At 34.3% G+C, this 72,089-nt stretch overlaps 2 long non-coding RNA genes across 2 annotated transcripts; one reads left to right on the top strand and one right to left on the bottom strand.

The window, feature by feature from the left end:
• Positions 1–24,635: 24,635 nt before the first annotated feature.
• On the bottom strand, positions 24,636–61,320 carry LOC140613512 (uncharacterized). Its single transcript, XR_012014510.1, has 2 exons — positions 60,811–61,320; positions 24,636–25,142 (listed from the first exon to the last, which is right to left on the bottom strand). It is a non-coding gene; the product is annotated as an uncharacterized lncRNA (long non-coding RNA).
• Positions 39,575–47,579, top strand: LOC140613511 (uncharacterized). Its single transcript, XR_012014509.1, has 3 exons — positions 39,575–39,705; positions 40,774–41,040; positions 47,457–47,579. It is a non-coding gene; the product is annotated as an uncharacterized lncRNA (long non-coding RNA).
• Positions 61,321–72,089: the final 10,769 nt, after the last annotated feature.

Raw genomic sequence — 72,089 nt, 5'->3', positions numbered from 1 at the left:
TAATGTATGAGATAAACAAAAGAAATCAAGAAATATTGCTCTGTAGATGGATTTTTTTTCACTAGAGACTAAAATTTGATTATGCAGGGCAGAATTGATAACAAAAAAGCTAAAGGCAAGTTTCAAGATTTAAAAAATTCTAGTACCAGATGAGCAGCTTAAGTATCCAATAGACTATAAATAATAATGAAATCAATTTTTTAAAATTTCAAATTAAAAGATCTATGATATCATATTTCTGTAATACTACAAACAGAATAATAACCTTTCCAGGAAAATTTTAGGAGCCAAGACTAATTGAGAGAATATAAACACATGCATTCATTTTCTGTTATAAGAATGTCCAGAGATGATTTATAATGCAAAGAAAATATAAGAAATGATCTCTGTCACTTTGTTTATTTAAACTTTGATATTGATGGAAACACTTTTAAATCAATATTGTTTTGCTAGTCCTCTTAACTCTAAAGGCATTTTATTGACACATTTATTTTAGAGCCTATTATAGTTAGTGATTTTATATTTTTTCATATATCTCTGTTAGAGATCTAAAATCCTTTGAAAACAAGAACTCCATTTTGTATTTCTATACACCAGACTAGCACAATATTGTTAATGAAACAAAACAGCATTCTAATTTAACCTGCTACAACTTCACAATTACCATTTTACTTAGAAGAGTTAGATTCAAGAACAAAATACTTTTGCTGAAACGTGGTTGGTTCTTGAATCAGATAATTAAAAATTTATGGCACAATTTCATCGGTGGAAAAAATATTGGGACGGATTGATAAAATGATTTTTCCTTTTGAGTTTCACGATTAAGAGATTTTCAACAGCATACCAACAATAACATTCTAGATTCTTATGTTCTGTATTTTCGGTCCTCTGGAGACATTTAATAGATTCTTTAGGTGAAGTAAAGTTTAAGTAAGTAAAAGCTTGTTTACCCAAACAATCTTTGCTTAGTAACACAAGTGTTCATATCCAATGTACTCTTGCCAGACTGTAGACAATAAAAGACAATAAATGGGATGAAGACATTTCTCCTTTAAAAAGTCTGTTTCCACTTTAAAACATTGCTAAGGAAGTCTCAACAGTAAGATATATTTGCAGTTGGCCTTTTTCATTCTTCTTTAATTTGAGAAAGGAGAACAGGGATGGGAATATTTTATTTGACTTTGGAGAAAGTTGGAAAGAAGAGTATGATTGAATCCCTATATTCAATAATTTTATAGTCCAATGAGAGATGGTGAAAAAATAAACACTTCAAATATTAAAAATTACAGAACAAAGAAACAAACAATATGAATGAAATTTTCCCAAATGAAAATTATATCTCTTCCTGAAAAAAAATATACATATAATCATATACTCTTATATAGGTTATTTATTTGTAGTTCTTTCATTTATTTTTAAATATTTTATTTATTTATTTATGAGAGACACAGAGAGAGCGTCAGAGGCACAGGGAGAGGAAGAAGCAGGCTCCCTGTAGGGAGCCTGATGCAGGTCTTGATCCTAGGACCCCAGGCAGACACTCAACCACTGGTGCACCCAGCTGCTCCTATCTGTACTTCTTTCAATCTCATGCATTTCTTTTTAATCAAACTAAGATTGTCTTTGCTTTCTTCAAGTTTCAGATATCAACTGCTAAAGTTCTTATTTGTAGGTTCTTGGTATAGTTTTACATTCTTTTGTCATGAAACAGATACACTGCTCAATGTTACCTTTTACCTGAGTTACTTTGGTTTCTGTAATATTATCCCACACCTATTCCCACCCCAGGTTTAAAATATCCTGATATCTGAAAGCTTTTGCTTCCATTTGCAGAATAATTCTTATCTTTAACTTATTTTATATATGTGTCCATGTAACTACTAGTCCTGTGTTTTAAATCACATTGGGAGGGGTAGCTTGAGAGTGGAGGGGGTCTCTAACAATCTGTTGAGATGACCAGGTCTTACCTAGACAACTATTTATTGGCCTATTTACAAAGTCTGTATGCACAGCAATATGAAATTTTCATCTAGATAAATTAACATGAACTGCAAGAATTATCTTTGCCATGACATTTAAAAAAATAGGTAGATGGATTCTTATTCACAATATATAGATGAAAAAGCAATGACAGCCACTAAATATTACAGATACTTATTTAAAAATCTAGAATACTTAGGAGAGCCCTGAAGCTTTTTTTTTCTAATTGCTTTTCCAATATTCTTTATTATGTATCAGAATTTTTATAAACAGTAAAGCTCACTGGCACACTATCTATCTTTATTTTCTTCTATAACCTGGCTTTTGCTAAATTGTAAGCACCTTGAGAGCAAACATTTTATTTTCTCATCATTTCCTAAAAACTTACTTGTTTAATGGACCTCATGGGAGTACCATAAATATTAAAAACTATAGAAGAGTAGCTAAAATTTGGGCTCCCATCTAATATTAAGAAAATCTTCGTATTAAATCAGGCTTTTATAACTATACAGTTATATTCTCATGCCATTGAGATTTTTAATAACCTGATTTGTTACTTGTACTACAAATTCCAAGTAATGTATTTTCTGTTTTCAAGAAAAATGATGTATACTGTTGAGAACATAGAAGAATTTTGTCCTTAAAAAATGTATATACCCATGAAGGCAATTTTCCAGTCTATTAAATTAATAGTATTGAGTTATCATGGTAGAGCTACAATTCAAATCAATCACAGAACCGTTGTGTTGCTAAAATTCCAATTCAAACTTTAAGTTTGCAAAATATGAGAAGTCAAGCTTCAGTCTTTCTAAAGGATATTAAGCAATTTAGGTAGATGGTATTATGTATTATTATTATATTATTTTTATATATTATTATGACTAATACATATGTAAGGAAAATTTATTCACTCATTAATTTATAAAAATTTTCATTGTAAAATAATATATTTTTAATTAAAGAATAAAATTTTTCAAGCTCATTTGTGAAACAGTATAGATTAATGCCCTTCACCCCCACAAAGAAAGGTTTTGGTATTGCCGACAAATTGAAATAGAATTCAGTAAAAGTGTAGTCTATTAATCTTAAATGGTGCCATAGGACATGAAAACATTTTCCTCTTTTAATTAGGATAAGATATTTCTAAATGATAGTGTATTACAAAAGTCTCCTTTTAAATGATAGGTCTGAGAAATGAAAGAATGTCTGAAAAAGTGAAGCTCCTTATTAATTTCCATGTCTCTGTGGCCACAAACTCTAGGGTAAGGGATGCTGTAGTTGTTGAGTAACTTATTTATGTGAGATAAATTCTATAATGTGAAATACAATATTTAAAATTTTTAATATGTAGAAATATCCATTTTAGAATGTATTGGTGTTTAAAAAATAATTTCCAATTTTATATTGTAAGAAATGCAAAGTCATCTATATTTAGTTTATTTACAGACAGAAAAAAATGGAACACAAGTATACTTTCTTTCCTAAAATTTTTGAAACATAATTCCTTATAAATATACCTGCTTTTCTATTTTATGCTGTTAAAATAGCATTTGCCTCATTTTTATACATAGGGGTGCTGACACTCAGATCATAACTGAGTATAAAAATGACTGATATAAAGAAAGCCATCGTCATTCAACCACAGGACTGAAAAGGACCTTCACAGAGCACCCAGCCTGGCACTTTTTTCCCCAAGTGTTGAATGAATCCCATGGACAGGATGGGAGTGACTTCAGGTTGTTCTTTGGTATATTAGTTTGCTAAGACTGCAGAAATTACCACCAAGTTGATGGCTTAAAACAACATAAAATATTTTTGCATAGTTCTGGAGGCTAGAAGTCTGAAATTAAAATGTCAGCGGAGTACTACTCTCTCTTTACAGGCACTAGGGGAGGAGGCTTCCTTGCCTCTGTGTAGCTTCTGGCGGTAGCCCACAAACCTTGGTGTACCTTCACGGTAGGCACAGTACTCCAATATCTGCCTCTTTTGTCACATGGTATTTTTCCTGTATATCTATGTCTGTGTCCAAATTTCTCTTTTCTTATAAGGATAGTAGTCATTGGATTAGAACCCATAATCTAGTATGACCTTATTTTAACTTGATTACATCTGCAAAAACTCTATTTCCAAAGCTGGTCCCATTCACAGGTACTGAAGATTATAATGAACATTTATCATTTTTGGTGGACACAGAAAGATGAACGTCATTTTTCTATAATGACTTATTTTAGTGTACACCAGTAAAATATAATTAGCTCATCAAACTATAATTTCATTGATATGATATCATTGCTTGAGATGACCAAAGGCTAGAGTTAAAGGAAATGAATGAATTTAAAGGAATATCTTGAGTAAATAGATCTGGAGGTGTTACTCAGACAATTGATGCATTCACATTTGAAACTGATTGAGCTACCTTCAACCCCTCTCTTCAGGTAAAGTGTTACCTAGCAAGGAAAATAAGTAACTGAGCTCTTAAAAAAAGCTTCCCAGAAGACATTTTATCATTTACCTCCCAATTAGGTCATTGTGCTAAAATCTCATTGCCTGAAAGTCCTTCCTTGCATCTAACCCCAATGACTCTTGCTTAAGTTAAAAAAGACTGCTGTAGACAAACTTTTTATACAATTAAAAACCATTATTCGTCCAACAGACAGGCAGATGAATTATGGGAATGCAGAACTTCTAGTAGCTTAAGAATTTAATGGAACTATGGCACGTGAATTATGTGTTATCTTTTTTAAAATGTTAAGATTTAAGAAAAAATAGTTATAATTTTTAAATTAAAAATTCATTCCAAACAGGTTGTGTTATAGATTTTTAATTTTCTGACAATAAAAATATATAACATTAAAATTGAATTTTAGGGCACCTGGATGGCTCGGTGGTTGAGCCTTTGGGGTAATCCCGGGGTCCTAGAATTGAGTTCCACATAAGGCTCCCCACAGAGAGTCTGCTTTTCTCCCTCTGTCCATGTCTCTGCCTCTCTCTGTGTCTCTCATGAATAAATAAGTAGGATCTTAAAAAAAAAAAAGGGACTGAGTTTTAATCACATTCATGCTAAAACTATTTATATAAATCTTGTCAAATCAAGAAAGATTAAACAAAAAAGAAAGATTAAACATATTAGTGTGATAGTACAATCTCATTCTAGAAGTTCTAGAATGGAATTTTATGGTTCAAATGGATTTATATATTTAGTTTTAATTGAATTTTCAGTTTCGCAGGTACAGAAATATTCTTTGTTATGCAATATCCATTCAAAATTTCTCACTATAAATATAATTTGAGTTTAATAATTCTCACTTCTCATTGTCTTTCATTCTCATATTCTTTTTTTTACTCTCTGCAAAAGAACAATGGTTTTAATTTTGATTATTGGTTATTATGGCCTTGTGTCTAAAATCTTATGATACTGTTTCTTAATATAACAATTGTGTCTTAATATTGAAAAATTTGATATTTTGCAGAGCTTTGTAGCATAGAATGGAATTATTTTAAGAGTTTCACAATAATTTTAGAAATCTTGAAGTTTTAGAAGTTTTTACTAATATTTATATTAAAATTATTTTAAAAACCTTCTTGGATCAAAGAAATTATTTGGTAATACGATTTAAAACAACATAACTGAGCTTTAAATCAAATTTTTCCTTAACATCCCATTTCATTTTGGAGGCTTTTGGTATTTAGGACAATAAAGAAAGTCATACATTTCTAGTGAAAAATATTGTTGGCACAAATTCATGAGATTTGAGTAATATAAACTGATTGAATACGAGAAATGGCAGAAGAATGTCATTTATGTAATGAGTAAGTATGTTAGAACACACTTTTTAATGATTGTCAACTTTCCAGGATTTATGAATTATTATTTAGGCATTTAACTTAGATCTTTACATGGCTAAATTGATACAATGATCAGTTTACAACATTCCATCTTCTAAGATGAAAAGAGTAAATAGGAAGCAAAATATCTTAATAATACTTAAAATTAATTTTTAAGACATGTAGATAATCATTCATATCTAAAAACTATCATTTTGTTCAGCAACACCTTCATAAAGCCAGCTTTATGCTGGCTTGGACAATTTTGAGAAACTCTATCAAAGGTGGGTACCTTTGGTACTATCTAGCTGAAAAGTAGAATCAGGCACTCAGAGTGTCCAGGAAGTTCCATTACTAAAAAGGAGTGGTGTTTATTCATACTATCTACTTGAATCTACTTGACACCCTAGTTTCTTATAGTATGTGAGAATCAGAGAAGAAAGGTATACTTTCCTTATGTGCATAATATTTTACTATTGAAAACTGAGTATTTGCTGAAGTATATTAAAAAGCATCATACATTTCAGCTCAGTTCATGATCTCAGAGTTGTGAGACTGAGCTCCACATTGAGCTCTGAGTTAAGTGTAGAGTCAGCTTGAGACTCTCTCTCTCCCTCTCCCTCCGCCCTATCCCCCACCCACACTCATGCTCACTCTCTCTAAAATTAATAAATAAATCTTAAAAAAAAATAAAAAGCATAATATAGTATGCTTTACCAATACTGTATGACCCAAAAGTTTTTACAGGTTAGATGGAGAATCACCTTATAGACTAGAGACTCAGTGGACACTGGTTTCTAAATTTCTTGCAGTAGTTCTGATAAATCCCCTCCTGATTCATTAATGCCAAAATAATGGTTTTAACATATCCTTGTTTATTAAATGAGTGTCTAGTTTAAGATGTCAAACAGTTTTGGCTTTGGAATATTATAATCTGGATTTTTCAATATGGGATACATACTGGTTGTAAACTATAAATATATATATATTCATATAGTGCTTCAAAATCTTCATCTCTCAAGGGGTATAATTATGCTAAACTTGCAAGTATTCATATTGGTAAACTGAGAACACAAATGTAAAATGCTTAATGAGTGGCTGGCATATTAATACAAATTCCACATGAAATTTAGTACTTAATACTATATACCTAATACTATATACTGTTTTTTCCCTCAAATCAGAAGTTCTAGAATATTTTACTCTCAAGACCTGTTTGTAGTGCTAAAAATTTCTAAACACTAAAGAATTTTATTTATATGGATGATAATTGCTGACATATTTAAAGTTGATGAACCTTTATATGTATTAATTCATTTGAAACAATAAACTGCTTAAATACGAACAGAAATAATGTGCTAAAAACTATATTTCCAAAACAATTTTAAGAATGCAATCTTCTGTGATATGTTTTATTTTTGAAGGCAATGAAGAAAATCTGGCCTCACACATATGCATAGTTGGAAAAGGAAGACACCTTAATAACCTTTTAGGTAACGGTGGATATTTTCTTGATATCACAAAATACATCCATAGTTATAACATATTTTCTAAAATTTTAGTTGAAATTCAGCTAAAGTTTAGTTTCCTGGTAGTAAAAAACAAAACAAAACAAAGCACTGAAACAATAGTAAAGTTTTACCTTAAAATCTCCTGGCCTATCCTTGGATTTCATCAGAAAACAAACCTGCAATTGATATATTTCACTACTGTATTGGTTTGTTGGGGCTGCCACAACAAAGTATCACAGCCCAGGTGGCTTAAACAGCAGAAATATATTTTCTCACAATTTTGGAAGTCAGAAGTTCAAGATCAAGATAAGGGCAGGAAAGGTTTCTTCTAGGGGCTCTATCTTTGGCTTTTAGATGGCTGTCTTCTCCCTGTGGCTGCACATGGTCTTTCCTCTTTCAAGTTAGATATTATCAAGAAAAAAATATTTAAAATTATTTTTAAAACCACAGGAAATTCTTGAATTCCTGAAATATATGAACCAGTGGTTCATGGTAATGATTATTTTAGGAAAAGTAAAAGAGAATAAACATTTTTAGTTAGCACAATACATCAAAGTTGAATTCAGTCAAATAAAACACCCTCTAGGTATTTCCATCACAAAAAAAAAATATTAAAGGCTTTGATCTCAAACATTCATGTTCAACTTTGGATCAGACTTCATCAGTTTTTGCTAATCAACAACTTTGTGAAGTGTGTGCAAGCAGTGGGAGGGGTAGAGGGAGAGGGAGAAAGAGAAGTCCACGCAGGCTCTCTGCTCAGCATGGAGACTGATGTGGGGTTCAGTCTCCAAACCCTGAGCTGAAATCAAGGGTTGAACACTTAAGTGATTGAGCCAATTCAGGTGACCCAAAGTATATGCATAGATAGGTTTTGCTCAGTTTTAGTCTGAAGGCATTAGTTTTGACTAATGAACACCTAGAAATCAGCTTTATAAATATAAAATAAGCTATAATAGGCTATTTGTTCCCTATAGCTACTGAATAAAAAAAGGAAAACAAGTGTTTTACCTAGATCCTCCCCCTCTGTTTTTACTCTTTATTCCTTATTTACTTCAGACTGTGCGTGTAGTAAGGGTAGGTGGATGGAGGCAGAGACTAAATTTTTTGGCAACCAGAGCATCTCTCATCATAAAACCCCTAGTTTGAAATTTGTACCACAATGGGCCTTGTGTCCTGAGAGAACTTCTGGACATTAGCAACATTTAGCTGTCAATAATTAGTCAGGTACTGTTTATTTTCTATTTTATTGTGTCATAAAAAGGCATCTTTTATCACGTCAGCATTAAAAGTGTCTTTTTTCTTATTAACTAATTTGGTGGGGCTGAATAACTGGCAATTTAATTTACTGAAATGATTTTTCAGCTGCTTTCTCCCTTTTGCAGAATTGCATGTGCAGTGCACCCCCTCCCCCAACTGCTACCCTCTCCTCTTCAGCTGGCACTAAAAAGAAAAGGGGCACGACTGTAACAACAACTTGAGAATGGTCAATATTCCCTTCCATGTAATGATTTGAAAAGGGAAGAAATAATTTGTATAGGAAAAAAAATAAATTCTTATCAGTTTGAGATAGGAAACTCATGCATATGTCTGTGTATTTAAATATGCAATATATAAAAGGAGGAGCAGAGTAACCAACCAATCAGTATACCGAAAATTTATAATTGTATTAGAGACAAAAACAGTGGTTCAATAAAGACCTACTAAACTTATTTTAAAATTGAACTATTAGTGTGTTTTTCATACTTGGCATTGCCTTTTTTCTCTCAATGATATAATTACCTTTAGCTCTTCCACATTAAAGTATGCTTCCAGAAATGGGAATGAAACAGTTGCAAAATTTTGGTGTTGTCAATACAGACCATGCCAAAAAATCATATGAGGAAAAACAAGACTATAAAATAAACTAAAAAAATAATAGTTTTTATCCAATGTAAAAGTGAAGGATGTGAAAAAATAATAATAATCAAGAAGCATCTTAATTTTCTTTGTAGAAAGTAAAGTGGTAAATTTTTAATTAAAATATTTCTACATACTCCTAAATTCATAAAGTGACATTATGATGTCATGGGATATGCTAAAAGATTTTGCAGTAAAATGTATATATAATAATAAACTATATTCCATGAAGGACATTTTAAAAAAACTAAGGTAAATACATGGTGCTATACATGTATAGAAAGTTAACACTTTTATAAAGAATAATACCATGTTTTTTTTTTACCTTACCAGTTAATCTTAATGCATATTTTTGCACCATGAAAAATATAACCACTCAAAATAACCCCCGTTTTTATTCAGAGATATTTGTTATTATAAAGTAATATCATTATGAATGTCAAGCTAAATGGTAGACCTAGTTACTGGAGGTAGTGGATTTTTTTTTCCTATTTCCACAAAGATTGTCATTTAATGGAAAATTAAAGAATTCTGAAGGATCAAGGTGTTTGGAGTATCAAATATATATGAAGATTCTTTAGAATGCATTCAATGCCACTTTCTCTTTTAGTATCAGGCAATTTTCCTTCTTTTCCCAATTGCTAAAATGAATCAAAGAATGTATCTAATTACTAACTCTACACACTAAACTATATAAGGTTTCAGTTGGCTTTTTTGTGTTGTACAGTCTTAGGATCCTGATCAAATTATTTCTTTCTTACAGCCATTTAAGCCATCATTTGACATATATATATATATATATAATATATATATATACATATATATATATATATATATACATTTTCCATTTCCTAATATCCATTTTCCATACTTTCTGAAAATTCTACTCACAAAATGAAGAGCTTTTCAGAAGTGTTATATTTTGTGAAGTGGCAAGAAACCAACAAGAATGCATATAAATTCTAAGATTTATAAGTGATAAAGTTAATCATGTGAGACTGTTTGGACCTTTTAATATTTAGAAATATCCATATTATTGATTTAAATCTACTCTCTTTACAGCCATTTTCTTAATATAAGTGTAGCCTCTTTTAATTCTTATATAATAAAAGTTATAAGAAAAACATGTTTTAATTTAAATTACAGTAACTTTTTTGGCAAACTTAATGCTGAAAAAACCTTTAAACATGTCTCATAAAAGTAAGTTGAACCTACTCCATATCTGCTGAGTAAATGTAGCAAGTGTTATATAATGATTTTTTATAGAAATGACATTTTAACTGATCAAAACAATTTTATTAAAAATTAGACAATTTATTCTCACGAAAAATGTGTAACAGACTTGGACTTGTTTTTCTATTTTTATTTTTTAATGTCATTTCATTTGTACGTGTGTAGACAAACCTGCTAATGATCTCCATCTATTGATGTGATAAAAGAAAGTATATACCCGGAAAGGCTGGTAAGAACAAACACAGAAAGTGCAATGTACATATCATCAACCAAATAAAAATTCTGCATTTCTAAACACTCTTTAAACTATTTTTATTTTTATTTTTTTAATATTTATTCATTTGAGAAAGAGCACAAGTGGGAGGGGAGAGAGAGGGAGAGACGATCTCCAGCATATGCTGTGTGAGCCCAGTCCAAGGCGGGGCTGGATCTCACATGCTGAGATCATGACCTGGGCTCAAATCAAGAGTTCAGTGCTTAACTGAGCTATCCAAGTGCCCCTAAAGTATTTTTAAAAACCAGAGCACAGCATAATGAAATGTTTAAAAGTTCAAAGCTCTACTGAATTTCAAGTGATATTCATTGTAAAAATTAGTAATATCAATGCTTTTTGACATATTGGCTACTCAAAAGCCCATACTTCTCCAGAGAAAATTTTACATGAGAGGGTGTAAATATGGCATTTTCAAAGTGCAGACCAATGTTTTCCACTTACTTTTATATACAGTTCATATCTATGATTTGAGGTGACTAAGTTTTAAGAATTTACTCTGCATATTTTCAATTCCTGACTAACTCATCATGCTTAATTGTGACTTAGTTTTTAATTATTAAAGAGAATGTAGGGAAAAAAACAAAAATACAGTTTATATAGATGTGGTTGGTCTATGTAAGTTTCTCTAAGATAAGCAAAGAATTCTCAGATATTTTTGTTTGACCTGCTTCATTTTTTCATTCTTTAATTCATTCATCAAACCTACAGAAAATATTTATTGAACAAACTATGTAGCAGTCAAGTTCTGAAAAGAATTTCAATTAGAACTTGCTTTGTTTTCTTAAATTGATTTTTTACTTTAATCTGTTAAATCACTAATTTTTGACTATGCAAACTCTCAAGTTAATTTATGTAGTTAAACATGACAAATCATGTAGCTTTTAGAGAAGTGACTATCACATTTATATTTAGGGATATGACTTTTTTCTTTTCTAAAACCTTTTGCTATTTTAGTGACTTTGACAACTGAGAAGAGTGTTAATCCAGTCTTTATTTAAACTTTGGTTGTTTATTTGATCTCTTTCCTTTCTTAGACATTATACTGAATTCCATACTAGATTTTTTTTCATGAGGCAGGATGTAATCATCATAACAAAAATATATTAGAATTTCATTTTACAATCCCCGCCCTAAATAGAACTTTTATTTGAAGCTCTGTTTAGAAGTCTAAGAGCACATAAAATGAAAATCAAGCCTATGTGGAGATTACATTTCATTATTAATATGTGTGAACTTTATTATCTTGAAACAATCTAAATGTCTAAGAAATCACTTATAATATTTGTACTTTTAATTTGTAGTGTCATCCAAAATTAGAAAAAATAATGCTGTTCTTACTTTGGAGTCTAATTTCTTGATAATTTCTGCCTATGAAATGGCAAGGAAAGGAATATTGGAAGCTGCAGAAAGTCATCCTATCACATGCAGAAACAGTTCAGGTGCAATGAAATCTTACTAACTAATGGAGGAGCAAATGTAGTTAACGATAAAATCAATGTTGTGGAAGTATAGTCAAGCACATTCCTTTAACTTTTTAACTTTTCCTTTAATCATTTCACAAGATAATATCAGAAGTATAATTATATGAAAAATAATTTGATACCTTACTGCTTCTTGGAATTAGTGGTATCCTTTTAACCTTAATCTAAAAAAAATAAATCATAATTTATTTGCTATCAACTTATTTATTTTTTTGTCTCAAATATTTGTTCTACTTAAGAAGGCCACCTGTTTCAAGCAAGGAATAGTGTTGATTTCTCAAAGCACTTGACAAAAAGCTCTTTATAATTTGATCACTAGCTCTGATTTCTTGAGGACAAGTCACAAGTAGTTTAAAGTAGTCTTTAAATATAAGGAAAAGAAAATAAAGAAAAGCAAAAAGGGAAGTAAAGAAAAAGAATGAAATGAGGAGAAAAGAAATCTAGACTTGTATTATTTATCTACTACAATGATTTACTTCTTACTTCAAAAGAGTTTACCAGGTAGACAAGATAAGTCAACCTAGTGGCATAAAAGATAAAATATATAAATAAATAGTTCGAACAATAAACATTTCACAATAGGAAACTGGAAAAGCAAAGCTTAGAGTCATAATAAGCCCTTATGAAATATGTAATAATTTATTGTTCTCCAAACAAAACAACATATAAATGAGAAAAAATATTTTCCTCAAATTATTCAAAGATGTGATAATTTTTTTTCTTCAGTAACTAAAGCGTATAATTTTCACCCACATATAAAATAATGTCCTCCTCCATTTTTTAGTGGGCTTTAAAAAATATACAAATTTGGAAGTTTAGTTATTACTATAATAATGGCCAAAGATAAACATTTTAAATAATTCTCTCATATTTCTGCTTTTGGCTTCTAGATTTTTTTTTTTTTTTTTTTTTGGTCTTTACAGTTATATCTTGACTTTTAACACATTTTATTTGGAAAAGTGTGAATTTTTCATTGAAAACATGTATGTTGCCTCATTCAGTAGTGTGCTTATTTTCCTGAGGTTTTCTCATTATAGATTTAACTCTCATTCTAGTCTGTTACTTAGGAATTGGTATAACTAATGCAGTGGTCAGAAAAAGTCATGTGCATGGTACCAATTAATTAACACAACTAATATATCAAAGGACCTGATTACATATAAAGGCATTAAGTCTACAAAAGCAATTTACTCTAAAGGGCACTTCAAAAGATAAATGACAGCACCTAAAATGCTGCTTTGAATATGAATGATTAATATAAAAGAAGCCGTCTTAGCAATAATATCATGAATGTGTTGAGACGCCTGAGTGACGCCGTGGTTGAGCTGCTGCCTTTGGCTCAGGTCGTGATCCTGTGGTCCTGGGATGGAGTCCTGTATCGGGCTTCCTGCAGGGTGCCTGCTTCTCCCTCTGCCTCCCTCTCTCTGCCTGTCTTTCTGTGTCTCTTATAAATAAAAATCTTTTTTAAAAAAATCATGAATATATTAAAACAGTGCATCTCAAACATTAATGTGCATATGAACCAGTTGGAGTTAAAATGTATATACCAGGGTGGGGCATGAGTTTCTGCATTCCTAACAAGTTTTCAGGTCCTGCAGTGGCTGCTAGTTCATGGATTACATTTGAGCACCAAAAATCTAATGGATCTCCTATGGATCCACTACAAACCCCATCCTAATGAAATTAATGTAAAAATAAAACCAATCCATTATACTTAGATCGAGCACAGAATTCAAGAGATTTCATAAATATTGTATTATTTAGCAATTATTTTTAAGATAGCAAAAAAGTGACTCACAGAGTTTAAGTGACGTATCCAAAGCAACAGATAATAGTTGGAAGAGATAAATCTGAAATCCATGTCTCCTAGATGTGAATCCTTTCCATTGCATTCACCAGTTTTAAAATAATTTAGCTCTCTTCTAAGAAGCCAATGACCTTTTATTGGAAGGGGGTAGTGAAGTTACAGTCCTATTTTTACTTTGTGCGATAGTGACTTGCAGTGTTTATTTAATTCCACTATTTCTAAGAAACCCCACTATATTCAGTGTAGTTACCTGCTATGAGTAGATAAATCAAAGTTTTTTCAACAGATATGATAAATTCATTTTTGATCCTCTTATTCTTACATTGGCATCTTGATCAATCAATAAAATATTTGACACCAATTCTTTGCCCAAACCCATTTCTGCAATTGAAAATTCCTAAAGATAAATTCTAGAGGAAGTTCACAAATTCTATCACTTCATGAAGGGCCAAAATTTTACTTCTTGAGTTTGCTATTTCCCATCTAGACAACTACAGAATGGTAGTTTTTGGATAACTTTGCTGTTCTTTCAGTTCTGTTTTCAAACTTTACAAATGTTTCATTTTCTTTTTTAGAATGGTAGATTTTGTAGAATAAAACTTAAATAATTACACATGTTCATGTCGGAGTCTTGGTCATCCTTTCCCCTAGTTGTCTGTCTATAGTTCCTCTATCCTTCCCTGTCAGGATATATTGTTATAGATTTCATATTCTTTCCACAATGTACACTAAATTTTTGGTACTTTTTATATCGAGGAGGAGTCAAACTAATATGTAGTATTTGAAACCAGAATATTTTTGGGGTGTATATTTTGTCCAGTGATATAAAAACTATCTTAGCCTCTTTATTCCATTAAAGAAGACATTATACTAAGTGTAAAAAAGCTATTGTTTGTTGGCTCTTTTTCAAATATCTCTCTCTCTTAAAAATGCAGTGAACATATATAAGAAAGAACTTTGTAAAAAAAAAAAAATGATCACAGTAACCTAAATAAATACTTCACTCTACTACCAAAGTCAGGAATGACCTGATGACATTATTAGAATCAGTAGCATGGACCAGTAAAGATCGATTTCCTAGATTCACATGCTGTCAGAGCATAACTCTAGATAGAAGTTTGTTATACACATCTAAAGTACTTCCTTTTAGAACGGTGTAAATTTAGATATGGCAGGAAAGGGTGACGATGTTTAATTACACAGCTAGCTTGGACTCCATGAGCAGCTTCCTTAGGTGGTATATCTATCATGATCCTCACAGAGGTATTTGTGTCTTTGTTCTAATCAGTTCTACTTTAGCTGCTTACTACTAAATGAAATATGTATTTCTGATATGTCTCAGTTAATAAACATTTCTTTCCTTTTAGTTAAAATTTATTGTAGGCCTATAGTTGAGAATTTTATTTCTCTTATTTAGAACTTTGCCATATGTGGACCAATTTTTTTTCTCAGATCACACGATATTATAAAAGAATATCAAAGAAGAAAGCTTATAGGACTTTAAAATGTTGGCTATAAAAATAATAAAATCTTGGTTACTTTAATATAAATGTCATCTGGTATACAAATAGTGATCCATCTTAGCAGACCTGAAAATATATTAAAGTGTGATTAAAAGTAAACTGTGAACATTTGTTAATTTTTTTGAATGGCATCTCTCCCATGAACTGATTGCTCACAGTTCTGTATTGTTATGCTTGTTACGGTAACTTTGAATGGTATTACTCATGTTATCTATGGAATGCTAATTATGTTTTAAAGAGGAAACCAATTAAATGTAGTCTACACATCATTATTCTTATTTTGTGCTTTACTTTAAAAATTAATCTGTACATCATACAGGTTTTGTTAATATTACCTATAAAAACTATTTTAATACTTTCTAATAACTAAAGTGATTTTAAAATGCAATTAAAATAGATTTATTATTTTCTAAAACATTACTTCATAAGTCTCTAATTAAATGGTAAATGTACATATTTGTATTTGATTATAAAGATCATTGTTAATCCCAGCTTTCTAGGACATGAAAAAAAAAGCCAATAAACTTAATGTAGCTGGATTTCCATGGGATAAATTCAAATCTTTGGAAATTTTTCAGGATAGAATTTTAAAATAGACATTTCTTATTTTTCAGATAGATGTATTAGTATTTCTCATTTTTAGTAACATAAATTTGATTGAGTACCTGTAATAAGAGAGTAGTAATATGACAAATATTCAACATCCCTTGGTATAAGCTCTTACTAATCAGGATAAATATTAGTCTTCTCAGAACAAAGTTCAGGAGTAGATAACTTGTGGGGATCGGAATTACAACTCTGTCTATAATGTAAAATATGATTTTAGAATGTGATGGCCTATTCCTGAAGGAGACTAAAGTAAAATGAATTTTTTCATTAATTTATACGTATTATAATACCCATGAACCAACTATATGTGCATACCTGTTCATATTTTCATACTTCCTCTAGGATTTACCCATCTTGCAAAGAACTTACTATATTTAGCTCAAATTTCTTCATGTGCAGCGTTGAAATTCTTGAAGTGATGTGATTTGGTTACGTACTGATATGTATAAGAACCATATTATTTCTCATTTTCTACTCTACTGTTGGTATACTTTAGAAGCAATACAGTTGGTTCTTTACATCTAACTTGTAAATCATATTTGGTTTTGATTAGTGGTATCATTTTATTAAGACAGGTGTCTTACACTGGTGAAGACATGCATTCAATAAATACTGATGAAGGGTTGACTGTGGGTTAGGAAAAGTAATGGTAAATAGGACAGATAATGCAAATAACTAGCATAGCACATAGCAATTAGCTATGCTATAAACATAAATTTACCAGTTTATATACGGAAAATTCCATTACTATATAGTAAATAGTAAATTCACTGAATCCTATTAATTCTATGAGGTTAGCACATATTCTGGAAAGTTACTATTATTGTCTTCCCTGTTTCTAAAGAGTAAACTCACTAAGACACAGGTTGATTAACTTGACCAAGGTCACATGCCTAGTAATGATGGAGCTGGACTTTGATCCCAGTTGGTTTGGTACAAGAGTCTTACTATTAACCATTTTGCCATACTGGCTTTCTGGCTTTAAATGGACTATTTTCTGATGCCTTAGAATGTGATCGATGTAGAGACACTGGAAATTATAAATGACCCTTCACATTACACACATTCTAGATACAACCAAGTTAGACTTATTAAGTAGTGAACACAGCTCACCCATGTCCACAGCATTTAAGAGGGCGCTAGGAACTTGAATGGGTGACTTAATGAGGTAGTGAGTAATCAGGGTAGTCTAAGAGCTATGATATTTCTCTTTCTTCCTCCACCTGTCACCTCAATCAAAATGATCCCTAGAAGGGAGTTCCAGAAAGGGTATCATGCTACTCACTCTACCTTTGGATGTTCTCTAAATAGCAGAAACTCATTAGGCCACCTCTGGGCCTTCTATGCTAGAACACATTTAGAGAATTCTTGAGTAAGCTTGACATGCATCTCCATAATTTGGGGGAATATTTATGAAGAAAGCATCTGATGTGATTTTGTTGTCTGGGTCCATAGGACAGGGTACGGAGAAAGCCCTGCAATGTAAGCGCCCTGAGTCCTACAAATGGCACATGGCAAGGATGTAGCAGTTATCAGTTGACCTCGTAAAAATGCTGCACAAGCGGCCGGCCTCACACCAGCTTGACAGCATCCTATGCAAGAGGGTGTTCTGAGGGGGAAAAAGACTAACAGTAACTGACCTCTATGGAGTGTACTTCCAGAAGATGGGAAACGGAATAGAAGCATGAAGTAGGAGGTATTCACAGGAGCCTTAGAAGAACTCATAAATACAATCAACGAAAGCCCTAGCATTTGAGACGCGACACACAGAGTGCTCGGATGATAACAAAACCGGTCACAAAAGAGATTTCCCCATCTTTTCGCAAAATACGCTGGAACAAGTGGTGAGAAGGAGAGAAGAGAGAAAGAAAAAAACACCACCAGTCTGGAAGCCAAATGAGGTCATAGTCGCATTGGCAAGTGTGAGAAGCTTTGCCTTGTGAGATTTAAGTCTTAAATTAAAATGGACTGGACTTTTTAATACCAAAAGGAGTCAATTACTAAAATGAGACTAGTTCTGACGTCTGAAATGTATAGCCAAGGATTCCATCCCAGTGTGGGAAGGAGCAACAGAACAGTTTTAAGACCCTGGTTGGGAGGAAGAATAAGAGGAGAGCGGGCCATTTTTTATCTGTAACCTCCCTTGATTCCGTTGGCTTCTCCAGCTCACAATCCCACGGGGACTGATCGCCCCACAAGCTGTTTCAATATAACGCAAGGAGTGAAAAGAAGCACGTTTATGCACCCGTTTACTAGTGGGAGCGTGTCAGAGATACTGATCTCCAGACTGGACCCCTGGGTGGGACCCGGCAGAGATGCAGGCGTGGGTGTAATTAGTGTCGAGAGCAAGGGAATTCTGGAAGATTCCAGGTGACGGAGAACACGGCACCGAGGCCTCAGCTCCTGAGGGACACATCCTCCGGAGGATGTCCCGAGACGGGCGGGAAAGCCCCGCGCGCAGGACGGCCTGGCAGGCCGGCTCCGAGCCGGCTTCGGGTTCGTCTCCGCAAAGACCTTTACTAACCAGGGAGACGGTCCCCGGAGAGCTCTCCCGGGCCCGGCAGGCGCCCAAGGGCTACTGGGCGGGGGGGGGACACCAGGGGAGGGAGGTCAGGCAATAGCCCAGTGCGAATCGCACCTGCTGGATCCACCTCTCCCAGCGCAGTCCAGGATTCGGCCCCGGGGAGCCCCCTGCCCCCCCATCCAGGCCCCGAGTCCCCGGAGCACCCCCCCGTCCAGGCCCGAGCCCCGGGAGCTACCCCCCTCGTCCAGGCCCGAGCCCCGGGAGCCCCCCCCCACCCCGTCCAGGCCCGAGCCCCGGGAGCCCCACCCCGTCCAGGCCCGAGCCCTGGGAGCTGCCCCCCCGTCCAGGCCCTGAGCACCAGGAGCCCCCCACCCCGTCCAGGCCCGAGTCCCCGGAGCCCCCACCCTGTCCAGGCCCGAGCCCCGGGAGCCCCACCCCGTCCAGGCCCGAGCCCTGGGAGCTGCCCCCCCCCGTCCAGGCCCTGAGCACCAGGAGCCCCCCACCCCGTCCAGGCGCGAGCCCCGGGAACCCCCCACCCGCGTTCAGGCCTGAGCCCCAGGAGCTACCCCCCTCGTCCAGGCCCGAGCCCCGGGAGTTCCCCCCCCCCCCCCCCCCGTCCCCGCCGTCCAGGCCCTGACCTCGGGAGCCACTGCCCTCTGTGCCCGGGCCCCCGCTGCGCGCCGTGGGGCAGGCCGAGCTGTGGGCAGGCCGGGTGGGGGGGGGGGACGCTCGCGGGGACCCACGGGGCCTCCCGGGGCGCGACACCGAGGCCAGCTCAGGGCGCAGGACGGACCGTGGCGCTTGGCTCTGGTCGGCTCGTTCCCGCGGGGGAGGGCGTGTGCTGGGGCGCCCACCTCGCGGAGGAACTGGGCGCAGGGGTCCCCGAGCGGGCGTCGAAGGGGCGCCCCACACTGCGCTGAGCCTGCGGGCGCTGCTGGGTGTGCCCGCCGGGGCGGGAGGGGTCGAGGGGCGGTGGTCGGGGGGGAGGGGGGGCGGGGGCAGCCGAGGGGCCGGGGGGAGCTGGGGACTGGGGGAGCGGGGAAGCCGGGGGGGGGGCGGGGAGGCTCGGGAAGGGGGCCGGGGGATCGGGGGCCGAGGGCAGCCGAGGGGGCATGGCGGCGGGGGCCACGGGGTGCCGGAGGGGGTCCCGCAGCCCGCCCCTCTGAATGCCTGCGGCTGCTGCGTGTCCCACGGGGTCCCCGGCCGCGGCCCCGCTTGGCCCTCCTGCGGGGGGTGCAGCCGACGGCGCCCAAGGCCCGAAGCGACACTGTCCGAGCTGAGCGACAGCGCGGGCGCCTCCCCGGCCCGGCCCGTCGGTGCAGCCGGACGGCGACTCGGGGCACCTCCGGGCGCCCTGCGTCGTCCTGGGGGGTGCGGGGCGGGGGGAACTGCCGAGGAGCCCGGAGCCTCCGGGCGCTGCCCTCCCACCGCGCTCCGTGCGTCTTCAGGCGCCGTCGGGAAGCTTCTCCTCCGGGCCCGCACGCGCACCGGAGCATACTGGCCGCGGGCCCAGGGGAGCCCCCACCGCGGCTGCGGGACCCCCAATGCCTCCCGCGGCTGCACCCCCTCCCGACGGCTGCGCCCCCCCTCACGGCAGCTGCACACCCCCCCGACAGCTGTGCCCCCCTCACTGCAGCTGCGGACTCCCCCGACGGCTGCGCTCCCCCCGACAGCTGTGCCCCCCCAGGGCTGCGCCCCCCCACCGCGGCTGTGCCCCCCCGACAGCTGTGCCCCCCCCCGACGGCTGCGCCCCCCCCACCGCAGCTGCGGACCCCCGGACGGTTGCTCCCCCCTCCACAGCTGCGCCCCCCGGACGGCTGCGGACCCCTCCGACGGCTCCCCGCCCCCCACGGCTGCGGGCCTCTCCCGACAGCTCCCCCCTCCCCGACGACTGCGCTCGCCCTTCGCAGGGTCCCCAGGGCGCCGGCGGCAGGGGCAAGGGCCCTTCCCTTCCTTGCGCCTGCTCTCCTTGTGGCCTTGGGGGACTGGGGCCCGGGGGCTCCCTCAACACCACTCGCCCGCCCGACCTGGAGGCAGTGGGGTCCTGCGCTCCCTCCACACGGTGTGGGGCCGGCCTGCAGCTGGGGCGGGGGGACCTACCGAGGTTCCTGATGAGGCGCAGCTTCCCCTCCTGCCCGGGCCTGGGCCCTGCGACCCCAGGGGGCCTGGGCCCTAGCTTAGGGCCTTTTTATTTATTTTTATTTATTTTTTTAATTTTAGATTTTGATCACTTTATCTACATTTGAAGGATGTTTTAGCTCTCCCATCATTGCCATTAGCTTTCTACCTTAAGCACCCCCAAAACATCATAAAAGTGGTGTACTTGCTGTTCTAATGAATCCTCAAGCCGAACCCCCCCTTCCCAACCAAATAGTTCTCCCTGAGCTGGTTTCTTAGAGAAAATTTGAAGCCACTGTGTAAATATTATCAATCTTCAAATTGTATATACATATATATTTACAGTACACTAATACAACTTGCATTTCACGGAATCATACCGCTTTTGCATTTTCTCAAGATTATTTCTTGGTTTCCTGTTTTGTTTTAATGGAAATACAAGTGCGGTAAAAAGGACTGGATAGACCTGGGTAAATGATGTGAATTAATAAAAGCCTGTAATATGTTTACTAAGAGATGTAAACACCAGATGCTTAACTTTCTTATTTCTACATAAAATGTTCATTAATAGCTACTTTTGCGTCTATCCTCCAGACTTATGAATAAGAAGCAGTTACCTCATTTTGTTTAGCATGTAATGTTTGGCTTTTTGGGGATTTGATTCACATTATGCAAGCTTTAGGATATTATAGAAGATTTACATTGAATGAATACTCAAGGGTCTAGGCAAACCAGTATCTAGGTTGAGTTGTTACCTACCTGTTATTTAACAAGATTACACTTGAAACACGTGGGAATATTTTGAACCGTGGTTTGATATAGAAGCAGCTTCTATCCTGCTACTCCAACTTATTCAAAGCAGAATCAAGTTATATAAGGGGTGGGGAGATTTTCTGCATCCAGATAACCATTCCCACTAACTGGTGATACAGTGAACCTTCTTTCCTACACAGAATTATTGATGTGGGAAGGACAGTTCTTCGTTGTTGTATAAGAAAATTAGACTCTCAAGGCTATATGGGTATGTTGACCACATTTATAAATTTCATAGGAAAGGACTGGACCATTGCCTTTTATTCACAGGTAAAAAGAGAAGGTAAATTTTTCTACAGAGTATATATATTTTATACCAAATTATATTTTCAAAATATGCACAGATTTTTAAAATACTAACTATAGCCAGGTCATTTTATGATCACTGACCATTTTACTTTTTAAAAATATAATGATCTCATTTAAGGGTTACAATATTAACTTTTCATTCTAGCTGTCACATAATGGGAAAGTGGCTGAACAGGACATGTTTTTTTCTTGGAATACCCTAGGAAGGATCTACTAGTTCCTTTCCTAGGTGTTCTTTTATAAAGACTGATTAGGATCAGAAAGACAAGTTTCCCCTGTGATATATTTACCTACTGAAAAAAAAAAGAAGGATGAGTACCCTAGTTGTTTAAATATGATTTATCATTGATAAGGAATATTTTGTGATTCAAATTATTTGAAAAATGTTTAGATACATTTATAGAAATAGACATTTTTTTGCAAAGCCAAAATAGATCTCTAGCAACTAGGTGTGACATATGCCAAATAATTTGGCAAGTGTGGCCATGGGGCCATACAGTTTAGATCTGGGAGGTTCGTTTCTTTTGGATGATGAAAGATTCAAACTGCAAGGAGGGCATGTGGAAGAAGATGAGGATGAATTTAGAACATCACCATGTGACAATATGGATTGAGCATCCACTCCGTGTAAAGGACTCCATAGATGTTGTGAAGGAGGAGACACACACACACATAAAAGAAGATGTTGCTTTTCCCATCTTTTTTGTTTGTTTGTTTGTTTGTTTGATTTTTTTTTATTTTTGTTTTTTGTTTTTAGAGAGTGATCTAGAGCTACATTAGAATGAGGAGTAAAGGTAAAAGGAAAAAACCATCCGCAACATAATATACTTTTCTTAAGTGCCTGATGCTTTTCAGATGCAATTTTAATTATTAGAGCAAGGGCCTTTTTAAGTTTTGTAAGGAAGACCTAAGTCTAACCTTTGACTGACTCATCGTAGCATGCTTTGCACCATTCTGTATTCCCTAGACCCCTGTGATTTCAGAGATCTTGGAAGCAAATGTTGCTGTTATTTTGTTCTCCTTCACGTAAACTATGTTAACCGCACAGCGATGCATATTTATACTAGTCTGTTTCCTGCCTCACAAGTCCGCTCTGTTCTCTTTCCTCTACCCCGGCTGCTGACATACAGATGCACATGGGCACACACAGGCACACACACTAAAGAAGGATTTATGTTTGTTTGATGACTAGCTAGTAAGTATAGTCTTCGGCTATGTGAGGATCACTAAAACATTCACAGGTAGACACATTTATATAAAGAGGAGCAGCATCAAGTACAGGAAGTTAATGTTAGAAAGTAGCCATCAAATAGGATTAGCTTAGCTTCACTGGAGAGTTTTCCTTCAGATATTAAACTTTCTTTCCTCCTGTGAAGATTATTATTTTGTATTCCAAACATCCAGAGCTAACTGAACAAAATGAGCTTCTTGTCTAGACGTTGCCTAATAGACCATGGGGAAGGGGGAGGGAGGACAAGGAAAGTTTGCAGCAGAAGAAATATCTGGACAATCAGTTAAATGTGTTTTCATGATGAAATATTTTCAGAATAAAAATATTGATTGGACTCCACACGTACTTTCTGTGGAAGAGGATTGACAAAGTATATTCAAAATAGAGCACATGGGACTCAAAACTTTTTTAATGAAAATAACACATTTCTAATTTTAGAGAAACGAGTAATTTTGGCATAATTAAATAAGCAGTAGGCATGTAACATAGTGGGTTTACAGAAAATTAAAAAAAAGAAATTGATACTTTATTTTGCTATTATATATCCACTCTAAGTAGAATAAAATAGAATTTGCAAGGGATACAGAGATTCACTGAAACGAACTCCATTTTTAAATAAATATTGTTCCAAAAACCTTAATGTGATTAAAAAGATTTTGAGAACGCAACACTTGTATGTACCTCATTGGATTTTAAATTCCCATGAAAAGCCCCTTTGTTCTCCACTCCGCCCCCATCCTTTTCGACCATAACATAAACTACAACTACTCTCATATTCTATGCATAGACTTTTTTTGTGTGTCATTTATAGAAAGAAAAGTATATACTCATGAATAGACACAGCATCACACCTCTGATTTCAACACAGAATTGTGTACTAGATTAAGTGGAGGAATTTTGTTGTGGAAAACTGGTAAAAAGTGACATATAGTAGTGTGAAAAACAGAGAACCAATGTTCAAAAAATATAGTAAAGTGCAGATAAGAGAATATAACCTAAAAGGAGAGGGATAAAGGAGTGAAACAAGAAATAGTGGGTGGGCATAGGAGAGTTTGGAGAGTGGATGAAGAATTAATTGGGAGGTGATAGCAGTTGTTTCCCTCTTTCTCAGTGTGTGTGTGTGTGTGTGTGTGTAAGAAAGAGAAAATAGACTTACGGGATTGTGCTATTATCTCCATTTGGCATTTTCAAGAAAATTCATAAAGGTAATGTGACTTTATGTTGGCTACATCTGTAAATACTATATTTTGGTTTTATAAAAGATATTTTTAAAAAACAAAATCATTACTCTCTTACAAATATAAAATGAACATGTATGTGCTAAATATTTTATTTAAATTATTAATTAATTAGGGATATATTAAGATGCTATAACTGGTTCAAAGGACACTTCAAAGTACTGCATTTCTGTAGGTAATTCAGGAATGCCAAAATTAACTTCTAAATAGAGGTAAAATTGGCTTTTTTTTTCTTCATAAGAAGGAAGGGAAATCAATAGCCCCTTCCCTAGAAAGAATTCATTCGCATGTGGAAGATAATAATGTGCAATGCTGTGAATTGATGGAGACATAAGTTAGGACATCCACTAATCATTTTTGCCTCTTTCACAAAGTCTTTCATGATTTTTCCTGGTTGTATGTACCAGGTTCATATTGGTTTTAACGTTAGAATATAGAAACTATGTTTTAAAGTTGCCATATATATAGATAGATAGAGAGAGGAGAAAATAAGAGCAAAGCCAATACTGATTCAGCTACCTTTTTAAATTTTACAATAGTTGTGTGGTATAATAACTCCTCAGAGTCTGTGAGTTATCTAACTTTCCATCTAAACAAATGCTTTAATTATTATACTGAAAACTCATATTGGTAAATCTTCATGTGCACATTCTTACCACATCAACACTCTCTTCATCTTCCCAAAGGTTAAGCAAAATGTCATGCAGGTGATCTGTCTTCTGTTGTTCTTGTCCCATTAGAATGGAGATGGAAGTGACAAAAACACAATCCTGATAAAGTAAAAATAGAGAACATCAATTATAGGGATTCAGAGTGAATTTGTTTAAAGTGAAATTCTCAATTCCAAGTCCTCAGTTTCAACATATAAAAAAAAAAAAAAACACACACATTAGTTTGCATATTGATAGGGTATTGAGTTAACACTCAATAAGGCAAAATAAGAATATGAGTAATATTAGCACTTGTGTAACACATCAAGTTAAAACTATACAGTTACTTTTCTTCTATTCTAAGAAGCACTTTCACAACCTGGAACTAATTCATTTGTAAGTTAAATATGATCATTCGAAGCATTTTATAGATTCACAAGTACAATACCATAAATATATTTGTGGAGCTGGCCAGTATTTACTAATTTTCAATTTTGATGTAAGGGGCTTAAAATTTAAAATTGTAAACATTTTAATTAAAGGTAAAGGGTGACTATACCTCTAAGAAAATCAAAAGACACAATATTTTAACATTGTCTGATTCAAGACTGAGCACTGTCATTTAACATAAAAACCAGTATAAACACATACCACACCATATCATGAGAATGGGTTACCAAATTGCTTCTGGTTTGCTTCATCTGTGTTAATAACACTTTCAGTTCAAGTATGATGTATATCCCTGTTAAAGTGATGTAAACGTAGGAAGTTTAGTCTGAGAATTATTTGTGTAATTTTTCTTGTTTTGTATTTTGGTGGTACCTAGAAAATGAGATTAGTCACTTCAAAATAGTTTTGTGCCATTTCCTAGGCAATTTACTGCATGTAGATATTAAGCTTTAGTTCAAGGTTTGTACCGAATAAATCACTAAGAGTCAATAGGAACGCATTTCCAGAAAATGATTTAGTATGTTTAACAAAAACAAAAAATAATTTGAAGTGTTACTTTTAATTAGGTTTCTGGATAAGACATATTATTTAACATTCTGGCTTCAAATTATCCATGGAGAACATAAATTTTATGACTAGCTAAGAACAAATTACTATGATTTTTCCCAGCAAACACCAAGCACAGCAAGATTATACGGGAAACACAAATTTAGTAGCCTGTTAACAACAAAATATAATACCAAGGGTTTTTATACTTAGTCCTACAATGAGGGGTAAAAAAGCAATAAAATGGTGCAAGTAATAAAATAGCTGCTGTTAAACATCAAATTTAGGCTCAAAGAAACATGCAAGCATAGTAGTCATCATTAAAGTTATAACTAGACCTACAGGCTGGAGAAGTTTATAGTTTAAACTCTTTGGTTTTAAACTAGATAGATACCGGTTAAAATTATAGCTGCAGTATAATGTGGTACTTCTGAAAACACTCTCTCCTTGACCAAACTTCAGTCAGACTCTTCTGAGTCCTTTTTAAGAGTAGGCCTCATCTTGGGCCTTGCTGCCAAACCTTACTAGCCTAATTGCTCCAAGAATTATGCTAAGATATACCTTTAATATCTGATCATCTTGGCCTGCTTACACCATGAATCCTGTTAAGTAGGTTTAGCAAAAATCTCCCCCACCCTTAATGTCATGTCATAATTTCCATCCACTGATACCTTGTACTGAGTCTGTTCATTACCTATTATTCTCCATTTGTCCTTATATTTAAAGTTGAGCTAGAATTCTCTCTTCTGTTGAGATAATCTTGACACCTCAATAGCAGTGGCCTTTAATAAAGTCTTCCTTTCTCCTGTCTTAATGTTCAAATTTTATGTAAATGCATGACTTTAAAATTGTAAAGACAATTTTCTTTTCATGCTTATTTTATGAGATAACTGTATCAGTATTTGGTGGAGGTTATTTTACATGTTTTTTCTTGGAATATTTGTTTTAAAGCATTAATTGAAATCTTCAAAATACCATTGTTTTCTCTCCATAACTGAGTTACAAATGTGTTCACATTTTATATAGCATTTACTATATATATATATATATATATATATATATATATATATATATACATAATATATAGAGGGACAGTAATTGTGTTGGTAAAACTAAACAAGCACAAGGTGATGCTATAAAGAATATAGTAGAATATATTCTATATAAAATATAGAATCCAAGCAATGCACAAAATCATTAAATGCGAAGATTCCTGACAGCTTATGTGTGTGTTTGGTGGTGGTGGTGGTGGTGGTGGTAAGGAAAAGATTGGGTAGCATTCATATTTTATTTTGTTTTAATTTGATTTTTATTTTTTTAAGTCACTTTTATAATAAAAATAATGCTTTTATAATAAAAGCTTAGTGCTTAGTATGTATTTGATCAATAATTGCTGCAATAATGATGATAGGGTTGATACTTATTGCCTGACCCATTGTGTCCTATCTCTAGAAAAGGCTCTTCGGTTGTGTGATAATAAGGTTGAACAAAATTAATTGGTTTTCTTCCACTCGTTTGAAGCTTAAATGAAGATATTGTGCTATTTCTTTTCTGGCACCACTTTTGAACTAGTCTCTAGCCTCTCTTTTGTTTTCATTCGAATGCTATATATTTTGAGTCTACAGTCTTAGTGAAGTCATCACTGTGTTACATTGTACCTCGTACAATTTACTTTTGTCTCTGGGATAACTTAAGTTGACCGTACATGTATATGTTTTTCAACCAACTTTAGCTGACCTCACTTTCATAATTTCTAATTTGATGACATTTTACCCCTTTCAATAATCCTGACTTTACTTATCTTAGCTCTAGATTGACCACCCAGAAATATAACCAAACTCTGGACTTCATCAGCACATCCATGTCCAACAACTCAAACTTTGTACTTGGCTTGTATAATCAAAACTTCCTGTCTTGTTTTCTCTCTCATTTCCCCACACCCACTAAATGTCTTCTGTAAGTTGACTGAGGGCTAATTGCTCAGTTTCTCTTTTTAACTCTCTCCTTTCTTTTAAATATGTATGTTGACTTCCTATGCATCTTTCTTCAGTAATTCAAGAAACGTTTTCATATTCCTGGATTCTCTAGTACTGATGTAGTTACTTCTGCTGACTAGATTCATGCGGGATATCATGGGTGAACCATCTAGGGTTCCCTTGTTGATGCCTGCATTCTAAGTTTCATTCTCTAGCTTTCTATTAGATATATGACCCCAAATATCTACTGGATAATTTTGCTTTTTGTTTAAGTTAGTTTTCTTTTTACAAAATTTCTTTGCCACTATGAATTCTGATAAATGCAACTGATAAAACCCAAGGGCCCAATAAACAGCTTAGCTTGGCCAGAGCACAGGGCATATATGTGCCAGTAGGGAAGATAAGATTTGAAAAGAGGTTTGGGAGCTCTCTAAACTAATCTTTTATTTATGTCAGTGATTCTTAAATTGGAGTTCAAAATTACTCAAAGAATCTGTGGATAGATATGTATTTAATAGAATTGATTTTCTTGGGAGACAACCAAAGATAACATTCAGTGAATAAATACAGCTCAAAGTCCAGAATCTCAAGTTGAAAAGCAGCATTCACTTTGCTAGGAATCTGTGTGGCTCCTTTTGGCCTCAAAACCTAAGAAATGAGAGGATAGGTTATCTGTCCTATACACACGCAATATGCTATAGTAGAACAGGGGCAGGAAAACACCCACACAAAAATAGTCCCACTTGAAAGGGAAGAATGGAAGTCAAAAAAAGCAGTCAATAGTTTATAGCTATTCTGAGATTACGCTGAAGGCTTCTTACCATTGAGGTCAAGAGGTTCCTTAAATAAGATATGATTCTCCTGGCAGAGCTTTTATTCATCTTCTTTATTTTCCACTATCCTCTTGATCAGGTCTATACTTTTTTCTAGCTCACATCCTGCACATTGATGCTTGGGGATCCATAGGTTACTTTGATTCTCCGAGTCACACACTTTTCCAACTCAGGTTCAGGGCTTTTTTGGCAGTTAATATCCTTTTCAGTTTCTTTGCATCTGGTCTATTTTTGTGGCAGGACCATCTATTTGCTAATTAAAACTGAAGACTCCTATACTCAATCATAATCCAAGAGGTAAGGTAGGAGTCAGGGTCTGGGAATATGCATTTTAGCAAACCTGTTAAATAATTTTGGTTCTTTGTAAGTTTTGGGAGCTATACTGAAGGTGGTTCTTTGAGGTATGGGGCCTATTTGAGTTGTTCATAGGTAAAAAGATAGGGGTTAGGAGTCTGAACTAGGGTGATGATAGAGCAGTTTGACAAAAATGGATTCCAGAAACATTATAGAAGTAGAATCCACAATTTTTTTTTAAAAATATTTTATTTATTTATTCATGAGAGACACAGAGAGAGGCAGAGACATAGGGAGAGGGAAAAGCAGGCTTCTCACAGGATGTGGGACTCAATCCCAGGACCCCAGGATCACACCCTGAGCCAAGGGCAGATGCCAAACCGCTGAGCCACCCAGGAGTCCCAGAATCCACAAAAAATTGACACATTATGTAGGAGATGTCAAAAAAAAAATCAGGATGAACTTTCAAGTATTGCGTGTAAGAGTATACAGATAGAGGTCCTCGTCAAGGTAAAGTTACAAAAGAAAGTTTCTTGTTGATTTGGAGGTATCTGTGGAACATGGGCAGGGAAGGAGTGTTAACTGATGGTCATCAAAATGAGAATGTAAAAGAAAAAAGTGGAATTTATAGTCTTTGGGAAGAAAGACTATAAATTGTTCTGTTCTGGTACTATGCAACTAAGGTCTGATTAGCATGCTGCATTTTCCTGATGTCCTATGTGAAACACAAACTCATTGTAGTCTTTTATGCATTGGAAAGTGACAAATGGTCCTTTTCTTTTAAATTACGAGATATCCTTGAAAGTGAGATGTTCTTTTTTTTTTTTTTTTTTTTGAAGATTTTATTTATTTATTCAGGAGAGACACACACACACACAGAGGCAGAGACACAGGCAGAGGGAGCAGCAGGCTCCATGCAGGGAGCCCCACGTGGGACTTGATCCCGGGTGTCCAGGCACTCAAACCGCTGGGCCACCCAGGCTGCCCGATCTTTTAAAAAAGATTTTATTTATTTATTCATGAGAGATGCACACACAGAGAGAGGTAGAAACACAGGCAGAGGGAGAAGCAGGCTCCATGCAGGGAGCCCGACATGGGACTCAATTCCGGGTCTCCAGGATCAGGCCCTGAAATGAGGGCAGATGCTCAACCGCTGAAAGTGAGATATTCTATGATATATCTGTAATACAAGAAAAAGGGACTTCTGCTTGACAAATTAGTTTTAAGCCTTAAATTATCCATTAACAACAACCCAAAATGTTATGGACACTCAAGGCATATAATTCTGTCTTCTACCTTGTCTGAGACCTTGAAAACATTATCACTTTCAGCACTTGATGTTAGTGTACATAAAATAAAACTAGGAATCTGTTCAAGGAAAAAATAAATGTGCCCATGCCATAGGAAGATAGAGCCAAAGTGTCCCTGGAGGCTCCCAAATGACTCTGGAAATTCTAGCAGGGTTCTCTGGGGAAGTATCAATGTGTCCGTGTGTTTTCAAGGAGCACCAGATCAGCTTTCATTCCCTAGGTGGGATCCCTTGGCCTGGCCAGAATTGTGTGGCTTGTTATCAGCTCCACTGCTTTGTTGTCCTTTCTGCCATTCCACCTACCGTGGCTGTGCTTCAAGACAACCTCCAATTTTATAAGACACCTGCACTCTCATTCTAGGTAAGAGCTTAAAAAATCAATGAAAAACATATTTCAGTAAATTTTTGTCTGCAGAAAAATATACATTTAGAAACATTTTCAAAGGTATTATTCTTACTTTTCTTCTTACATCTGTTTCTATTATACATTAGGCAATTATGAGTTTTTCATTCCCTACAGTTTTTTGTATGTTAAATAGAAAATAATTTATATAGAGAGAGTGTATTTCTTAGTATAAAACAAGCTGTACCTAGGGTTGTCTGTTTTTTTTTTTTGTTTTTTTTTTAATGTCTGTGTGACAGTAGAATGAAAGAGAGGCAGGTATTTATTTACATTTTTAAAACCTTAAGATCCACTTAAATCTCTTCTTTATATTAGAGGCCCTGAAACCTGATCTTGTAGTTAAGATTTATGAGATATCTCTCAGTTTCTGGCTCTGACATTCTCCAAAAGGAGGGAGAGAATATCCTGTTTTTACAACACATTAAGAGCAAATAACTTGAAGCTATATTGAATGATCTGTAATCAGTAGAATAGTGATGTGATTAAAAATGATAAATCAGTGGAAAAATTCTTCAGAGGAGTAGTAGTAATTGTCTTCTTGGGAATTATTTGATATGAATAATCTCAGTTTTCCAATATTATAGGTATTTGCCTTAAACACAGGTCTCATTAATCTCCTGAGAATAAAATGATACATTTTGAGACAGAAAAGTCTTCTTTGTTGGTATAATACATGTATCTTTACTTTATCCAAATAAAGTGCAGAATATTTTAAAACTATTTGGAGAAATATGGGTGACTTCGTTGGTTAAGCGTCTGACTCTTGGCTTTGGTTCAGGTCATGATCTCATGAGTTCTCAACTAGGGTAATATCATAGAACTGCTTTTCTCCCAACTTTAGACATGTGGGGGCGGTTTTGGTTGTCAATAATTGAGAGATATATCTAACATTTAGTAGGTAAGGGTCATGAGGAATAAACATCTCACAATACAGAGAGATTTCCATACAACAAAGGACTATCCTGTCCACAATGCCATCAATAATCCTTTGGAGTAATAATAAAAACCAGCTCAAAACCAGAAAGCCAAAAAACAAAAAACAAAAACAAAAAAACAAAAACAAAACAAACAAACAAAAAAACCAGAAAGCCCTGCCCAAAACTTAAATATTTGCACTAGTGTCACGCACTATCATTGTGATCTTACTCATTGAGAATTATTTTATGCAATATTTTTAAATTTCGGGTCTGATAAATTCATTATTGGGTCATGAAATCAATGTAAAAGATTTCACGTGAAATCAATGTATCTTTTACATTGAGACTTGTTTAAATAGACAATATCAGTTTGTACTGCATATAGTTTGGGTATTATTACATGAATCTTTTGTTTCAATTATATATTTAGGTATAAATGTCTGTGCATACTGGATTGCCATGAAAAATTACTGTTTGCTGAGAGTAAGCATTAAAACAAAACAAAACAAGAAATTTTAAAAAATCACTTAATCTATATAGTTGGCTTTTTTATTTCACACTATACAACTTTACTTGGAGATATTAGATAAATCAGCCCCAGCTCAGTGAATCAGGTACCAATTATCATTGCAAGATATAAATTTAAGCCAAAATATCAACCTGACATTATTGAGAACTAGCTTTAGTGAGGAGATAACACTACATCAACAACTAAAGAACAGTGAGGGCAGCCCTGGTGGCTCAGTGGTTTAGCGTGGCCTTCAGCTCAGGGCGTGATCCTGGAGACCCGGGATCGAGTCCCACATCAGGGTCCCTGTGTGGGGCCTGCTTCTCCCTCTGCCTCTGTCTCTCTGTCTCCTCTCTGTGTATTCTCATGAATAAATAAATAAAATCTTAAAAAAAAAGAATAGTGAAAGTAGAAATATATATTATATATTATATATTTCAGGTCCAAGAATTCTAAAAAAAAGAAAGATCAATATAGACTTGAATAGTCAGAATTTTGAAGTAGATGTCAGACGAATTATATTTTCAGAAAGTGTGGCATTTGAAATGAACAGGAGTAGGATGATGGAATTTCTCCTTTGTTGAGAGACTAAGTGGAAGATTGTGAGTGTATAGTTTATTTGAAAAATTATCTTGCCTATCTTGTTTTTTAAAACCAATTATCTTTGAATTTTTAAAACTTCCAAGTTCATACATAAATAAGTTAAAAAATAATTGGAAGCTAATACTCCAGTGACTTTTAGTGGAACTAGAATCTGAAATAGCAAGTGATGTAAATTCTCCAAATAATGTGACAGAGGTGACCTAGTGTATATGCCAAATATAAATCTCCAACATTTTTCAATAAATAGTCTGTGAGCTTTGACATAACATTAGCATAATATTTCAAGCTTGGTATGTTTGCAAATATTTGTGGAATAAATAGAAGAATGAATGAAATGGGCCACAGAAATTAAATAATTCTTCAGTGTATTATATTCTTTATGTGACAATAAACTCGTTAGAACTCCATTAGTGTAATAAACAATGAAACATGGATTACTATTTCCTTTATTATCTTCTTAAAATATATGAACTTTTTATTTGTTGGTCAATGGTTATTTCATTTGTGTTTAAACAAGTCCATGTGGTGTTTTCTGAAACAAGTTTATTTTCATGAGTGAAGTGAAGCCATGAGTAGCATTTACTATAACTATTTCACAATGTATTAATCTTTGTGTATATAATGCCAGTAATATTTCAGTTTATATGCATTGTTATTTATGAAACAATATTCTGGAAGGGCATATATGTATCAACTGTCAGAATTCCTACATCATGAGACAGTTACAAATATAAACTCTTCTCTGCAAGACTCTTGCTTCCATAATCCACATGCAATCACTTTAGAGCCAACAGCCGAATTACATTCTAGTTTTTGTGGTTTAAAAAAAAATAGAAAGAAAATGAGCTAAGTCTTTAATTATAAGTCTGTGATATATCTGTGGAGCTGAAGAAATATGTGTCTTTGCATGTAATGATTAATGAAAAAATTGATCATCGTGATGGCTATTTCCATATATAATTTGTAGGCTTACAAAATTATCATTTTAAGAAATAGCTATTTGTTATGCTTGGACATACTGAGAATTATATTTATTCTAGTTAGATTTATATTAGGATATTTATTTTCCAAATAATATATTTTATATCACAAAAGATGCCTCAAATAAAAATTTATATATATTTTAGAATTGTATGGCAATAGTGTGATTTTGCTCACTCATTTTACGTGTTTCTTTTGGAGAAGCAAAAACATAAGACTGTTATTCTGATTTTTACATTGAATTTTTGCTGTTTTTCTCTTATTTAAAATCTATTATAGAAATTATATTTCTAGAACTGTAAATGGATGTAAATCCCTCACATGCCAGATTCATTCATACAAGCTTGATATATATGCATGTTCATTAATCTTCCAGAAGTGTTCATTTGTTGAGGAACAGGATTCCATGCCCACAGGTGTGTGCATGTTTTTCATGCATATCCAGATCTCCCTTTATAAAAGTCTAGGTGGTTATATTTGTATCACATCAACTATTTCCTGGCCAAAGCTAATTGGGTCAGGATGAGCACCTGACTTGAAGAAACTCATTCAATTAAAGGTGAAAGGAATAATCTGTTTCTTTGTTAAGAATTTTAAATAAAGGGATGCCTACGTGGCTCCGTGGCTCCACAGTTGAGCATCTGCCTTCAGCTCACAGTGTGATCTTGGAGTTCCAGGTTCAAGTCCCACATCAGGCTCCCTACAGGGAGCCTGCTTCTCCCTCTGTCTATATCTCTGCCTCTCTCTCTGTGTGTGTGTCTCTCATGAATAAATAAATAAATAAGATCTTATGAAAAAAAAAGAATTTTAAATAAGTTGGCAGTGGACTTTGAAGTTAAATGGTCATGAACATCATTTGGTGTTAGGACAGAAGAAAACCAGGGCCTACCTGAATTATAGGGATGCAAAACTGAATTAGATAGGAAAACTATACTGTTGATCAGTAAATAGTATTAACAGGCTGAAGCATCAGAAATCAAAAGCTGTATAAACCAGAAGAGAGAATGAAGAAATGTGTTGTTTCCCATACATCGTGCATACCACATGACCGCACTTTCTGCAGTTTGACTTCAAAGTTGTATTCTTTAATACCTTTCTATTATTGTTCTGGGTAGGTTTCAGTTCTTTGTAACGAAAGAGCTTTGATACTCAGTATGGATAGTAAACCATCTTGCTACCCAATATTTTCACTGCAATGAAGGACAAGGGATCTATATGTAGATTGCAGATCGTATACTCACTGGTTATAACTATTTGTGTGTATAGAAGAGTAATACATTCTGAAGATTTTCACAAAACAGCTGCATTCCTTGATTGCAATGGGATATAATAACCTCCAATTTGTAAGAAATTACATTCACAGTATTTAGATAGTTGTGAAATAACCTGATGCGCAGATTCCTCAGAATAAATTAGGAATAAAAGTGCTTATTTCAACAATTCTATGGCTGAATGTGTGTGGTCCCCTGCCCCCATTTCCTATGTTAAAAAACTAATGCCGGATGGTGATATTACTGGGAGATGGGAGATGACTGGTCATAAAGGCCGAATGCTCATGGCTGGGATAGAAACCTCCCACTCAGCAGCATTAACTTCTCTCCTGGAAGATGAGATTATAAATGCAAAGTAGAATTATTTTATTTCATTTTATTTTATTTTATTTTATTTTATTTTATTATTATTATTTTTTACCCATTCCCTAACCCAACTGCTTCGACTTCAATTGATTTTCTCTTTATCTCTTAAATTCCTCCTCTCTCTTTCTACCTATGCCTTGCAGAAAGGATTTTACTGGAAGAGATTTTTTAAGTTCTGAGATGAAAGAAGCCTTTTCCCTTGAATTCATTTGATACAATATCTCTTCAGAAGCAAATGCTGAGATTGCTAATTGCAGAATTAGGTCATTGATGGGAGAGGGGAACTTGATAAATTTAAGGCATTAAAAAAAAAGACATTTTCAGGCAGAGTACATATGGACTTCATATTTATCCTTTCTCTTACTGAGAGTAATAAAAGCTGATACCTTTGTACCATTTATGGTAAATGTAATGGTATATAATATTTAAATTTCACAAAACTCACGACAACTGGTTATAGTAGGTGACATTTTTATCTCAATTTTACCACCAAGGAAACTTCAAAACTGTGACTTCAAGAAATTAAATAATATTTTGGTAATGTTATTCAATTAATAAGTGATGAAGACCTAATTACAAACCTCAGTTCTTCTCATCCAATAATACTGTCATCCTTTTAGAAAAATACTTCATAATATAATGAGTACCACATACATTTTTAAAAATTCTGTATAAAATAACATTGATCTCATCTGATCAGTACAAAATATATGGAAAGAGCAATTTTTTTATTATCAATAGAAGGAAATTCTGAAGTTGTACTTTCAGATTAAAAAAAAGAAGAAATATGCTTTGCACTCCAAGATGGAGCAACTAGTCACATGACTATGTAAATGTAAATTAATTAAAATAAAATTTAATTGTCTTCACTCTCACCAGGCACATCTCAAGTGTTCTATAGCCACTGTGACTGGTGGTTACCAATTTAGACAGATGAAGGACATTTCCTTCAAAGTGGAAAGTTCTCTCTGAAAGTACTGGGCTATGATCTTAGCATTATAATTTAGAGCAAAGCCTGAGGACCAAATTAGTCTTCCAACTGTTTTTATAAGTACAGTTTTATTGGAATATAGCAACATTCATGTGTTTGCATGTTGTTAATGACTTTCTCCTCATTGAAATAGCAGAGTTGAATAGTTGGGCGAGAGACAGTATGGATCCTAAAATCTATTTCTTATGTTACTGTTTAAGGAAAAGGTTTGTCAGACTTTGACCTAAAACCTCTCTTTTAAGCTCCCAATAATTAGCATGATTTTCTGGCTAAATTACTATTATTACATAAGTATTTATAATCCTTTGCCCTCTTCACTGTCCTCTTCCTTCTTCCTCCTCTCTTCTTTCCTTGATATTATTTCAACCACATATTCTTTTACTTGAATTGGAAAGCTTGAAAATCTCTTCAGGAATTTCTTATTAACTTGATAATGAAAATATTTCTTGGACCTAGATTCCCACATACTTCTATATGTTTTCAGCCACCATGACATTGAAGTAAAAATAAAATGGTGTTTTTAATAAAAGTCACGAAAAATATCATTATCCTGACGTCTGGATATGGGATGTGGAAATGAAGTAATCTTTCAGTTTTATGGGCCTAAATAGAGAAGAAGGTTCCCTAGTGTTAGAGTCTTATCCATCTCTCTTTTTGTTTATATCTTTGTAAGAGCAAGTTCATATTTTCATTATAGTACATATTATCATTTGTTCCAATCCAGATAGATTTTTTAAGAGAAAAATCCAAAGACAGGATAAAAAATTGTCTACTTTTCTTATTTCATTCTTATCTAAAAACATACTAAGACCTTACTTGGCTGATTCATATAATAAAATGAAAGAGAAAGAATTTTCTCTGGCTGCTCTCATATAGGACAATAATATCTACATAAAAAGTAATTTATTTCCAAAAAATATCCCCTGTCACCTTACTGTGATTGCAGTTGAAATTTGAATTCAACTGTTGAGCTATGTAGTAACTATAAATAAAGCTTTATCTGTGTTTATTAGCAGTAATATTAGCCTGATGAGAAAATCTCTTGGGCTTTCTCCACAAGTTAATCACTTTGACTCTTGGTGGATCAAACGATTTACCTGATATTTGATCAGACGCCTTACTGTGCACCATTTTTACTCATTTTACCCAAGTGTTAAGAAATAACGGAGATGTGATAGAGTTATTTTCTCCATCTTAATACCATGAACATCTAGCCAGCATATTATATAGCGTTATACAGGGGAGCATTCATGACACAGTGTATCCCAGCTCTGCCTCTTGCTGGCTGTGTAATCACCCACATGTTACATAACCTCTCTGTTCTTCAGATTCTTCGTCTATTGAACAGGGATAAAAGACGTACCTATCCCATGGGTTGTTGGAGAGTCAAATAAATTAATATCTGTACAACCTTTAGAATAAGTCCCCAGTAAACTCTTACTAAATGTTAGAGAGTTTTTGGAAAGTGAAGTGGAAAGATAGCATATATTAGAACCAGCCATATTTTCCCTTAAATCCCACTTGTGCATTTCTTGTCATGTTAAATTCTCTGACCCTCAGTTTCTTCATTTATAAAGACTAGATCCAACTATACTCATTTTATAAATGATTAGTAGCTGTAGTAAAGGTCAGTGACAAAATATGGAGGATGCTTGGCATATGTATGACAGTTAGTAAGACCATTTATATTAACATAATTGTGTAAATATGAGGACTCCAAATGAGCTGACTCATTAAGTCATTCTGGTCAGCCAACAAATGTATAATTCTCGGCTCATTGACTCGAATCTCCTCAGAGAGCTGTCTTGTAAAAATCTGTTGAACAAATGCTTAACTAGTAAGCTTTGTGCCTGCTCTTAAGAAAACCTACTCTTTCTCTTTGCCAATACGTGTCTTCTTCTCCTGGAGTTAAGATAAGAATCATGATTTCACAGACTGTGAGAACTGGAAACCAACTGAAATATACGTGAGGTCCAAAATGGTCAAAGTATCCTCCCCAGAATTGTACAACTATTTTGCCAAATTTTTTACAGGAAACTATGCTGACCCCATTCCTCGCTTTTTCTTACATCACTTTGCATTTAATATATATATATATATATATATATATATATATATATATACACACACATATATATGTATATATATCTTCTGTATACTTGTTTGTATAATTTCAGAATGTCTGCAAGTACATGTATAATTTTTCTTCAAGTTCTAAGGTTCTTGAAAACAAGAATCTTGAGGTTTTCTCCTTTTAGATGCTTCCAAACAAATATATTAGTGTTATGAAAAAAAAGTGATGAATGGTTAATTAGTGAAAGAATTGTTACCAGCTTCACAGTAAAGTAGAAATTCTCGCATGTAAAGTGTCTGCGGGTTTCCATAACAAAATTTCATAAACTGAATGGCTTATACAACAGAAATTAAATTCTTAATGTTCTGGAGGCTTGGGAAGTCCAGGATCAGGGTGGGGTTCTTCAAGGGCATATTTCTTAGCTTGGAGATGACCACCTTTTTGCTGCATACTCAGTGGTCAGAGAGAACCAACAAGCTCACTGGTACCTCTTTTTAAAAATACATTAATTCTGGGCACCTGCGTGGCTCAGTTAGTTAAACATCTGCCTTTGGCTCAGGTCATGATCCCAGGACCGCACTGGGCTCCCTGCTCAATGAGGAGCCTTCTCCCTCTACCAGCCACTCCCCCTGCTTTTGCCCCCCCCCTCTCTCTCTCAAATAAATAAATAAAATATTACAAAAATCAATAAAAATACACTAGTTCCATTATGAGGTTCCCACTTTATGACTATCATCTAAACCTAATTGTATCCCAAAGGTGCATCTCCAAATTCTACCACATTGGAGGTGAGGGCTTCAACAAATGAATTTCAAGGGGTCACAATCCTGTCTATAGTACAGGGGCAAGTTTTCTAATGCAATTTATATAAGTATTCCCATTCAGATCAGTGTTCCTGTGTCTGACATTTCGGACACTGAAATACAGCAGATGCATAGATACATGTATGCAACATTCAGAGCTCGCTCCATGTCACTGTTCATATTGTTACCCATTCTTGGAATGCTTTAAGTCACAATGGTTTGGATGGAGAAAGGCTTTTACAACACATCATATCTTCTCCTAAAATGGTTGATATGCTCCAGTAGGTTTCCTTGCCTCCCATTCTGCAATTATTGTAAGCATAAGCCAAGATGTATGTCACACTGCAATTTTGACATGGTAATTTTTATTAAATATTAAAAAATAATGCAAAACTTTTAAATTACTAAATAATGTGTGAAATAGACTTCCTCAGTCCTTTCTTTAATCATATAACCTTTCTGACCCTAAGCAATGATGCCATTTCTTGGAATCATAGATATGTTAAGACTCATGCTATCTGGGTTGGAAGCCAGGGATTAGGGGGCCAGAACTAACGTCAAGGTAACGGAATGAGCTAATGCCATGTATGTCTATTATTCATGCATTACTAGGTAAAAACAAAACAAAACAAAACAAAAAGAATATTATTATATTATATTAATTATATTATATTATATATAATAGATTCATATCAATCATACCAAAACAACTGTATCAAATAGACCTCAACAAAATATCTTACTTTTGGCCATTGTTATTAATAGGAATAGTCAGTTTCCTCACTTGTATTGGGTTAGAAAAAAAAAAGATTAAAAAAAAAATAAAATAAAAAAAATAAAAAAAAATAAAAAAAAAAAAAAAAAGAAAAAAAAAGATTGAGAATACTGCAGTTTATCCTCTCTTGTAGTTTGTTTTATGTATTCTCAATGACATGCACATAATGCCACTTAAATTAAGATTATATACTTAATGTATTCTTGATATGCATATTTCTATATTCTGAGAATAAGAATGAAAAAAATGATGAGTTTTCCTTCCCCAAATCAAGGAACTTTTATGAGCAGCAATATATTAAGGTATTATTCTGAAGAATTCAGAAATATGGAATTCTCCAAATTATTTAGATTAGTTTACTTTCTTTTCTCTTAATACCTGTTGTATTAATATACAAATGCTCTGTAGATTCCAAGTATGCTTTAAGACTTCTGATTTCTTTATTAAAATATTAGACTAATTTAGATTATATAAAACATTGGATATCTTTTTTAATTTATAAGGATTACAAATGAAGATTAAAGTCATGCTACCATTGGTATCATTAATGTAATCAAGGAGAGAAGGGTTATTAATTTCAAACAAGTAAAACCACCTTTGGTTAGTTTAACTGAAAAATTATTTATTAAAAAGATTACTTGTATCTTCCAGAATCAAAAAGGAAGGCTGCTGAACTGGGCTGAGAAAAAAGAGCAGGACAGAAGGGAGACCAGGCAGCCAAGAACACAGCTAACATCACATCATGCACTGGGTCTGGTTAGAAAATTGCCTCTTGCTGAGACCGCTGGGCATGCCCTTCTGAGTTGTTGGAATTCAGTGCAGCTGCCACTGTGGTCACTGGACTCTGGCTATCTTAACTGCCACCACAATGTCCCAGAGGATTTATAAACTGTCATACAGAAACACTGTCTAGGACAGGTGAATCTGACTCGTAGAGAAGAGATCTCAAGTTCAGGCTGAGTCACATGACTGTATGAGCTTTTGACTATGGATTTGGCTCTTTAGGTTATAGGGGAAAGACTTCACCAGGTCTTGCAAGGTGTCAGACTGCCCAACCATAGGAAGACCATTTCAATGCTAATCAGCCAAAAAACAAGCAATACTGTCTCACTGTTTGTCTCTTGTTAATTTTGATGCCTGTCTCTATTGTGAGTCTAGTCTTTGGTCACATAGAAGCTTCAAATAATTATATTTTTCCTAAATTAAATAATAAAAATTTCTGAATCGCCACCTAAATTTCTTATGCACTACTGATGCTCTTTATTATCAATAATTTTGATTTGCAAAATTATTCTTCCTAAATATTTCAGGGATTAATTTTAGCTTCTTATTCAGCTTTGGTTGCTTATCAATAATAAAACTAGTGTTCAGTTATTAGATGGTCTCTCTTTTGTTGGACATTAGGTTTGATATTTACTTGGTACTAGCGAATCCTGACTGAGAATGTATTATTGGTACACAGAAGAAAATTTTCATTTGTTCTCCGATGAGTTTGCTCTCTCTATGGCATTAATACTAGCATATGAGTGAATGCAACACATAATTATTACTTTCCTTTCCTTGATGTGATTCCTAGATAATTGTCTGTTGGTGCCTAAATGCATTTATGCAGCTGTTAATACAGGCATGCAAGACTCCCTCCCTCGGTCCCACCACATACTCACACATACACACACAATGCTGCTATTTCTGCTACTCATCTGCTAGTTACAAAGGAAGCTATGTGCAGGGAACCTAGAGGCAGTGATAGACCTGAGCTCACCATTTCACAAAAGACAAAAAAAAATTATGGATGTGAGTTGTATACATGAATATTAACATTTAAATTTTTTATGCAGGATATATATCAAGATGTATTATGTTTAATATACTTACATCCTGAATCATTATCTTAAGAGCTAAAAGTATTTTGAATTACTGAGCTAGAAGCTACTCAGATGATATGACCAGGTCTTTTCTGCATTATCAAGCACAACAAAATAGTCTAAATTACTAGACACAGTTCTGTTACTCAATAAGGGAATCTATAATATTAATTCTACCCAAATAGGCTCATTTGTCTCTTTTTGTTGATCATATCTATTATTAGTAAAAAAAAGTATGTCTTTTGAGTAAAAGAAGTTGGATTTATGAGCATTAACAATTAGCAATCAAGGGAAAAATTTAAAAATAAGACAAATACATGTGCAAATAATCAAATTTAGAGAGAAGAAACGTAATGTAAAAACTAAGTTATTTTAAATTCATTGAAGAGTCTTATCATATGTGAGTTAAATTCAATAAACTAGGATATCATAATAAAAGTATGGCAGTTAGGGCCTACAGTTTATCCCCAAAATTGAAAAGGTCAAGTGTTGTTACTTCCTAAGACTTAAGTTTCAGGTTGGTATTTTGTATATATGTAGAAAGAGAAGAGAGAAGGCAGAGATGGAAATGGTAATTCTGTTTTATAAACTTAAGATTTTGTTTTGTCAACATATGCACATATTTACATAAAATAAATTAAACAAAACGTACAATATAAAAGCATTAACCAATCTTTTGGAAATAATTTTAATGAACAAAAAATGCAGAGATAATAAAGTACATTAAAATTTTTGATATTGGAGAAATGGAAACAGAATAATGGTGACACAATAAAAAGGATTAGATGAGTAAATGGTAATATAACTGTATACCAAATTCCTTAGCCATTATGGAAAATGATGTTTAAGTTTAATTGATTGCAAAGGGTACGCAGGCTTACTGACTATGATAAAGAGTCTTTGGGTCCATAAACACAGATGTGGCCCGGCCCTCTTCTCATAGCCCTGTTGAAAGGCTTGGAATTGACTCTTGGGCAACTAGGAAAATAAAATGCTGATATTCTGACTACTGCTATTGCTATGAGGAAATAAAGTCCTTCATCTCTGACCCATGAATCTTCTATCTTCTTCTAGCTTCTAAGAGACTTTGCCAATTTATTGGCTTGATTGCAGGGACTATAAAACTGCAGAAATTTTGCAATTATTTGACAGTCTTCCACACCATTTCTTCTAATATCCCTTAGTTCAGAATTTAGACAAATAAATACACCTAGTCCCAAGGGAGCCTGGGGAATGTTATCATTTAGCTTAGCATTAAATTTGGTATATTGCTACCAGTAGGAGAGAGTACTAGATTTCAGGGTAGGACACAGAAACTTACTGCCAAAGCCTAAAAAAAAAACCTGCTTCACAATTTATTTTTATGTGGAAAAAAAAAAAAAAAAAACATACTAACAAATGGAAATATTTACAGATTACGTATTTTATAACACATTTTTATAAAGATTATCTCTGGGTAATAAGGATGTGTTAGTTTGCTAGGGTAGCTATAGCAAAGTACCACAACATAAGTGGCTTCAACGATGGAAATTTATAGTCTTATAGTTTTGGAGGCTTGAAGTCCAAGATCAAAGTGTCAATTAGGTTGGTTCATTCTGAGAGTTGTGAGGGAAGGAGATGTTCCAGGTCTCTTTCCCTGGCTTATAGATTGCCATTTTCTTTTTTGTCTCTTCACTTTTGTGTTCTCCCTGTTTGCATGCCCCTGCGTCCAAAATTCCTTTTCTTTTTTCTTTTTTTTAAAAGGACACCAGTCATATTGGATTAGGACTCACTCTAATGACCTCATCTTAGTTAACAAATTAGATTTTAAACTGATCTGTTTCCAAATAAGGTCACATTCTGAGGTACTGGCAGTTCGGACTTCAAAATCTGAATTTTTAGGGCACATAACCCATAACAGAATACATAGATGATATTTTTTTCCTGTTTATTTATTTATATCCAAGTATTGCTATATTGCTTTTTTATTATTTTGATAACTTAAAAGGGATACATTTTTTAAAACAAAAGGTCAAAGTGTCTTGTGCATTCATTATGTTTATACAATCTTGTGAATAGTCTCAAACTTTAGTTTATTGCCACCCACATATTTTTAATCTTCAGTAAAAAATGTTTAGTAGCTGAATCAATAGATAAACGTCTCCAGATTTGCCACAACATGTTGTTACATTTCTCTTCCAGCATACTTGAATAATTTTTGTTTTCTTTTGCTTTGCCTCCTTGCTTAAATCTTCAAGCCTCCATATACTCACAAAATTACTGCATCTATATTTAATCTTTGGCCTTATATCCTTCAATAGGAGTGGCTGAAAGTCTGAAACCATGAACTATATTTTAAACCATGCAATACATTTCTGACTTCAATATTGAATTGGTGGGAAATCATATCAACTGAGCTTCATTCCCACTGATTTAGAGACTTTGAGTGGGAGTTTTTGAGTGATGACTGTTCCAGTAGAATGTGAAGGTAATTGTAACAGTTTGACATACAAGAACAGTGACTGCTTCAAGCATGAGGACATAGAGAACAAACCAAGATAAAAGGAAGACTTGGAAACAAAGACTACATTCTGAACTACTTCTTTCCAAGTACTTTACTCTGGAAGAGAACTTGTTAATGAATAACCACTATTGAATAGCTGCCACAGAAAGCAAACAGAGAGCTATTCTACTATTAGTTACATTTTCATGCAAAGGTTACTCATTTGTGTCTGAAAACTCAAATATTCCATATCACCCCGGAAGTATATGGTGGAAAGGAATGTTTAGGTAACCACCTTAGACCAAAGGAAGAGGCAAGGGACAGGAATAATGAAGAAAGAAAAGTTGACCACAAATAAAGGAGCCTTAAACCAAGAAAAAGAAAGGAATGGAGGCTGACAGTTGATGTGGGGAAATGTGTGGCTCATATTACTAAGCCCCAGAATAAACTACGAGCTAACATGTTGGTTAAGGTCATGGAAAGATAGATCGTATATTCTTAGATGTACTACTCTCATATAGCAATATTTGTTGTTTTAAAATCCTGGTTACCATAAGATACCAGAGGTTTATATAAGCATTATTACTTGTTAACATCAACAATGTGTTGGGAACCTTAAACATCTAAGATTTTCAATCTCATTTTAACAAAAATACTGTATTCATTGTTCTATTCATGATTTTTTTTTTCAGAAACAAATCCTAATTTTTTATTTTAAAACAGAGCATCTCTCATAAGTCACTTTTATTTTCTTATTCTTCAATCAATATCTAGGTTTCTTTTCTGCTTCTTACAACATCTTCTAATCACAACCACCACCACCCTCCTGTGAGAGATCCAGAAAACTTACTGGATTGATTCCACAAGACATGTCATTGTAGTTAATAATGTGTTGGATAAATAAATTGCAATTAACAGTGACATTAACTAAGAGTTCATATTTTTAATTCATTTTTTTTCTTATTGGATTTTCTGATAATGAAAGATTCAGTATCAGTTTCTTAATGATTCCTCTCAAATTTCAAAGAAACTTCAAAAAGCCCTATAGAATCTTCACCTCAGGGGTTGATGTATGGAACTACACAGCACTATTTATATTTAAAATATTGAGCAAATTGGATGTTAAATCATCATGGCTTTACTTTCTATTGGCTTCTAAGAAATATAGCTCATAAAAACTCTGAATGTATCTTTTATAATCTAAAGATATAGTTCAATCTTAATAATTCAAGCAGGAGAAATTTATCATTTTCAAAGCCTTGAAACAAGTGTATCTGAGTAAATAAAACATTTTAGTCAGGCCTCATGAATAATAATTTAAGTCTGAATGAGATACTATAATCATGGAAAAAAGAAGAAGACAAATGACAATTTAAAAATTCTAAAGAAATAAAAATGTTCTGACATGATAGAAACTGATAGTTTATCACTTCCACAGTTTTTATTCCAACTTCTCTGCTTTTGATTTAAGCAAAAGCACATCTTGCGCATCTGATACCCAGAGCAGATAATTTTTTATATATCTTATATTTGTATAACAAAAATATATTTGATAATAATCTTGCAATGATCAATTATGATCACTTTTTAAGTTACTCTTTAAAATCGACAATTTGGGGCCTCTGGGTGGTACAGTTAGTTAAGTGTCCACTCTTGGTTTCTACTCAGATCATGATCTTGCCATTGTGAGATTAAGCCCTGCATCAGGCCCCATGCTCAGTGAGGAGTCTACTTCAGATTCTCTCTCTTTCTTAAATAAATCTTTAAAAAATAACTAAAATCAACAATTTAAAAGAAAAATTCAAACTTTAAAGACATTTGTATGTAATAAAATTTATATTGTATTATTTTAAATATATACTTTACTGCTACCGCCAATGCACATTATGCCTTTCATGTTCACAGTTTGTTTCACTTTAAATATTTTAAATGTAAGTAAAAACTCTAAGGAGTCACGTAGAACAGTATAATTCAAGTTACTCAAGTTATTTCTTCATTTTTAAAGTCATTGTGCTTTTACCATTTACGTAGAATCTACTATTTAAAAACAAGGTAATGTAATACTGTGGGGGATGGGGACAAGATCTGTACCTAGAATGAACTTGAATGATTCTGAGTCATTCAGAACTTAATGAAGGACCAAACATGTATCACTTGAGTGTGTATGTGTATGTTGAAGAATATAAATATATAAGATGTGGTTAAAAAACACTTGGGAAGACTCAAAATTACTTTTCCAATAAACATGGTTTACATGCTTATATGGTGTGAAACATTAATATTTAATGAGAACACTTGATTTGGTAGGACTGTTTTAAATGTTTTTCAGATCTGTTCAGCATTAAAAACACAGACATAAAACATTTTTCTTTTCAACCATGAAAAAATGATCTACTGAATTTGTATTAGGTTAGTCACAAAAATAGATCAGAGGATGCTAATCCATGAGAAATGTGTCTCCTCCCCCTATTCTTCCCTTCCTTTAAAACCAAGAGATGCGTGTAATTTAACCATGCTTGCTTTGGGTAACAACCAGCATGGGGTTGAAATGCATTGAGTCTGCTTTCTAAGGAAGTATAATACTTCACATTTACAATGCATCACTGAACAGAGGTCAAATAGAGTAGTTCTAACATCATACAGCACATCAAACTACCCACAGTAAAGTAACTCTATATACCCTGTGAATATTTCTCCCACATTAACAAGTGTGTCATCAATCTCTCAGCCAACTTAAGCCCAGTTGTAAATTTATGGTATCATGCTTCCCAACATGTTCCCACTCAGCTTTCATGATTGTCTCTAAGATATAATCACTGGGAAAAAAGTAAAGGTATTTATTTTTGATTGACAGATTAATCTAAAATGATTATCATTCCCTACTGAGAATTTTGGGTGTTATATAAACTATTAAAAAATTGTAAGTGTGTATCTAATACAAGAATTATAGAATTATTCATCTGGTTTCTTTTTAAATTTCTTTGTAGCTATCCAACTGAACTAGCAGTTAGGACCATCACCTTGAAGAGACATAATGAATGTCAGAAGAGTTTACATAATTCCTAAATTACAAATTAAAAATGGCATGAGAGTAAAAGAGATCATTAGAAATTCTATAACTGTGAAGGTAAACATTTTACTTAAAGTGGATGATAATCTATGTATAAATCATATGTGAATGCACAAGCTTTTTTAAAGTTAGTGTATTTTCCTTGCTGTTTACTACTTGTTTGTGGACATTTTCAGGGTGTGTGTGTGTGTATATATATAAAATTTTAAGTAACAGAGCAATATTAATATCACATTTCAACCACGAAGAAAAATTGAAGAAATTATGGCTTCTTTGGACAATTCTTTCATTATATGGTTATATGATCATATTTATATACAGGAAAACAGAGATTCAGGTTTAGAAGATTTTTATTCCATTTTCCTTCAAGTAAGAAATCTAAGCATTTATCATGTGTATATATACACCTACTTTTAAAATGCCTCCATGAAGCATTTATTTAATACACATTTGAGCATTGTGCATATTTCAAGGGTATAAAATGAGTGAGGTTAAGTTTCCTGGTTTGAAGAGACTGTAGTCTAATGAGAAAAATATATATTATTGGACAGGGTGTTTTGTTTCTGTTTTTAAAGAACACACTAGGGAAGTATGAAATTCAGATCCTTCAAAACTCGTATTCTTTACCAATGAAATATCGTTCAAATTGTTTAGACACATGTTCTTTTAAAGATCCATGATGGAGACCTGACCTGTGCCACTGCAGATAATAAAAGTGATGCTATCTCTTGGAAAGAAGAGTCTTCTTTCAGAGCAGGTGACTCATCTTCCATGGCTGTCTAGGCTGGGATCTGGGAATCAAAGGTGAATAAACAGAGCACAGAGCCTAAGATTGTTTTTTTTTTTTAAGATAAAGTTACAAAGTCATTCTGCATAGAGAATAGAAGGGGGGAACATTGCTTTTTTTATTTGTCAAAAAAGAAATGCGTGTGTGCATTTTTTGTATACAGACATGTATATGTGTTTTTGGATATATGAATTTACATTCTCAAAATTAATTATCAGATTGTTTCCTCATGCTGCTTTTATTTTTTATTTTTTATTTTTTTTAAAAATATTTTATTTATTTATGACAGATACAGAGAGAGAGAGAGAGAGGCAGAGACACAGGCAGAGGGAGAAGCAGGCTCCATGCACCGGGAGCCCGATGTGGGATTCGATCCCGGGTCTCCAGGATCACGCCCTGGGCCAAAGGCAGGCGCCAAACCGCTGCGCCACCCAGGGATCCCCCTCATGCTGCTTTTAAAGGCAGAATGGGAATTCTTTCTAAGGGTATTCAATAATTAGCAACTACAAATGATAGTGCTTTAATTTTTGAAAAAGATAATGATAAAATGTCTTAGATAAAGAATAACCAAAACTCTAATTGAGTATAAAACTAGTTCTTTAGAGAAAAGATATGTTTTTTTGAAAAAAAATGGAAATGACTTGAATATTTAGTAGTGGGGATTCAGTTAAATAAATCATACAACATCTGTATAAAATAAAATTAGACCATTCAAAGGAGGTTTTATGTACAAAAGTACTGAAATGGAAAAGTATTCATGATATAAGTGAGTAGAGCAGACATCAATGAGGTTCATAAAGGTCCACAAACATAGGGGACAAAAATTATAAGGTAAGATATATGTACTAATATCCAACATTATTTTTTTATTAAAAGTAATTAAAATTTTAATATAGTAACATCTCTTTCAAATTCTTCCAGTTTAAATAATTAATACAGAAGTATGTACTATCTAAATATTGTCCTTTATAATAAAAATAGCTGATTTTCATGGGGCACTTTTTTAAAAAGATTTTATTTATCTATTCATGAAAGACAACAAAGAGAGGCAGAGACACAGGCGGAGGGAAAAGCAGATTCCTTGTGGGAACCCCGATGTGGGACTCGATCCTGCACCCCGGGATCATGCCCTGAACCAAAGGCAGATGCTTAACCACTGAGCCACCCAAGTGTCCCCTCATAGTGTATTTATAATTCATCTAAGTGTGTTATTGTATATTAATTCACAACAATGAGGTAGAAACTATTCTTATTTCCAGACTGTAGAAGAGGGTGCTGATGTTCACAGAGGTTATTAGCCCTGAGTCCATCACGGGGCTAATAAATGGCAGAGCTGGAATTTGAACCCTGTTACCATTACCATTGCTCCAGAATCTATTCTCTAAATTCAATGTGCCATTAAGAAATGTAATCACTAAAAAATTCATAGAATTTTTCTTCTGTCGGGTTTTAAGAGATTTATGTGCTTTTTTAAAAAAAAAATCATTTAAAAACTTCATACAACAAATTTCTTTCTCTTTTTTTATTATACAGTTCTGTGAGTTTTAACATATTCACAGATTGGTGTAACCACTCCTCAAAGACAGGCTACAGGACAATTCTGTTATCCCCAAAGTTACCTCTTGCTGCCCTTCATAGTCATACATTCCCCCAATTTCCTGGCAAGCACTAATTTTTCTCTATTCCTATAGTTTTAAAGCTTAAGAAGATGTCATATAAAGCATCATACATCATGTAATCTTTTGAGACTAGCATCTTCGCACTTAGCATAATGCATTTGAGACTCATTCATGTAGTTTCATGTATCAGTAGTTCATTCTTGTTTATTGCTAAGTACTATTCTATTATATGGATGTACTGCAATTTGTTTATCCTTTCACCAATTATAAGGTATTTGGCTCTTTTTTTTTTTCTGCTTGGGGGCAGTTACGAATAATAATGCTATTTCTATTTAGGTTTTCACATAACAAACCTTTTCCTTTTTCTAAGACAGGTTTGTCAGCCTCAGCACTATTGATAATTTACACTGTGTACTTTTTTTAATTATAAAGGGGACTGTCCTGGGCACTGTAGGATGTTTTGTAGCATCCCTGGCCTATAGCAACTAGATGCCAGTAGCATCCATGGATTTAAGAAGCAAAAGTATCTCAAAATTTTAACAAACCTCCCCTGGGTGAAAAGTCATCTACCAATAAAGACCTTTATTCTAAAACCTAAAAGTGTATTGTAGGATCATATGAATGTATATTTAACTTAATGAAAAGTGGCATAACTGTAGCACAGGGTGGTTGTATTAATTTGCATTCCCATCAGCAAAATGCATCCTCAGTAGCACATGTTATTGTTAACCTTATTATTTTATTTTTTTCCACTTGTTTAGCATTTTAAAAAATTGCTATTCTAATAAGTATGTATTGGTACCTCATTGTTTTTTTAATTTGCAATTTTTAAATAACTGTTGTTATTGGACATCTTTTCCATGTATATACCTTACCATCTGCATATCTTCCTTGTAAAGAATTTGTTCAGGTCTTTCACCCATTTGATTTTAATTTTTCTTTTTATTATTAAGTTTACATATTCTAGCTACAACTCCCTTGTCAGATACTTGATTTGGAAATTTTGTTCCACTATTATGTCTAGTTTTTAAATCTTTTGGAGGGAAAATATTTTAAATATTGATTAACTTCACTTTAACCAATGACTTCTTTTACAAATCATGCTTTTGGTGTCTTATATAAGAATTATTTGAAAAATCCAAGGTTATAAAGATTTCCCCTACATTTTCTTCTAAGAATTTCATAGTTTTTGATCCATTTTGAAGTAATGTTTTTATACTGAATAAGATACGGGTTGAGGTTCTATTGTTTTGAATTAATTCATACTCAGAGGTTCAATTGTTACAGTACAATTTATTGAAAAAAAAATCCTTTCTCCATTGGATTATCTATGTATCTTGATAAAAATCAATTGATTTTATTTGCATACGTCTAATTCAGCACTATTTTTTCTGTCTCTTCCATCTGTGTGTCTCCTATTTTACGAATGGCTTAATCTTTTAATAACTGTAGGTCAAGGCTGCCTGGGTGGCTCAGCGATTTAGTGCTGCCTTCAGCCCAGGGCGTGATCCTGGAGTCCCAGGATTGAGTCCCACGTCAGGTTCCCTGCATGGAGCCTGCTTCTCCCTCTGCCTGTGTCTCTGCCTCTGTGTGTGTGTGTGTGTGTGTGTGTGTGTGTCTCATGAATAAATAAATAAAATCTTTAAAAAAATAACTGTAGGTCAGGAGTCAGTCTTAAAATGCGTAATGTTATGCCTCCAACTTTGCTACTTTATTGGAAAATTGTTTGGGCATTTCTTGTGTGTCTCTTTTTCCATATACATTTTAGAACTAGTTTGATAATATCTATAAAACAACTACAGATTTTGGTTGGGTGGTATGAAATCTATGGATCAATTTAGAGAGAATTGGCATATTTTTCCCCTTCACTTATCACAGTGTCTACAGCAACCAATATGATGTAGAGTTTTAGTATTATGAACAGATATTCTTGCCTTATTTCTGATGTTTGGTAAGGAACAATTCATGTTTTCATCATTAAGATTAAGCATGATGACAGGTTTAAGTTTTTGGTAGACAACCTTTATTAAGTTCAGAAAGCTTTTATTTACAACTAATTTCCAGACTAATTGTTAAAACAATTGTTTTAACAATTGTTAAATTAGATAAAAACTAATTGTTTTTATCATAAATAGGAATTGAATTTTATCAGTCTCTGTTGTTTAATCTGTTAATATGGTGATTTAAATATGTCTTTTTATTTTTGAATGTTGGAAGCATACTTGCATTCCTGAGATATCCTGAGAAAAACTCCACATGATCATGATGTGTAAATTCATTCTTTTTATAAATTGCTGTAATCATTGGCTAATATTTTGTCAGAAATTTTTATAAATTCTTTTTATAAATTGCTGTAATCATTGGCTAATATTTTGTCAGAAATTTTTGTGTTCATGAGAGATATTGGAGTGCCCTATTTTCTTTTATTGTCTTTATCTAGTAATGCTATTAAAGTAATGGTTGCCTCATATAATTATTTTTTCTGTTCTCTTTGCTGAAAGAGATTTTATAGATTTGGTGATATTTTAAAATTAGTTAAAAATTACTTTTATTTTTACATTTTTAAAAGATTTATAATTATGAATTTGATTTATTTGATTGATAGAAAACAATCCCAGTTTTTTACATTTTCTTGAAATTGTTTTTTTTAATTGTGTCTTTTAAGGAATTAATCCAATTCATAGAATTTTTTTTCTGATGGTGCTCACTGAGTCATCATATTTTTAATCCCTCATTTTGATTATCTCTTTTATTGATCTTTTTGGTCAAGCAGCTTTTGATTTGATATATTTTTTCTCTATGATGTTCTGTTTTCAATTAATCAATTTCTGCTCTTTATTTCCTTCCTTCTTCATGAATTGCATTTTGCTTGCTCTTTATTTCTAGTTTCTTCAGTTAGAAACTTAAATTATTGATTTTTTTCTTCTTTCTAAAATATACATTTATTGTATAAATTTCCCTCTATGTGCTGCTTTATCTGCATCTGTCAATTTTTGATATATTGTATTTATAATTTTATTCACTTTAAATTTTTAAAAAGCCTCCTTATGATATTCTTCGACCTGGGTATTATTTTGAAATATATTGTTAATTTTAAAATTATTTGAGTTTTAGCAAATACCTTTTTAAAAAATTATTTTTATTTTTTAATGAAAAAAATATACTTAATTTTTTTACTTTAATAAATTTATTTTCTGGTCAAGAATATGATCTTGGTGAATATTCTATGTCTACTTGAAACGAATATATATTGTAACTTATTTGAGTGGAATATTCTGTAATAGGTTGGCTGATGATGTTTATTTGGTCTTCTAAATTCTTACTTGTCTTTTGTCTACCTATTTTATCAATTACTCAGAAAAGAGTGTTAAAATCTCTTGGCTTTTTTTAAATTTTTTAAATTTTTTTAATTTATGATAATCACAGAGAGAGAGAGAGAGGCAGATACATAGGCAGAGGGAGAAGCAGGTTCCATGCACCGGGAGACCGATGTGGGATTCGATCCCAGGTCTCCAGGATCGCGCCCTGGGCCAAAGGCAGGCGCCAAACCGTTGCGCCACCCAGGGATCCCATGATATACCTTTTTCCATTTTTTCTTTCAACCTCTCTAATCATTGTATTTTAAGTTCTTATGTGAAGTTCTTATGTATATATCAGCATATATTTTTGTTTTTTAAAATAAAACAGTTTCAAAATGTCTTTTGATAAAGTGTATTAGGCTACTTATATTTTATGTAATAGCTGATATGGTTGGATGTAGGTTCACCATTTTATTATTAATTTTCTGTCAGTATCATCTGTCTTTTTTAAAAATTCCTTTTTTTGGTCTTTTTTGATTATTTAAATTAATAGTTCATTAATTTATGTGTTGAACTTTTTACTGTGTTTCCTCTACAGTTTTTTTTTTTTTTTTTGTATTGCTGTGGTGGATTACAATATACTCACCAAACTTTTACATTCTACTTAAAGATAATCGTTTAAATAAAATACAGACTTTCAACCATATGGATACCTTTACCAATCTTTCTTTATGATGCAGTTGTGATATATATTACATCTATATAATACTTCAGGTATAAAACTACTGGAGACCTTCTGGGAAGACTTTCCTCACCCTTAAAAGGTAACAAATAAGTATCAATTTTACTTTCTTCAGTGGTTCCTGGAAACATTTCCAGATTATGAAGAAAAATTGTCTAAGAGGACATATTAAGATGCTGACAGTGGTCGAAGAGAAAGTTGTAAGGGTAAGGAATCTGTCTTTTTGAGAACGAGGATATTCTTCCCAGGGAGTCTTCAGCATACTTTCTTTTATAACTTATTAGCTGGAATTAGGACACATTCACTTCCAAAAGTAATCATCTAACCCTCATTCTTGTAAGTTATCTCATCTTTATACTATCCAGTCCCATACTTTGTTAAGCAAAATTATGAATGATCTTAATGTTTAAGCCACCCTTATGACTTTTCTTGAATCTTAAAACATCCTACAAAAAAAAAAAAAAATCCTACAGTCTGAGAACTTAGCTAAAGTCAAGGATGCTGTCATTAATTAGGCAAACTATTAGGTTGACACTGACCAATATAATTATTTATATTAACAGAAAAGTAGAATTTGATATAGCAAAACTATTGTTAGAAATGGAAGTACAGGTTCAGAGACTTCTCTTCAGGAAGAAATATATAGAGAAATGTGGGAAAAAGGGAAAGGGAAGGGGGGGAGAGAGAAAGAAGATAATTTTGTTTGCCTTCTATGTTTGAAGAAGTTTGGGTATGTAACTATTAAAAATAAAGGCATTGCATCAATGTATTAAACATTATTTATTTGACATTCATTGCCAATATATTCATAATTTCTAAAGTCTTTTTTGAAGTATTTCCTTATTTCTAAAAGTTTTCAAGAATCATTCTAGTATATTCACAAACAATTCCTCTCAGCCTACAGCAGAACAGATCCTGCCCCAAACTGCTTGTTAATAAAATACTATCCAAATACAACCACACCCATTCATGTCTCTGATCACTTGTGGATGCTTAGTCACTGCACTGGTATTTGAATAGGTGTGATAAAGTTGAGTAGTTATGATAGAAACTGAATGGCCCACAAAACCAAACATATTCATTGTCTGGCCCTTTAATAGAGAAAGTTTGCAGACCCTTGACCTAGGAGTACCCAGTAGTCATTTTCTTGTGTCTTATTTTACACTTATTTAGTGACGTGATTCCTCTGCATGGATATCACCTCTGTGGCTAGTACTCAGTTTAAACTCCCAATTCAGGGGGATCCTTGGGTGGCTCCGTGGTTTAGCACCTGCCTTCGGCCCAAGGCATGATCCTGGAGACCTGGGATCGAGTTCCACATCGGGCTCCCTGCATGGTGCCTGCTTCTCCCTCTGCCTGTGTCACTCATGAATAAATAAAAATAAAATAAAATAAACTCCCAATTCAGGTATTGATATTGCTTATAGTTTTGAAGCCACTAAAATAGAGGCTTTTGGAGTTTTATAGTTACAGTCACTGCTGTCAGGATTCTAGATATCTGTGGTTGTCACTGGCATGGATGTCTGTAGTCCACTGATACTCTTCATATGGCAGAGCTGAGTGGTACCCACAGGCCCTAAATGTGCATAGCCATGCCAAGTTCCACGTGTAAGCAGAAACTATTCAGATCTCTCACTTTTGTGCTATAGCTTTTAAATGACTAGTTTTGTTGTCTGGTATCTTGAGAATCATAATGAAACAGTTTATTATCAGATTGGGATTTTTTCTTTTGTGCAGTATCTTTTTAGGATTTGTTCATGAGTTCATTGGTTGGAGCAGAAAATAGATTTGAGTGACCATCATTGTATTGGGCTCAAAATTACCTTTCTTTTCGGAAAACTGAGACTTTGTTGTTGTTGTTGTTGTTGTTGTTGTTGTTGTTGTTGTTTTGTTAAAACTGAGACTTTTCATTTGCATCTTTTGGGGCTTTCTCTAGCTTTCTTTAAAAAATGTGTTTCTTCCCAGAAAGTTGCTTGTGTGTTAGGTAAATAAACTGCTGGTAGATCATTTTTACCAATCCTCTAAAGACTTGTCTGGATATGTCTGCATTTCAGCTGGGCATAACCTAAGCTCTGATTTTTAATCTTTTAACCATGAATCCACTAGTCCATTCAATCCCTACAACAACTCTCAAGGAAGGTAATACCCATCACATCAATGAGAAAATTAATAATTAGAATGATTCATATTTAAGGAGTATAAACCCAGTAAAAACCAGACTCCTAACTTGTGTTCTTGCCACCAGACCAGGGTGTCAACATCTGGGGTAAATAATTGTACATTTTTTTTATATGTAATAATCACTTTAGTTCTATATTTAAAACTAGTGGAGAAAGAAAAAAAAAACTAGTGGAGAAATATAGAAAAGTAGCTTCAAAATTGAGGAAACATCAAAAAAGGGCAGCTTTGGAATTGTAAAAGAGCAGTTTCAAGATTTACCTTTTGTGACTTAGCATATTAATTGGCTGATTTATGTGAAAGAGATACAGATTTTTCTTTTCTCAAGCACCATCTGGCTAGATTGCTTTCCTTCCCCCTGAAGACTTTTTGAACCAATGATTAAGTCCTAAGTGCTTAATTCCATAATAACATAGCCTCCCCCAACCAGTACCTTAGTCTATTATACCAAACATTGAATTTCACTGAATTTCAGCCATTTAGAGTACTTGTAATGAGCAGAAGTAAGAACAAAACACAGTGATGACATCATCTATTGTTCTGGTCTCCATATATGATATCAGTCCAGACAGAGAAGACCATGAAAGGGCTGACACTGGCACGCCACCAGACCATCCATGATTAGTTTGTCATTCTCCATAGAAAAACGTAGTAGTGGTGGAATATTTATTTTATGGTTAAAGATCTCTTATCTTTTGATTGAAATTTAAAAAAACAAAACATAAACCTACAACCAAACAGCCAAAACAACTATGAGCAAAGAGGAAAATAACCTGCCAAGGTAGTAATATTTTGAAATGGTATTTAAAAATATCACTTTAGAAAACTTGCAATATTCATATAAAGCAGCAATAAAATCTAGAATTAGTTAGAATTTCCTTCTAAATACCTTACATGGTACACAAACTAATAAAGTTTACATCTTCCTTCTATTAATAGCAAATGAAACTAAATGAGAATATATCAACCAGGCTGATAATTTTTATTGTCTTAAATAACACAAGATTTTAAGCATTTAATGTATTCTCATGAATTATATGAAAATGTGAATAGTGCTTTTTTATAATCTGTGTTTCTGTCCATGAACTGGTAGGCTGGTTCGTAGCGTATTAATCTTTCTTTATCTGATCTATATTATTTATGTTCTGCTTTGTCACATTTCGTTGTTGTTGTTGTTCTTATTTTCTTTTATCTTTTCCTTTTCCTTTTCTCTTCTTTTTTTTTAAACCAAGATGATTTCATTTGTAGGGCCCAAGAGTCGTTTGTTTCTGATTGATTATTGAGCTCGATATGCAAATTAAATTCACCTTTTAGTACAGAAATTTCCCTGGGATATTTAACGCATACAGAATTTTCCCTGTGCAAACTTTATCTATGTGTCTGCCATCAATTAACTTTTTTCCTCTTCTTAAAATGATCTGTAAACTCATCCAGAATATTTGAGAAATGAGGTCTTTAGTTCGGCTGAGTAGCTACAATGGTGTAGAATCACTGATTTTTCAATAGACTGATATTTTCTCAACTGTAGTTCAAGATCTCAGCTTATTTATCTTTTGATGATTTCAAAAGCACTTGAAGATGAAAAACAGTTTACACCACTATCGTTATGTGACAGAGCATCTATTCAGATTCAAATGTGTATGCTTTTAAAGCTGTTGTTTTATCATAATATGAATTGAGAATTAATTACATGTAGCATATTCATTTTTAGATTATAAATCTAGGTTTCAGTTTTACCTCAAATCTTTTTATATACTTTATTACTTTTTATTACGTTGCCCCCACTCTGAAGTCATACGATAATCCAAAATTTCTAAGAACTCTAATAAAACACTAAAACAAAATTCCAAATCTCAATTCACAGATTCTTATATTCTGTGTTTCCTTCATAGACATATATGCAACAACATCAAAGTTTATCAAACTAGATGATTCAGATAGAAAAATTACAAAGTGCTTAATAAACACTGAACAGTCTGATGTAGGGTTTCTGATTTTTGTTTTCTGATCTGTTTTAGTCATTCAAAATGTTACTGTGAGGAATCTCTGCTAGTGATACTGAAAAAAACAAATGAACCAACAAACCCAGAAGATTGTATTTGGAAAGCGTATGGGTCTAATAACAGAAGCTTCTAGTATAGACTTCTTCATATAAATACTCCTGCAGCAATTATTTCATGTCTCACTTTCAGCTCCTCCCTGGTCAACCATAGTGTGGATTTGTTGCCATGCTTAAGGAGCTTCCCTGTAACATGTGTCTAGTTTCCTCTCTTAATTAAATAGTTTATGTTGGGATCCCTGGGTGGCGCAGTGGTTTGGCGCCTGCCTTTGGCCCAGGGCGCGATCCTGGAAACCCCGGATCGAATCCCACGTCAGGCTCCAGGTGCATGGAGCCTGCTTCTCCCTCTGCCTATGTCTCTGCCTCTCTCTCTCTCTCTCTATGTGACTATCATAAATAAATAAAATTAAAAAAAAAATAGTTTATGTTATTGGGTGACGATATTATACTGAGAGTAAGTGCATAGTTTGTGAACTCATCCAGAGTTCATGATTTGGATACATAGTTGATAGTAATTTTTTAAATAAATACATTAATAAATAAGAAAATCCTTGAGTATTACTTTAGAAAGTCTGTTCTTTTTTTATCACAGAAACATCATTTGTTAATGATTATACAATATTAATTATTATACAATATGAATTTCCTGAAGGTACTAAAATAGTCTGCAAGCATATTTATTTTGTATGAGAAACTGTGTTCAGACACATTCAAAGATCAGCAAACAAAATACGTTCTCCTACTATCATAAAGTTTTCATTCTGATGGAGGAGACTACCATATTTTATAACAGAGAAAATATAATGGGCATAAGGAAGTCAGAAGATTTAATATGTAAATAATAACAATCACTAACATATTCTGAATACATACTATGTACCAAAACCCATGATTAATGCATATATATATATATGCATATACATATATACATGTATGTATATATATGTTCATTGCATCTTTACAAAAAGTGAGTTAGTATTGTTATTCCTTTTTACAAAGGAGGAAACAGGTTAAGTGATATCAGCCACTTGCTCAAGGTTCAGATAACAAATAGGAGGTATAAATACAAATTCAGATCTATTTGACACAGCATCTTTTCCAAGGAAACACATTCTAGCATACTTTTCTTATTCAGCAGTTAAAACAGCTGATAGTTCAATAAGTTTTCCTACTACAGATTGAAAAACTTCAGTAGTCTTTGGGGTACCATAAAATACAGAAGCCAAAAGTCATCATCTGAAGCTTTGCTGTATAACTTTGCTGAAACTCATGTCAAGCAGCAGACATTTTGTGAACACTACAACAATGGAAGGGACTCTGTGAGACTCTCCTGAGAAGACCAAAAACCTCTCTAAAATCCCGTTAAATTTCTAGATTCTTCAAGGCTTCCTGTGGCCAAATTTCCTATTTGTACTACCAATTTATTTTTATTTTTATTTTTATTTTATTTTTATTTTTATTTTTTTTGTACTACCAATTTAAATGTGAACAGGGAAGATATTCTAAAATATTAGAACTTTCTTTCTTATACAAAGGAAAAGTGTTTACCATGTGAATAGTTATCATCACAATCAAAACCAGGGTTGAAAGCTATGGACTCCTTCTAACATGTACATTTTATTTTACCTTTTTTTTTTTTTTTTTAAGATTTTATTTTGTTTATTCATGAGAGACACAGAGAGGCAGAGACACAGGCAGAGGGAGAAGCTGTCTCCCTGCACGGAGCCTGATGTGAGACTCGATTCCAGGTCTCCAGGCTCACGCCCTGCACCGAAGGCAGGTACTGAACCGCTGCGCCACCCGGCCTGCCCTATATTTTAACAAGGGACATAAATATCTACTTGAAATCTGTTTATATGTTGCCCAGGTTGTTTTGTTTTCTAAACCCACCCTGATTATTTTATAATAATGAAGACCATACAATGTGCCTCCCTTCCTATTCCTATGACTTGAAATATATTGTAAAATGAACTCTCTACATAAAAATAGTACTTAATGTATAAAAGGAAAATGTTACATAAAATGTTTATTATTAGATTAGTAAGCTTGTAATATATGAATGTCTTTTTTTACATTCATGGATAAGTTATTTTAAAAATAGTTTGGCTTTGTCTTCTTTTTCATTTTCATACCTATGTACAATCATACACACAAATTCATATGTGGATTTGTGATATTCAGAATGTTCTCTTCTTCATATACCTAATTTATAATGCATTTGGAATATTTCTATGGTTTCATTGCCACGTTGAGAGTTTGCTTTCCATATGAGGATACAGTTTATGAATCTAGAATTTTTTTTAGATCAATGAAACACTCTGGCGTCTTTTTTACTTTCACATGTCTCCTATTTTTACTATTTAAGCTTGTATATTATTTTTTGGGTTCATGATTAGTTCTAGCAGTAGCCGATATTACTTTTAAGACTTTAAGCAATGTAATGTGATTTATAGGGAAGGCACAAACTGAGGGAAAGTTGATTAAGGCAGTTCCGGATAAGCTTAACTTCCCTATGGTCCTTTCATATTCACTAATACCCGTGTCTTATCAAATACACTCTTGAATGAATTTTTGGACTGAGATTTACCAAGTTTCTGGGCAAGGATCCATGTCAAATGAAGTGACGCATTCCTGTGTGATGGATTTCGGCATGCATCACTGGTGAAACGCTGGGAAGGCCAGGAGAACCGATGGACCATGTTCTTTATGTTCAAGGTAAAGGCTGCTTAGGTTCAGCACACACTGGAACTCTTGATTTGGCTTGAACTTGCTTTGAGCCAAATAGTCCCACACACATACAAGAAACACAAACACTACCAAGGGATTTATTTTCCACAAGAAGCTGTGCACTACCAGCCAAAGAAAACAAACACCAGGAAAAAGAAAGCTCTTATGATGTAACCAGAACTGTCTCTCCAAATTCTATTTCTCCTTTTCCTAGAGAACAATGGAAGGCAGTTCAGTGGTCAAAGGTCAGCCTATGCCTAAAAGGATTTTCTGCGGAATTTCTTGACTTCTCTTTTACACATGTTTGAACAATAGGATAAAACTCCTTATTTGCCTGAAACAAAAAGTTTCTGCTCAATGAGGTCAATAATCTGTGTATTATTCTTTTCCTCCACATTCTTCCCAAGAGGGAAAAAGTTAGAAAAGCTACACTGTCTTTGGTACTGAGATTTCTTCCTTTGACATAGTCTCACATCTATAATAATGTGTTATAATTTTCTTATTTCTTATCAGAAATTCTTATTTCTTATCTTATTTCTTATTGATATGTATAGATATTAGAAAGGTAACTTTAGTCTGAATTAAAAATCATTACCATTTTACACTAAATTATAACATGAGCAGATTCTCCTGCTATAGGTTTCAGAACTTTGCAGGTTATGACTACACAATTCCAGGGAGTGCAATGTATGTGGACTAGAATGTGAAGGCCCTCCCAGAAATTATGTGACTAATGCAGCAAATTAAATAGCACAACAGAAATGCCATTTTTTTTTATAGAATGAAAAAGAGAAAAGAGAGGAATGATGAAGGAAAGAAGGAAGGATAGATGGAAGGAAGAAAAGAGGAAGGAGAAAGTAGCTTTAAATTGTGTATATATGCATCAAAGTTTTGCTCCCTCCTCTAAGAATAAAAACAAACAAAAAACCCCTCTTTCATTCAGATCAATGCATTGTTTTTAGTCTAGAACTTCCTTTAAGTAAATGCAATATAAGCCTCAAAACAAATTTTGTAAGATAATATATAACTTTAATTGAAAAAGCAAGATATATGCTGTTTGGATGATAGTTTTTTTCTGATAAAATACTTTGATGAGTTAAAGGCAAGTTATTTAGAAACATGCAGGTTAAATATTTTCCTCAAATGCAGGAAGATTTAAAGAACAGAGGTTAGACATTTGGCAAAATACTTGACAATTTTTTTTTTTTAATTATCTGGCTTAAAATAAGACTAGGTTTGCCCATCCCTTTAGGAGACCAGCTGTTGATGTGTCATGAAAGGAGAAAAAAAATAAAGGTCAGTTCAGCTGTGTCTGCCAGCAGGCACGTCAGATGTAGACACTAATACTGCAGAAGGTCACTTTATGTGTGTCCGCATTGATGTAAAAAAAAAAAAAATAAAGAAAGAAAGAAAGAAAAGAAAAAAAGCGTTCAAACTTTAGTAGCAAAGATATAAACTTATATCTGTAAGAGAGTTATTTACAGAACGTAGCACATTCTTTTCAAAGCATACATTTTTGGAATGGCAACAATGAAGAATTTCATCTCCATGGAGAACCCATTTGTACGTGTTATGGGGCTGCAAATGTGCCAAACATGCCACCATGAAATAATTGGCAGCAAGGGTGGGAAAAAGAAAAACCTCATTTTAATGGTGAATTTAAATTTCAGGAGTCCACAGACTGCTTCCTCCTTAGGGGAAATGCAAACAGTGAGGAACTTGTTGAATAGGAATTTTCAATGACTGTGATCAAAGCAAGCCTCAGCAATGTTGCCCAACAAGCAGGGCTGGCTCTGGGAATAGACACCAGCACAGCTGGTTGCTTAGGTGGTGAGTTTTGTGAAGCTACTGACTGCTTATCAGTCAACCATCATTATTTGTTATTGTCCTGAATGTTAATTCTGAAAAGATTAAACTTAAATCCTTATGAAACAACTTTTTAAAATTTTTCAGTTAAGGACTTAGCAAGGAAGAAAAGAATGAACTGCAGATGAGTGGGAACTCCCCATAGTACACCCACCCCAACTGACAATTTTGCCAAGATTGGGTCTAGATACAGGATGGTAGATAGAGCCACTGATAGGCTCTGTACTTTAGAGCAAGTGAAAATTCAACAATAGTCAGTGTTTACTCAGGGAAACCTTGGTGGTGAAAGCAGAGTCAAGTGCTGAAGTGTGAAAGGGTAAGGGTCATTAGAAGAAAAGATAATAACCATATTATACCTTTTATTTGCAGGTTGATAGTTCTCCAAGAACTTTCAGATACATTCACAGATTTGATGTCTGATTGGTGAGCATACCATGTATCTATTCCTGGCTGCAGAAGGGTTTGAGATGTTAACAAGTGTGAAGCTGAATTGGAAATAATGGGGTCAGCCAACTGACAGCATCTGTCACAGAAGCAATTCTGAATTTCACCACAACAGTGAGAAGTGTAATCATGATCTTGTCTAGACTAGTGGTAACCATCCAGAAGCTATCAAATCCACCTAACTTTATGATATGACTGAAAGTGTTATTTCTGTCTTTTAGTCAATCAAATTTAAGAAATAGGAAAACACAACAAAAATATAAATAAAAAGTAAAAAGGAACCTCTATGGCAACCACATAGTTTTTTAGCAAGCTGACGTATTTCTAGCTGGAATAGGAACAACTCAAGGGGCAGAAGCTAAAGACTTGATGGAGGATAATATTTCATGGGAAGGATAGAAGCTCACTTCTTCTGGAGCTAGGACAAAAATTCACAGCAAAAATAAGGCCTATGAAGTCCAGAAATGGCTGGGATTGGGCCTTATCGGTGCTTCTTCTGATTATCAATTTTGAACTCCTCTGAAATCCTCAGAGGAAGAACATTGTAGACAGCCTTAGGAGATGAAGGTGTGCCTTGGGTAAAGTAGATGGAATATCTGATCGAAGTGATCTAACTCTGTTTCTACAATATTCAGCAAAGTGTGCTAATGTGAGGTCAGTGAGGTCATGACATTTTTCTTGCCCAAACTCTGTTGGTAACACTGCATCATGTCCCTGAGTTTCAGTTTTCTCTACAATTTATTTCAATGATAAAAATATATAATGTGCATAAAGTCACTTTGACATTTCAAAATACAATGTGGATGTTATGAATATGCTACAAGGGCTACTTGTAGATGTATTATATACATACATAAATATGCACAAATAAATACATGTATATATACGTATGTATGCATAATATATATATATATATATATATTGCTGTTTCTCTCTTATACTGACATAATTAATGACTTTGCATATTCTCCTTGACATCTTCCCATAACATAAACATGTAAAAATATACTTCTATTTGTAAGGCTTAGTAAAATTAATTTTACTTTTAATTAAAAATGAGAAAAAAAATGAGTTTTTACCATTTTTATATTTACTTAATTAGTATTTATAGAAGTGAAAGTTATTTATCAATGTCATAGACCAGGAGAAGAGCTTGCAAATCTTCTGAAATAATAATATAACAAATGCCAATGAGAAAAGCAATCTTATTTTAATAGAGAATGATGTAATTTCAGCTATAATTTTTTAAAAATATTTTATTTATTTATTCATGAGAGACACAGAGAAAGAGGCAGAGACATAGGCAGAGGGAGTAGCAAGCTCCTCGAGGGGAGCCCAATGGAAGACTTGTTCCAGGGACTCTGGGAGGACGCCCTGAGCCGATGGCAGACATTCAACCACTGAGCCCCGCAGGCGTCCCTCAGCTATAATTTTGACACAGATATATTTTGCAAGCAATTGTCATTTTATTTATACTAGGCATCTGAAAAATTGTTCTGTTTTGGAGAGAATACTTTCCACTATGAGTCTTGGTGAGAAGAAATATTCCTTATGCAAATATATAAACCAAGGGAGACAAATACAGCTTCTCCCCACCTATGACAAACTAGGACATGAGCATGTGCCCTAGACTTGGCCAATCAGATTCTCATTGGAGACTTTGGATATTTAATTTGTGATAGTAAGTTGTAGAAACAGTTTCAAAACCATTCATGGCAGTGGCAGTGATAACAGCCTATAGTTGCAAAACCAAACTGATGGTAGCCTTGTGAGCCCAGCAATGGCACTAAGTGCCTAGAGGCAGAAACATCACCTTTGCTGCTACTGGTAGCATATGGATTAGACTATTCCTGGGCCTGGTCTTGACTGTAATCCCAGCTCCTGCCTGTTTACTGAAACATTGCCAAGTCTATCAATTCTGCAAGCTACTTGTTATTGATATATTATTTTTTCTCTTGTTTGTGTTTGGTCGCTAGTCCTTAAAATAAGACTCCTGCTTACTCCATAGACAGATATTTGTGTGTGAGTATATATATACACACACACACAGGAATATATATATGTTTTTATATAACATATATATATATATATATATTTGTTAGCATTTAATGGCACAATTTCCTACCTTATTAATGATTACCTCCCATGTACTTTACTTACTATCTACTCTATGATTATTTTAAATCACTAGCAGGTGCTTGAATAGGTGACTAATGAGATCTGTAGCTATCATTCAAAGGTTAAAAATAATTATATGCTACTCACTGAATTATCTTAGTACTTTGGCAAAATCAAGCATAATTATTTAGTTATAACATTTGCTTCAAAGTAGTTAATTTTGACAAATAAGTAATACCATGACCTTTAGGAAAGTAATGGAGGATTGTTTAAACTGAAAATAAATGAACAGAGCCAGTAGGGATGTTTAGCATTTATAAGTATTTTTTCAAATATTATGTTACTTAAAAAATGATCATATTTTGCAGACTTTATGCCAACTTGGAATGAATGTTTTAAAAAATACAGAGTGTTACTGAAAAATTGAGACATTTTTAACAATTTCCATATTTTGATTATTTTTCCTTGATTTTTTTCCTAAGCAATTCTTATACAACAGTTTATAATTTAACTGCTGCGAAATAGGTTAATGAAACAAGGAGCATAAACAAAACAAAAAAATTATGAATTGAATCTTCATTTGAATCCAGCATTCACCTAATTACATATTTTATACATGTTTTCTTAATTATTTTTAAAATTTCTAAACTTTTGGGCACCCCTGGTGGCTCAGCTGTTTAGCGCTGCCATCAGCCCAGGGTGTGATCCTGGAGACCTGGGATCAGGTCTTATGTTGGGCTCCCTGCTTGGAGCCTGCTTCTCCCTCTGCCTGTGTCTCTTGCCTCTCTCTGTGTGTGTCTCTCATGAATAAATAAATAAAATCTTTAAAAAAATAAAAATAAAAATTTCTAATCTTTTGAAAGTAATAGCAAAATTGTTATTTTCCTCTCTTAAAAAATGGCTACCTATAATTTCATTACCATTTCTTGAATGAAATAATTACTAATTTATCTTTAGAAATCATCCATTATTAAATTACCAGTATCTTCATCTCTTTTGTAGCAGCCAGAATTGACATTTTAAGTTTATACTATAAACAGAAGAATATAATTCACAGATCACCTAGTCTGCTTTGATGTCAAGCTCATCAGTGGAGTAAATGAATTTTAGTTAAATCCAGGAAAAAAAAAAATATCAATGACTATAAAAACAAATGACTATAATGAGAACTAAAATTAGAAATCAGGTGATCAAAAAAAAAAAAAGAAATCAGGTGATCCATTTCAAATATTAACTGTACACCTGAATCTTAATGTTTACATGGGAGATTTATTTTATTTTTCTGAGTGGACTGTGGTTACTTAATTTTAAAAAAAAGGTTTGAATTTAATGGTTTCTAAATTTCCTTTCAGTTTGGAAATTCTATTAATTTGATATATATAGGAAAAGTTTAGTGAAACAGCTATTTCTCTTATTTGAAGGACATGTATTAGAATTGACAGTACAGAAGTATATATATAAGAGGAAGACCTTAATGGCTCAGTTGGTTAAGGGACTGCCTTGGCTCAGGTCTTCATACCAAGGTCCTGGAATCGAGCCCCATATCCGGCTCCCTGGTCCTCCCTCTGCTTCTGCACCTCTCCCTCTGCTTGTACTCTCTCTTAAATAAATAAATAAATAAAATCTTTTTAAAAAGTCTATATAAGAATATAATTACATAAAAGTGATCCTACTAGAAAGCAGCAGTCATCCATGTGGACAAGCTAGGATCAATTCATTGTGGTGTGATTTGTGAGGAGTGGGACAGTTCCACCTGGCCAAAGTTTCTTCCCTTCATCTCCCCAACTGCAACTGCTGACTTGAAACCCTCACAATAAAAGTAATGAGAATAAACACCTGTTAAGGCACCTTTTACCAAGATTGGGCTTTGTTAAAATGCAAATTTAGAATCCTATTGAAGATTTGGGGTTCTTTATCTTTTTTTCTTTTTTTTTTTTTTTTTTTTTATTTATTCATGAGAGAAACAGAGATAGAGAGGCAGACGTAGGCAGAGGGAGAAGCAGGCTCCTCTCAGGAAGCCCCATGTGAGACTTGATCCTGGGACTCCAGGATCATGCCCTCATCCAAAGGCAGACACTCAACCCCTAAGCCACCCAGGCATCCCATGGGGTTCTTGTCTTTAAAACATGGCCATTCATTACTGGTTAATTAGTAGTAATTACATTACTATTTCTGTGAAAATATCATAAATTAGGTATGAATATTATTAGACATTAATTCTCAATAATTATAATGCTTCACATTCTAGGGCTAGAAAATATGCACAGAGATGAAAGAGGTCAAGTACTTGTTCACAGGAAAGGTATAGTTTAAGTTGCACACAAAGAATAATGTGTAGAACATTACAGAGCAATATAAGATGGTAAATTACTTCTGAGGTCAATATTTGGGTTTTTGTCAAGGACCAAAAATCTTCAGAACTAAATATTCACTTGTGAAAATAAAAAAACTTCATAATGTGATATCAGCAATTCTCATTTAATCTTCATTAAGGAAAAAAAAAACACATTGTTTGCCTCCTAAACTCTTAGTAACTTAGTGAAATTGGCAGATGCTGGAGGTGTTGGACCTTGGAGCTCAGAGTGAAGTCAGAGTTCAAATTCCTATTATCTGATTTTGGCCTTAAGTGTTGGATGCAGGAGCAGCCTCAGAGGTGGAAGAAAAAACAACCTCCTTTAGCTCAGAAAATCTCCACCCTTCTTCAGTGAGTCAAGATTTTTTGGGTGGATCTTTGGCAAATTAACCCAGAGCCATCTGTTAAAAGAGAAATTTAAAAGAACCTGTTCTTTGTAAATTATTATGTCTTAGCTGAAGCAATGGAAGAAAATAGAACACAAATATATTAAAGGAAAAATTAAGAAGTATATACTGTAATAGTTCAACTTTTAAGGAACACCAAACCCCATGCTTTAGACCATAGCTCCTGCATTTGTCAACTATCCAGTTTAATTTTTTTTAAGATTTTATTTATTTATTCATGAGAGACACAGAGAGAGAGAGAGAGAGAGAGGCAGAGACACAGAAGCAGGCTCCACGCAGGGAGCCCGACGTGGGACTCCATCCTGGGTCTCCAGGATCACACCCTGGGCCAAAGGTAGGCGCCAAACTGCTGAGCCACCCGGTCATCCCCTCCAGTTTAATTTTTAATTAAAATCATGCATATGCATAATTTAAAAGTCAAATTGCTCTTTGGAGTTTAAGTTAAAAAAACACAAGTTCCTTTCTTCTCAATATCTAACCCCTTAAGTACTATAATATAGTACTTCCATTTCTTCCAATTTCTTCCAGATAATGTTCAACTCTTTTAGTTATTTCTTCTGGTCTCCACTTAACACATATCTATAAAATGCTGTAGCAGACACTTGTGAAGCACCATATCATATCTTTGTGGCCTGATGGACATTTCCATACGTATCTGCCAGTGTTCCACATCTAGCTACTCTGTTTCACACAAAAAAGTCATTCACCCGTAAGCTTGCACAATCATGAAAGGCAGGAGTTAATTTCCGTGGGACAACCTTAATATAATGAAAGATGCAAAGCGGGACTTAGGTGCCCGGCGCCTTCATTTTCTCCTGGGTTAATTTTGTGGCAAGTTCTACATGATACTTCAGATGGTCACCAAGGGATAGTGTCTCTCAACGGCTCACAGTACTAGCCAACTTGGTAACACAGTCTTTATTGTCACTTAACTCTTCCTCAACTTACTTTTCCCATGTCCTCCCATTATGTAAAATTACCTTTCCAATAAACTATATACTTCTACATCCTTGTCTCAACTTTGGTTTTTAGAAGGAACCCAAACCAAAACAGCTGTTTCTTCAGAGCCTAGAAAGCAGCCCTTTAAGTTAGGATTTTGGAATTGATCACCATCAGTCACATGGCAATAAGGATAACACTGCTGGTAAATGGAGTGATGATAACCCCTGATATGCTTCAGTTTCACATTTCTCATTTGGATTGAGTTGGGATGATATATATGTCGAAAAAGTAGCACTGATTACACCTGTGTTTCTCAAAGTATAACCTGCATTCCTGGGGGAAAAAGTTAAAAGCAAGATCCTAAACAGTTGAACTGTTTTAGTGTGATATACTTAGGGTATAGAACAACACTTCAGAATACAAAACAAAACAAAACAAACAAGAACAACAAAAACATCTAACAAGGTAAAATTCACAATATCTGGCGTCCAGTAAAAATTATCAGACATTCAAAGAAGAAGGAAAATACAAGCCATAATGAAGAGAAAAATCAATTATTTGAAAGAGACTTGTGAATGAAACAGATGATAGAAAAATATTCAAGGACAAAATGACAGTTATAAATGTATTCCACATGTTCTAGAAGCTAGAGAAAAAGTTGAACTTGTTAAATAGATACATGGAATATGTATAGGTGACATAAATCATATTTCTAAAATTATAATGTCTGAAATTTTAAAATACACTGAATCAGATTAATGGCATATTAGAACATATTAGACAAACAGAGGAAATGATCAGTAAACTTGAAGTCATAGCAGTAGAACCTATCCAAAACAAAACACAAAGAGAGAGGAAAAAGGAGAAATCAGAAAATGAAGTAGATATAATTAATTGCAGAAACGTTTTTATTTTTTTATTTTTTGAAGATTTTATTTATTTATTCATGAGAAACACAGAGAGAGGCAGACACAGGCAGAAGGAGCATCAGGCTCCCTAAGGGTAGCCTGATGTAGGACTTGATTCCAAGAGCCTGGGATCATGACATGAGCCAAAGGCAGATGTTCAACCACTGAGCCACTCAGGCATCCCACTTTTCTAATTTTATCTAAACTCATAGATTGAAGATGTTAAATTAATCTTTAATAAATAAATATGATGATATCTGTATCTTTAATAAATATGACGATATCTGTATCAGGGCACATAATAATGAAATTACTTAAAATCAGTGATAAAGAGAAAAATGTAAAGCAACAAGAGGGGAAAAAAGACTGATTACATGCTAAGGAGCAGAGAGAAAGATTTTATAGCAGATATCTTGTTGAAATCAATGCAAACCAGAAATAGTGCAACATTTTTAAAGTACTAAAAGAAAAACAATGTTAATTTAGAATTCTAGACCCATTTCAAAATAAAGGCAAAATAATAATCATAAAAAAGGTATCAAAAGGTAAAATAATTCACCAGAAAACCTAAACTAAAATCAGTACTAAAGGAAATTTTGGGGGGATAATGGAAATGATACTAGATGTGAATCTGGATCCACACAAAAGAATGAAGAACTCTGGTAACTACCTGGGTAAATGTAATCAACTTTTTTCTTAATATTTAAACATCTTTTAAAAAATGGATTAAAAAAATTAAAAATGGATTAAGTAAACAGTAACAATGCACTATGGAGTTTTAACATGACAATGGTAACATGGTAATAAATGTTAAGATGGAAGAAATGAAGTACACTCTCGGAAGCTTGTTAATACTGTTTGGAAGGGGTACAGTATCATTTTGAATGTAGAGTGTAATAAGTTAAATTTATATGTTATAAATCTTAAAGCAATAAAAAAAACAAAAATAGTGCTAATAAACGAATAGTGGGATGAAGTAGAACCAATTAAGTTATTCATTAATCCAAAAGAAGACAATAAGTAAAAAGGGAATTAGAAAGCAAAGAATAATATGGGATAAATAAAAAAGAAATATGAGATGGTAGATTATAACATACTATATTAATAGTTGCATTTTGTATATGTTCCAAATACTCCTATTCAAAACCAGGTATCATAGTATGGATTAAAAAAATCAGACTTAGCTGTATGCTTTTTACAATAAACTTAATTTAAATGACATCATTAAGTTCAAAGTAAAAGAATGGAGACAGATTTATTAGGCTAAATACACTATGAAAGAAAATGTAATAATGTCAGACAAAGTAGGTTTTATAGCAAAAATAATACCATTGATATAGAGTTGCATTTTTAATGTTAAAAGGTCAATTTTTAAAGAGAACACAATTCCAAATGTTGATACACCTAATAACGATGCTGCAAAATATACCAAGAAAAAAATGATATGACCACAAGAGTAATAGACAAATATACAAGTATAGTTGGTGATATCAACTATCCTAAATAGTTGATAGAACAAGTAAAGAAATACTCAATAAGGATACAGAGAAAATGAATATATTGAAAATGAATAATGAAAAACATTATGAACCAACTTGAATTAATTGATGTTTATAGAACCTTCATTTCAAATAGAATGTACATTCTTTTCAATTGCATACACAACATATACCAAGAAGCACCACATCTTGAGCCATAAAACAAATCTAAATTAATTTGAAATAATTTAAGTAATAAAACATGCTGTGTGATCATGATGGAATTATTTTACAAGTCAATAACAAAAATCTTTGAAAACCACTCCAAATTTGGAAACTGAAAAAACATATTACTTAATAGTGTGGGCCAAAGAAGAATTCAAAAGGGATATTAGAAAATATTTTAAACTAAATGAGAATGAAAATACAAAATATCAGAATTTATGGCATAGGCCTAAAGGAGAATTTGAAGAAAATTTTACAGCATTGGATCATATGGAGAAGAGTATGAAGGTCTCAGAACAGTGATTTTAGTTTCTGCCTTAATTATGAGGTCAGAAAAATTAAACACAAAGTAAAAGGAAGGAAATAAAGGTGAGAGTGGAAAACAAGGAGTTAGAAAA

Source organism: Canis lupus, chromosome 21 (assembly GCF_048164855.1).
Source record: "Canis lupus baileyi chromosome 21, mCanLup2.hap1, whole genome shotgun sequence".
In the NCBI taxonomy this organism is placed as follows: Eukaryota; Metazoa; Chordata; class Mammalia; order Carnivora; family Canidae; genus Canis; species Canis lupus.
The sequence above is the reverse complement of the archived record's forward strand: the minus strand, read 5'-3'. Positions and strand labels throughout refer to the sequence as shown.